General features: G+C 39.5%; 5 protein-coding genes and 1 pseudogene across 6 annotated transcripts; 2 read left to right on the forward strand and 4 right to left on the reverse strand.

The window, feature by feature from the left end:
* Positions 1–1,441: 1,441 nt before the first annotated feature.
* LOC140939697 (uncharacterized) lies at positions 1,442–7,607 on the reverse strand. The gene is made up of 3 exons (XM_073388860.1): positions 7,359–7,607; positions 2,551–2,886; positions 1,442–1,960 (listed from the first exon to the last, which is right to left on the reverse strand). Exons 1-3 carry the CDS (start codon positions 7,590–7,592, stop codon positions 1,487–1,489), a joined length of 1,044 nt encoding a protein of 347 aa, XP_073244961.1. The 5' UTR covers positions 7,593–7,607; the 3' UTR covers positions 1,442–1,486.
* A 5,149-nt stretch (positions 7,608–12,756) lies between these two features.
* Positions 12,757–37,535, reverse strand: LOC140954031 (uncharacterized). 2 transcript variants are annotated; one of them, XM_073403428.1, is made up of 18 exons: positions 37,234–37,535; positions 33,114–33,215; positions 31,135–31,704; positions 29,988–30,110; positions 28,593–28,803; positions 27,551–27,699; positions 25,207–25,270; positions 24,396–24,547; positions 23,384–23,463; positions 22,306–22,395; positions 20,767–21,532; positions 20,072–20,112; positions 19,213–19,455; positions 18,434–18,476; positions 17,943–18,007; positions 16,926–17,026; positions 15,271–15,376; positions 12,757–13,295 (listed from the first exon to the last, which is right to left on the reverse strand). In XM_073403428.1, exons 2-18 carry the CDS (start codon positions 33,211–33,213, stop codon positions 13,233–13,235), a joined length of 2,967 nt encoding a protein of 988 aa, XP_073259529.1. In that variant the 5' UTR covers positions 33,214–33,215; positions 37,234–37,535; the 3' UTR covers positions 12,757–13,232. The 2 variants fall into 2 exon arrangements, with proteins under 2 accessions (XP_073259529.1, XP_073259536.1); XM_073403435.1 differs by lacking the exon at positions 22,306–22,395.
* Positions 37,536–40,135: 2,600 nt separating this feature from the next.
* Positions 40,136–46,762, reverse strand: LOC140954047 (vacuolar protein sorting-associated protein VTA1 homolog). Its single transcript, XM_073403447.1, has 6 exons — positions 46,622–46,762; positions 45,513–45,607; positions 44,610–44,743; positions 43,712–43,787; positions 41,655–41,951; positions 40,136–40,489 (listed from the first exon to the last, which is right to left on the reverse strand). Exons 1-6 carry the CDS (start codon positions 46,710–46,712, stop codon positions 40,292–40,294), a joined length of 891 nt encoding a protein of 296 aa, XP_073259548.1. The 5' UTR covers positions 46,713–46,762; the 3' UTR covers positions 40,136–40,291.
* A 141-nt stretch (positions 46,763–46,903) lies between these two features.
* On the forward strand, positions 46,904–48,363 carry LOC140954054 (parkin coregulated gene protein homolog). The gene is made up of 3 exons (XM_073403460.1): positions 46,904–47,072; positions 47,156–47,242; positions 47,374–48,363. Exons 1-3 carry the CDS (start codon positions 47,001–47,003, stop codon positions 47,992–47,994), a joined length of 780 nt encoding a protein of 259 aa, XP_073259561.1. The 5' UTR covers positions 46,904–47,000; the 3' UTR covers positions 47,995–48,363.
* A 6,435-nt stretch (positions 48,364–54,798) lies between these two features.
* On the forward strand, positions 54,799–58,626 carry LOC140931750 (uncharacterized). The gene is made up of 3 exons (XM_073381502.1): positions 54,799–55,093; positions 57,699–57,866; positions 58,580–58,626. The coding sequence occupies exons 1-3, from the start codon at positions 54,799–54,801 to the stop codon at positions 58,624–58,626; spliced, it is 510 nt and encodes a 169-aa protein (XP_073237603.1).
* Positions 58,627–60,474: 1,848 nt separating this feature from the next.
* Positions 60,475–68,835, reverse strand: LOC140931760 (galactosylceramide sulfotransferase-like; annotated as a pseudogene).
* Positions 68,836–70,670: the final 1,835 nt, after the last annotated feature.

Here is a 70,670-nt window from a genome sequence, read left to right on the forward strand (position 1 = left end):
ACCCGCTTAGGTGGGGTAACCCGCCTGTCCATAGAATCTTTCAGTTTAATTTGATCACGTTTACGTGATAGGTGGGGTGACCCCGCCGCATGTTACCTTGTCCCCCACCTCTATGTAAACAGGCCCTAAGACCTAAACTCGAGTATGCAACGTCAGCCGGCGACCACATTATAAATGTGATATTTGTAGACTGGAAGGTGTGCAAAAAGCGGGAGCACGCTTCTGTAAAACTGATAACCACTATACCCCCAGCGTTAGCATTATGTTAGATAGTCTTGGCCTCGAACCCCTTGAAACGCGAAGAAAACTAAGTGGTCAATGTATGATGTACAAAACTATTCACGGACTCGTTGGTTTGAGTATACATAATTATTTGCAATTCTCCGAGGAAACACGAACACGGAACAGTCATGCGTATACATTCCAGACGCCCTTTAGCTCTAAGAATGCCCTTAATTCTCCTTTTTCCCGAGGATCTCAAGAGAGTGGGACCAGCTCCCAGCCAAGGTAGTGTTGTCTCCATCGCTAGCGGTGTTCAAGGAGAAAGCGACTACTTCAGTTATGAACTACAATGCAAAATAGACAAGTCAATAATATGTATTTTTTTTAATTATGTATTTTTAATAGTTAGTGTGATGCCTCACCGGCTTTACTATAACTTAATGAAGGTAAAGGTAAAGATAAAATTATCTGGGCCTTGCGATTTATCTTGGTTATTTTAGAGTGGCCGGGAAGAAGTGACGGTAAACAATTTTTTAAAAATATTTAAGACGGAATCCATCAGGAAATTGAATAATGTTAAGTTTCAGTGGACAAAATTCTTGTACCAGATACTGATTTTAAGGATATCGCATTCTTTTTTTTACATTTTTAAAGGGCTATAGATGTTATTAGTTAACTGTAATGACACCAAAGAATATTTTTCCATGGCAGCCCGAGAAAATAAATGTCTTTTAGTCAAATCTAAAATGTTTACTTTTAGGACAGTTTTTTGTGGAAGAATTCAACAGAGATGGAGGTATACTTAGATTCTGTTATGAGGGCTCAGAAATGGCTTATTTACTTCAGAGTATGAACAAGACCAAGATTGAAGAAAGCAAACACGAAGAAGTAAAAATAGGTTTGTCCAACTGGAAACAGGTGTCAATGAGAAGAAACCTTGTACTGGGGCCAGTTATACATAAATCTTAATTACAGTTGTACTAGAACGATTATAATGCCCGACGTTCAGCCGAGTCAAACGTTTTATTTAAACTCCAGAAGTAAGCAGCTAGTCTATGAGAAGTTATTGACAACGTTTGTCAGGAGTCATTTATCAGAGATGCTTATTAAGTACGTAGATAAAAAAGAATGCTGCGAATGGTTGTAGTTATCACATATTATAATAAAGTGACGTATCTTCATTTCGGTGCAGTCAGCTGCTGTTAATGATCCTAATCATGTCTCTTCTTCAACTGCGGCTGAAAATAAAAGAGAAGGCATCGTTTCACTGGCCACCCAGCCAGACCTGAGTAGTGGCGTTAGGTCCCGACGAACAACGATGTAATGGATTAACAGCACCATAATATCCAAAGTTGTCTTCGTTATAAACTGCACCAGTCTTTCCGTTGAATTCACAGATATTTTTGTCACTATCTGTGTGCAAAGAACTTTCATCTTTTTCGTACCAGAGTGGTGCCGTGCAGTTAAGACATTCGTTCCCCCGGATGTTCATAAATTCGAACTGGTGGCATGTACCTGATTGGGTCTGTGGGCTAAGTATGTTGAAATTTGCCAGGGATGTTTTCATGTAATCTGTGTACACAACTCCGTCGGTATCATAGCGACAGGTAGCCCGCCAGTGAGTGGAGTGGGCCCCAAGCCATGCAAGGTTTGCTGGGCTGATCAGGTACGCCTGCCAATTTGGATGGTCACCGCTGATTGCGTTGTCATCATCGTAATCAAAGAAAACAATTTCATCCTACAGATTACAAACTTGTCATTAGCATTAGTAGATGAGAACAATAAATGATGGATTTTATTCCTTTAGTTGACAAGCCTGTGACATGCGGAAGAGAAGATTACGAATAGGGTAACACGCGGTTTAAATGTCTCTAAACTATTACTGAAGCGTGATATTGAGAGAAGATGGCTGAAAGAAGCACTAAGAGCACAGAACTTGTAATTATTTTAATTATTCATTTCTGGGTATGTTTTGGCTACTCCACCCACATATGTGTTTCGTATTCATTTAGTATTCACCGAACCGAGCATCGTCGTGGGCTTCAAATTACCTGAATTAATAGAGAGGGGGTAAAATGAGCGGACCTTTGTCCTCGGGTTTGTCAGTCAAGAAATGATTATTTCGAGCGACGAGTAAAAACAAGGATCCTTTACCCTACGTTTTTTATCAAGCTCACAACAAGTGTTGTTTTTCTTCGGCAGCTCTTTAGTTAGACCAGGGAAACAAACAATTCAGAAGACTGAAATTAGAGTTTAGTCTCAGTACTAATCTCGAGAAGGGAAGTGTCAGTAATGTACAAAATGTAAGGTACCATCTGCAATACTTGCCCCAAAAATGTCTTTCTTTGATAAGCTGAACGACTGGATCAAGTTCCATGCAAACCCATGTTCAGAGTCAAAGTCGCAGAACACTTGGAAGGATAGATCACTGTCATCAGTGATTGTGTACAATCCAGAACTCGTTTCTCCAGCAGCTCTGTAGGCCTGGCAGCTTTTTCTCTTTTCACAGTGTCTACCAATAAACTTTGCTGGACAAGAACAGTTGTACCGGACGTTCGTGGGCTCACATATTTCCGTACATGTTCCTCCATTCTGACAAGGATTATTCTTGCAACAGCCGTTTACGCATGTGACGTCACCATCACAGGACGTCGTATGGTGTTTCTAAAAATTGATCAGACATTTTTTTTAATTTTTCGTTTATACAGAATAATTGGAGTGATCAGCGTAAAAAAAATGTCTTTGAAACAGCCCCGCTGGCCTTAGCCTTTTCCAGGCTCTCAGATAGTGGGGAAGACGCGAAAGTGTAGGGCGGGCGAAAATGGGGGCGGGGCGGGAAGAAAGAGAAAAGGAAGGAAGGCCGCCTCCCCCTCTCCCCAGTTTCCTCCCGTTTTTTTTTTGGTTCGCGCTTTCTCAATTCTGCGAGCCCGACTATCTCGGAGCCTGTAACAGGCTACGCTGGCCCTATATACTGCGTTCTTTAAAATTCAGACAATGAAGAGCAAGGAACTAATTCCCTAGCAAGAAAAGTGTGGCGAAGACGAATGTATTGTACCTTATCTTATCCGCTCCTGTCTTATCTTAATGGCTGACAAACCTGACAAGGAGTAAAAATAAATACTTGGCTACCACTTGACGAAGGCTGGAATGCAGTGTGAGCTTGACCTGCTGGTAAGTCTAACGGATATAAAAACACGACCGAACAACGTATTGCAAAGGCCCAAACTGGTTAAAAGGGGAAAATTGGAAAGAATTGAAGTTATAAATAAACAAAGCTACCCTAGGGAGACATTGCAAATTTGCTCTTTGATGCGCGTATACCTCCCACTCCATACTCCCCAGCTGCAACGGCTTCATACGTGTAACATCACCTTCTTTAAGTGTGGGCAAGTCACGCGAGCATGTTGGTTGTGGTACTTAGACTGCTGGAACTGCCGCTTAGTCAGTTGTTGGATGTACTCGTTCTCTCTGTGGGGCTCTAGGCTGAAGGAGAGTCTTCCTTGTGGGTAGGAGTGTTATTTTTCTCCGGTACATTAAACGTTCAACAGCACTTGATTCCATTCCTTGTGTCGGTGTATTGCGGTAATCGAAAATTGCGATATATGGGTCTGTCCCGGCACTCAAAGCTTTGGGTAGGAGGTTATTTGCTGTTTTCACTGTTGATTGCTCTTTGTCGTTCGCTTTCCTGTTCCCAGGAGAGCTTGTTCTGTCCCAATCGTTAGCGAATTCACGAAACTCTGATAACACAAATGCGAGGCATTGTCGCTGACCAAGCGATCAGGGCAACCATAGCAAGCAAAATGGTTCTTCAGCTTCAAAACTGGCGCTTTTTAGGTGGTACTTGTAAGGCAGTCAATTTCCCAGGAATTGCTTTTTTATATACCGTGATCATGTACTCTTTTTTTTAGTTCAAACAGGTCAACTCCTACTGGTTCCCATGGGCGACTGGTACTTTGTCTGGTATTAGAGTTTATTTTTAGTGACTGCTCTCATACTCGCGACAGGTCATAGAGGTTGCGATAAGCTCTTTTAGTTCGGCGTTCATGTTCGGCCAAAATATGGTTTCCAGCGTGCTCTTCGTAAACATGATTCTTTGCCAAGGTGTGTGAAGCATACAAATTTCGTTTCACGTCCTTTCGTAAACTGAAAGAAACTAGGATTTGTTACCCGCGAAATATCATTCCATTGCTTACCGACAACTCGTCCCTCAAGCTGAAGTAGGGGGTTATCCGCTGCGGTATTTGACTGCTACCGTCTGGCCAGCCAGATGACAGCTTTCAGGGTTTACAAGATCTCGTCATTCTCAGTTGCTTTCTGGATCTCTCGGAGTCTAGAGGTGGATACAGGGAGAAAAGCGGCCGCGTTGATGCACTCAAATTCAGCTGCAGTCGGATGTACAGTGTTCGACAGGTAGGCTCTGGAGAGTCTATCGGCCAGGTAAAGCTTTCCGTCACGCTTATACTGCACCTCATAATCATATTTCCGAAGTCTCATCATCATAACGTGACGGCGTTTTGGCGCAAACGCGAGAGACTTCTTCAGGATGAATTCTAGCGTCTTTTGGTAGCTTTTTGATTTTCACGTGGCGTCCGTAGGTGTATTTTCTTAAAAATCTATCTAGTGAGAATACGATCGCGAGCAGTTCCTTCTTAATTCGCGCATATCGTTTTTCGCTGTCTCAGTGAGCGATCGGTTTACCTCTTTGTAGAAGGGCATCACATTTCAAGCTCGGCCTTTGGGTCGTGATAGCTAAGTAGTAGGGCGGTAGTCACAAAAGAATCTTGACTTCTCTAGATGCTTTCTTGTGCTCTTTCGTCCAGTTAAACTCGGTTTCTTGTTGTGTGAGACGGCGTATTGGTTCCTTGTGGTCTGCTGGGCGGGCAGAAACTTTGGCAAGTAGTTGACAAATCTGTTTAGCTTCCAAAAGATCTCGCTTAATGCTGAAAGACCAAATGGGAGTCTTTAATTTTCCACCTGTATATTCCGAATGGGGTTGCGAAGGTGGTCAACAGACTGGGCTCACGTCAAGCACAGTGCCAGTAACCGGCGGTATAAAGGTCGACGTTAGAAAATAGAGTGGAGCCGTTTGCATGCTGCTGCTCGTTTTATCACTGGTGAGAAGAAAGTTGAGCACATCACTCCTGCGGTAGTGCAACTCCATTGGTTACGAGTCTCGTATCGATTTATTTTAAAGCTTCTTCTTTTTATGTATAAAGCTTTTAATGGTCTCTGGCCTCAATATCTGGCGGATCTTTTGCACCATAGGAAATCGTCAAGTACCCTATGTTCAAACTCGTGTGACTTACTCATGCAGCCAAAGTCAAGAACTAAGACCTGTGAAGACAGGGCGTTTGCCGTGTGCGCCCCAAGGGTTTGGAACTCCCTTCCTTTAAATATACGTCATTCCCGCACTGTCTCATTGTTTAAGACGAATCTCAAAACGCTTTCTTAATCTTTGTGAAGAGTAATTCTTCAGTTTTTTTATTTACTTTTGAGTTTATTAGTTTTGATTTAGCGTTTATTAGTTTAAGTTTTTAGCATGTTAGTTTTATTTTATTTTTGGTTGTTGTGAAGCGCCGCGAGCAATTAATGAATGTGTGCGCTGTGTAAATGCACTATTGTAATTATCATTATTATTGTTATTATTATTATCATTGTCATTATTATTATTATTATTATTATTATTATTATTATTATTATTATTATCATTATTAATATCACGATGTTCGGCTGAGGACGGCGAATTGTTTGGAGCTTGCAAGGTCACAGACGCCTCTGGAGTTTCTTCCAATTCAGACATAGAGCTTAGACTCTTTCGGGGTCTTAAAATCAGTTACGTCGCCGCTGCCATCATGTTTCAATATTATATGTGTCGAGTGCGAGAGATCACCATAGTTAGCTTAGTACAGAGTTCTCTTTTATCAAATCTAAAATTATTGATCATCGGACAAAAACATGATACATACAATGAGCTAGTGCTATTGAAGTTCACTTGACGGACATTGTAACAGAAAGCAGGGTGAGAGATCCGAATCGCAATAAAACGGGGCACCCAACGTCAATTTTCGGAAAATATCTGTTCGGAAGACGATTTGAGATCTAGAATTTTCGGAACATTTGTTGTAAAATTTCTTGCTTGCCTGCCTCTCCTTGGATTTTCGAACATCTAAAAAATGGTATTATTGCCCATTTTTAACGGATTTTTCACCTCTAAAGGTCACCTAGAATTTTCGTGAGCCTTTTTCTGGCTGAAATTTTTGAAAAGGTAAGTTTTGATCCCTATAATTTTCGGATCACTAGACTTTCAGCTAGGAAAACCGAACAGATAAAAAATTTTTAGGGGATGAAAATATGCCTATAGCAACCTACTAAAATACGTTTAACGCTACATCTAAGTGGTTTTGAACTATATTCTCGTTGGGTGCCCCTGATAAAAGAAATATCCAGTTATCGAAAATGTTGTTAATATACTAAAATTTTTTTTAACGAGGCTCACCTTGCAAGAACTCTATGCATTTTCATGATCACATTGCGAGGATAAACGGGTTCTTGTAAGTTGTTCTAGTTAGTTTGAGAGTTAGTTTGTTAATTTAGTCTTAACTAATTAGCTTATATCGGACCAAAATTTTCTCCTAGGCCTAATTTAAACGACGAACTTCGAACGAACCGAATTGAACCTACTGTTACCGAGCGAAAAAGAGAGATTTCGCCCATAAGCATTAGCTTCGACCAGGAGTACATAACTCGGAGTGCCGGAGCATCTTCTTGTACTCGCGTAACGCCGTTTCAACCAACCAGTCTATTCTAAAAAACAGTCAGCAAAAACTGGTTTATAGACCTGATAATTGTATTTTTACGTTTGGTTTTAATTTTTCTCAAATTCTCTCGCAGACATGGAAAAAGTGCTTTAAACTTGTTTCAAAACAAAAACCGGTCCGTGAAAACGCCGTCCTATAGGCCCAGCATGCAGGTGCTAGCTCCAGGTTATGGTTTGACTCATGTGCAAGTTCGGAACTTGGACGGTTGACCCGGCGTCCCTTAGATAGCCATGATATGCTAAAAAACGGTGCGGCTGAAAAATATCTAACCGTGTGAGGATGAGTGTTTGCAAAGATGTATTGTAATAAGTTTTATACCTTTCGGCTGAATTCTCTTCGAAGGTTGTAATAACGTGAGCCCGGAGAATGTTTGAGAGAGCTCTGGTTTATAAAGTGGCTGCCTTCATTTAACTCGCAAGCTCTTCTTTCGTTATTTTCCTTGTAGTTGAACGACAAACACCGACAGTCATCTACACACCACATGTGACACTGAATTGGATTCATCGTCGCAGACTGATGAAACACACGGCCTTCTAATTCTGTGTTCTCCATTGCATCTCCGTTGATATCTAGCCCATATGTTTGGCATTTTCCTAGACTACAAGGCGATTCGGCTTCAGTGAGTTTCCAAAAAATTGGCAAAAGCGTCAAAATCATAGTTTATGTTGAGTTATTTCACATGGCAACTTCAGTTAATCATTACTTTGTCCTTAAAGCGGCTCAGGTCAAAATAAATTATTCATATACTTTATTGTGCCGAAATTTGAAATGACGACCATTCCCTGGAGTGCCAAGTCCATTCGAAACTTTTATGTAGCTAATAATAGCTAGAATCGGAAATGTATGCAAAGGTTTTTTTATTTAACCAATCTAGCCGAAAAGCTAATGCTGTTGTTTTACCTGTTTGCATGAAGCGGGGGTTCTGTAGACAAATTAAAAACTCGCAACACTTCAAAGCTAAAGTTTATGATACACTAAAACTAATTATTTGCTTTAATGATTTGAGATCAGTTCTATGAAAATCGGCTTGAGGTCTGTAAACAGAAAATATTGTCAGTGACTCAATTTTTCTATTATTCTACCAGAAAAGGCCTTATTTCAGTTTCACTTGGTACAAAAATTAGCCGATGTGAACACCAAAATTAGACCTTCTATTCAGTAACCCCCAGCAGCTTTTCCAACATGGTGTGCCCACTCTGCTTTTCCTGCAATATTTGAATGCTTGAGGTCAATTAAATAAAATCAGACGAAAATGGTGTAATTTACAATTGTCATTAGTGCGTTGATTACAGCGGAACAAAGGCTTCACCTGTACAGATTACATGTTTAAAAACTTCTAGTCGGTTCTAAGTAAAGTCACATGATGCCCAAATACGGTTATTTGACAGGGGCACCCAACGAGAACATATTTCAAAACCACTTAAACATAGCCGTTGTTAAACTTATTTTAGTATTTAAACAGTACATAGAGGCATATTTTTATCCCCTAAAAATTTTTCATCTGTTCGGATTACCTAGCTGAAAGTCTAGTGATCGAAAATTATAGGGATCAAAACTTACCTTTTGGAACATTTCAGCAAGAGAAAAGGCTCCCGAAAATTCTAGGTGACCTTTTAAGGGTAAAAATCCGTTAAAAATGGGCAATTACACCACTTTTTAGATGTTCGAAAATCCTAGGAGAGGCAGACAAGCAAGAAATTTTACAACAAATGTCCCCTGATTTGACTAAGTCAGTAACACAAGCAGACATTACTTTCTGATTTCAGAATTAGTGCGTGGAATCTAATTTCCTTACTACGGTTACCATCTTTTCCTTGTTTTTGTTTTCGTTTTTTCGTTTTTTCAAATCTAAAACGTTTACTTTTAGTACAACTTTTTGAGCAAGAATTCAATAGAGATTGTGGTATACTTAGCCTCGCTTTAAAACAGAAGCTTGAGGCAGCTCAAAAATGGCTTATTTACATCCATCAGAGTATGGACCAGACCAAGGCTGAAGAAATCAAACACGAAGAATCAAAAATAAGTTTGTGCAGCTGGAAACAGGTGCCAATGAGAAGGAACCTTGTAGCCACAAATGCTTAAATGGTGACCGAAGAGGACCAGGGGCCAGTCAGCAGCTACGTCTGCGAATATTCATTGCCTTAGTTTGTCAGGAGTCGCTTATCTAAGCTGCTTACTGTATACTTAGACAAGATAGAAGGCTGCGGATGGCTGTAGTTATATCATGTGCCGCACCTTACATTTTGGTTCAGATTCCTTATAAGGGTCTCTGCCCAGCGGCTGTGAATGATCCTAATTATGCCCTGTCGTCAAGTGGGGCTGAAAATAAAAGAGAAGACATCGTTTCACCGGTCATCCACCCAAAACTGAGTAGTGGCGTCAGGTCCAGCCTAACATTGGTGTAATGGATTAACAGTGACACAACTACGAAAGTTGTCTTCGCTGTAAACTGCAATAGTCTTTACGTTGAGTTCACAGATATTTGTGTCACTGTCTGTGTGTAAGAAATTTTTAGCTTTTCCATACCAGAGTGGTGCGGTACAGTTAAAACAGGCATTCGTGTCCCCGGATGTTCATAAACTCGAACTGGTGGCATGTACCTGATTGGCTTTGTGGGATAAGTATGTTGAAATTTGCCAGGGATGTTTGCATGTAGTCCATCGGTGTCATAACGACAAGTGGCCCACCAGTGAGTGGACTGAGATCCAAGCCACGTAAGGTATACCGGGCGTATTAGATAAGCCTGCCAATTTGGTTGGTCACCACTAACTGCACTCGCATCATTATAGTCATAGAAAGCAATAATACTCTAAGGATTACACAAGCATAAGTAGATAGGTACAACAAAATGGTGTTTGGTTGGCCCGTGGCACTTGTCGCCCGATTGAGAGGGCAAAAGTGACTGACAGGAAAACGCGCAGTCTAAACCTCTTATTTTGTCTCGAAAGTGTGTGGTTAAGATAAGATGGCTGAAACCAACTTCCGCCTTAAGACAAATTTTCTTGTGACGCTAAAGCAAGGAATCCCGAGTTAGCAACGGTTTAAAAAACGACAGATGCAATATGCAATATTTCAGGCCTCGGTTGTCCAAAAGATAAATTACTATCCAGTGGATAAGTATTAAGAAAGTGTCCACAAAATATACAAAAACTTTTGTGTAACGCAATCTTCGTGTAATAGTCCAAGTTTTCTTTATACAGTCAATGATTAGGTTCTGGGGAAAAAGTTGTTTCGAGAGTGCACCCTGCCTCTTCTTCAGTTTTGAAAGGCGTTGACAAAAGCGCCCAGTGATGTATTCAGTGTTTCTCTTGTCATGTCGTATTTTATTTTTCTTTGAGTTTTATAGCTGGATAAAGCTATTTTCGTGTTATTTGAACTGGGTTTGGTTTTTCCCTCCTGTGGTACCAGTTTAGGTTGAATGTAGCTTGAAACACAGGTAAAACTCTCCTCCCGGTTTATTTGGGTCAAGCTGTCATTCCTCGGTCTTTTCTGGTAGCCATAGCGGAGTAATTTCCATCCGCAACTGAAGCGGGGGCATTTTGAACAGGAACGTCTATTCGAAGATCGTTAAAATGTCTTGAGGATGAACATTCGGTGGGCGTGCTTTGAACAGGCGGTGGAGGTTCGACCATAACGCGTGCACGACGGAGCTAAGGAAAGTTGACCGCCCTGTGAGATGCTATTAGACAAATGCACACAATAGAAAGAGTGGTGGTAATATATACAACGCTAGGAATTGTGGGACATCTATTGTTATAAAAATATTCTTGTTTATTTCCGGTACTGATAATACAGTATTGTAGGAGCTGCTCGTAAAGTGTTTCCTCATTGGTCGCAGAAAACAATGACAAATCATTGTTTATCATTATTTCCCATTGTTTCACGGTTAGGGTATCGAACCAATTGGCTTTTAGGGTTAGGAGAGCTGCACTCATGAGAGCTGCTACATCCAACACATAGTTGAAGGTAACCGCCACTGTCTTGCGTTCAGCTCAGTCAAACTTTCTATTTCAACGCTAGATGTTTGTTTGACGTTGTGTTTCTTGCAGCTGGGGCGAGAGAAACGTGTCCTCATTAACTTTACCTGCAGATCAGGAAGAACGAAGGGCTACCTGGGGCGGAAATTCGACATTTATCAGGTGCCCAACGAAATGCAATTTGACTCTAGCCGGAGGAATGTCAAATTTGTGATCTGGTTGCGAGCAGCATGATGCACAAAGCGTAAACGCTGGCTTAAAGTCATGCAATTAAAATCAAGCATAGCTACCAGCAGAATAGGAGATTGGCTATCAAAGCCGGCAAAAATAAATATAACGTCATTCGTTGAGCTTTGCGGTAATCGGTACCAGAACTAGCCAGAAACGAGGCTTGTGTTCTGTATAAAGCTGTCCAACCGATCTTTGATCTCTTCTCAGTGTTTAGATCGTTTTCAAGTAAGTGACCAGCAGCTATGCAAGTTTTTTGCGACAAAAGAAAGCGTTTACAGAATAGAGTTCAACTCCCACAGGACTGGTTAGGGACACAAACATGAAGGAAGTGACGTCATGTGAATCCCTGGAGGGGGAAGCGGCAGACGTTATGGGGGTAGGCTTTACTGTAAATGCTTTACTTGATTGGATTAATAGAATCACCGTCAACAAAGTGCAATGGTTATGAAGCCCGTCAAACATTTTTGGACTGGACTGTACTTAACGTTTAATAGCATCACTAGAGAGCTCTAGATTCATTCTAAAACGAGAACGAATACGAGTACGCGATTTTCTTAATAGTAAGTTGTGCTGGCGCGTGAGGCAGCGTCCTTTTGGTGGAAAAACGTGATAGCCGTTGTCACTCTACTACGAGTTTTAGCGAGAGTGTCGTAGTAGCGAAAACAAGTTATAAAATCTTAGAAGTTTTAGCATTTTTCAGTCGGGAGAGGTCTCAACCTCCTTCAAGAATGATAGCAGTGCTAACTTCTCTGGCACAAAAAAGTGCAATGAAGCTTTCCGGGATTTCTTTTGTTTGACAAAACGTAAAAAACTTTAATTCAAATCTCGTAATCGCAGTCGTTTTCGTCCTCGAATAAGGTCTCTACTATCATTTAGAACTCAATGACCAATTCACACGCAACTTTTCAATGTTTTCGCTCTGTTCACACGGAACTTTGAACGGCTAGGCGTCTAAATTTCAAACTGTTAAGGTGGTTCCGTGTGAACGCAACACCTACACTCACAAATACTCAACCGGTCGAAATTCGTCCGGTGCCGTGTGGAAATCATGTGAGTCAAGTCATTTTGATATGTATGTCTCCAAGGAACCCACATATCATATAGCGATTTTCGTATGACCTTGAAAAATGGTTTAGGTAAGTGTTCGTTATTTGTTTTATCAGCCAATGGAACAAAACATGGCCTCTTCGTTTTCCCGCCAAAGAAAACCCTAATATGGAGAAGACATTGTTCGATTGACCAAGCTGTTGCAGTATGACGTCAAAGCGAAGTATCGATTGATTCTAGCAGTTCTCGGGCATGAAGTTTTTTCACCCGAGAGCGTTCGCTTAATCAACCAAAAGCCACGCGCGTTTGTATCCGCTCGATAAACCAATCAAATGGCTCTATTTCCGGTCGTTTGTTGTTTCTGTTTTGTTCGCGCTTTTTCACTTTTCAAGGTCATACTTAAATCGCTCTAACACCTGAATTCGAAACTGGAAAAGACAGCTAACTCCAGAAACGCCGGCAAAAATCAAAATTCGATGTTTAATCATATCTCTACCCATCTTATATCTTAATGCTATGTTTTTACTTTGATTATAAATATTTTAGAAGGAAAACCAGCGGTATTCAGTCTAAAAGTTGACAACACGCCTGACGGCTATCATAATACTCATCGCAAAGAAATTTTCCGGAGTATCGCTGATTTTTACCCTAAAATCTATTACAAAAACCATTTTGCCTATTCATTCTTTAAGAATATGGCTAAAGAAAACGATAACTTATAGTCTGATAAAAAAAAAAAAAAAAACGCGCATAAAACATTATTTGAAGTTGACTATTTCTTAAAACCGTAGAAACAGAGCAGTGTGTTATTCACGGTACGAAAAACCGCGCCAAAATATTCGTATCATAAACGCAGCTTTATATTCAGGGAAGACAACGACAGTTCATTTTCAGTATGAAAAAAGATATAGTTTCAATAGCGTATTATTTGTATTCTCTACGATAAAGGTGATCTTAGCTGCTTCAATTTCACTTCCAGTGTTGCACGTCTTTCCATTACCTGCAAAAAAGACCAAAACAATGAGAAATTAAATCGCCTAAGGGCCCATTCCCAGTGATAATTTTTTATTAGGAAGTTTAAGATACCAAGCTTCAAAAGTGAATTCGCATTCTTTCAATCTCTACCGCGATTATTCCAACTGACTTACTTTGTCAAATGCAAGCGAACTCTTTTGGAATTGAAGAACCATATCCAAGTTCAGAAAGAGAAGAAAAAAAAATTCGCCATCTCTCGCTTACGTCCTCACTTCTATAGCTCCATCCACACGTATCCGGATATTTTGACTCCGCAACTTTTTCTCTGTGGATTCGGCTTCCGTCCACACGTAGCCGGTGAATCCGCGATACGAATCCGAACCTTCTTGAATCCGCTTTCCAGAGTGGAAATGTTTGAATACGCTACGAATCCGCAAGATCGACCCCTGGCCCCAGTTGTTTAAATGTTGGATAACGCTATCCACCGGATAATAGATCACTATCCACTGGATAACTCTATTGGTTTCCCTAACACTTATCCGTTGGATAGTGATTTATCCGGTCGATGGCGCTATCCAACTTTTAAACAACTGAGGCCAGTTCTTCACAGTGAATATTCAAGATAGTGCCGAGGCCTATTTCCCTTTCGTAAACGATCCTTGCCATTTTTAACGGTCGATGCCACCATTGGTAACCAAGCCTTTAGTCAAAATGAATGTAATATATTCCCTGGATTAAGTTACAATAAGGCAAATAATACGTTTCTGAATAGTCCTAGAAAGAACGAAGTTGAACGGCCCAAGTTGAATTTACGTTAAAAATTATGGAAAGGGCTAGGGACACCTGTTATTGATGTATCAGTTAAGAGAAACAGTTTGTTAGTCTACGTGCTTAAATTTTTCGGAATTCTGGCGGGTCGGTGTGGTAGTGTAGTGGTAAGGGAGACAGATTAGGATACGAAGGTCCAGGTTCGAGGTCCAGGTTCTACCCTGGGTTGCGATTTTCTTTCTTTTTAATAGAAACGCTTTCAATAACAGGGCAAAAATTTTCTAAGTGTCTTAGAGATAGCAGCGACCTTTTACGAAAGGGACAACTGCGGTGCCAAGCGCAATGTTACTTGGTTTCAGTTTCAAGTCTTATAACCTGTGTACAGTTAAACCTAACTAAGATTACTGTGCACTTCAATTATGCAGTCAAACGGTGGTTCGACATTCTAAGGCTTCTTTCCATGTCGGACGGACGAATTGTACGACGTAAGCAAGTTGAACGAGCGAACTGGTGCTTAATGGGACAATGTTGTCAGCGAAACAGTTATTGAAGAAGAACAGCGAGAACATTTTCGCATGAGCCGAGGATCCCTTTAAAAATTACCTGACGAACTGAGAGTGAATTCGGATAAGTGTGGACGGGCAAATTCGATTTGAATACGCTACGTGTGGACGTGGAAATTTTGGAATCCGCAAAGAAAAATTTGCGGATTCAAAACGGCTATCCGGATACGCGTGGATGGGACCTAAGACTATTTCTTTTTTGATGTTCTCATGCCGAAGCCGTCGCCGTTTTGGCAGCAAAAACTTCCTATTTGGTAGTGGAACCCGGTTTGTATACATTGTCCATGCAGGTGTCCGTTGAAACCTCAGGGTTCACGGCAAGAACACGCTTATTATCTATACAAGAATACAGAGTGACGTCTAAAGTCTTAACTTTCAACTAAGCTCAAAATGATGAAACCTCTCCCTATTCAACTGAATAGTTTTGTACTGAAATTAAACGTGACCTTACGAAACTCCGATGGCTCCCGGTGCGGTAACGACAACTGAAACAAACACGGCGATGCAATACGTCCGTGCTCCCGGTTAAACCTTAGGAAAGCTAGTGGAGGAGAAAACTTTCCAAATAACGTTTTCGTTGCCTTTGTCGTCGAAGTTGCGTAAACTCCCTTATTCACGTTTGCCGCGGGAATGTTGTGACAAGGTTCTTACAGTTGAAGTAAAGCGTACCGATTTTAATTCCTCCTGAAGTTCACTGTTAACTTTTGAAAGTGCAGCGTTTTTCTCTCTTAGATCACCGATCTTCGCATTCAATTTGTCCTCCTTGGTTAAGGGTCTAGAAAGGAAAACAAAGAAAACGCATTACATTCAATACATTTCCGCGACGATGGTTGGGAAAATTTCAGCAGTCAGAATTATATTATCGAAACCAGCCTTTACCTGTGAGGCCTGTTATCCACATACAAATTGGCCGAATTTATACTCCCAGAGACGAATTATCCGTCTGAGACGGATAAATCATCTCGGCTTATAAACGGGAAGGGGGAAGGGGAGCTTATAACCAGACTAAAAAAAGTGTTTCAAAACAAGCTACGTAACAGTGCTGATAGCTTTTTTAAGCTTCAAAACGTCGTAAACAGTCGAATTCGGTGACACTATATACGATTCACCTACAGTTCTAAAAGGTATTGAAACTACGTGGTAAGTAAATTGGGATCAATTTTTACGTTTCTGGGAAACTGCCCCCCTCCCCTAAATCAACATTTTGCCCCAAACGAGAAGTAAGTGTTAATGTTGGCTTAGGGGACGGGTAGGTGGGCAGTTTCCCAGAAACCAAAATTGCTCCGTAAATTGTACCATGTGAAAGTAATGCTTAAGAGATTAATTTCTATGCCGGAATGGTAACACCTTAGGATTTCATTCACAGACTCAAAAATTAGATCTAAGAATTAAATAAATAGTACCATGTGAAAGTACTGCTAACAGCTGAGTTAAGCGGTTTCATTTGAATGGTAATACTATAGGAGTTCATTCACAAACTCAAAGTTTAAATAACGTAGTACATAAAAGGTATCATATAAAAGTACTGCTGAAGAGGTTTCATTTGATTGGTAAGACCATAAGATTTAATTTACAGTCGCAAAAGTTAGAACTTCACAGTAAATAAATACAGTAAAACCTCTACTAAAAGCGGACACCTTCGGGACCTTCCCAAGTGTCCGCTTAATAGAGGGTGTCCGCTTAGTAGAGGTTTGTAAAAATTGCGCAATGTTCGCTAATGATTAACATTCAACGGTTACTCTGGACTGTGATAAAGCTCCATGTTGCTGAGGAAGCTATTGAAGCTGTGCTGTACTTTGTACAAGACTTTTAGGTGAACTTTTGACAGCTAAATGTATTGATTTATCTTTATTAATCGACTACAGTACGTATTTCAAGTACGTAACCCAAGGCTAGTATTGTCAATTCAGTCCGGTGTCCGCTTAACAAAGGTTTTTAACAATAGAAATTAGCCAATACAATTTATTTTAGTGTCCGCGTCCGCTGAATAGGGGTTCCTTATAAAGGAAACTATAAGACGTCAATTTCGGGACCCGGCTTAGTGTCCGCTTAATAGAGGTTTCACTGTAGTACCATGTGAAAGTACTGCTGAAGAGATTTCATATGAATGGTCACAGAGTTAAACTTACAGACTCAAAAGTTAGAACTACATCAGCTGAAGGGGGTTTAATTGAATCGTCGCAACATACGATTATATCTACAAACTTGAAAGTTAGAACTAAATTAATATAAAAAGCGTTCACAACTGACTCGTGTCTTAAAGTGCAGAACAACATACGCCACGATAAACTTGGTAAGTAGAGTCTCAGAAGAGCTTAGCATACCTCACTACAACTTTTGGAGGCTCTGTTTTTCGTTTTCTTTCTTTTTCGCCATCTTTCTCTTGTCTTCTGCCCTGCTTTAGGGTTGGAGGACTTAAAGGTTTCTTTGGAAGAAGACAAAATTAAGAATTTCACTAAAGATACAGATGAGCTGGACAGGCAATAAACTTTCCGGCCATTATCAGTGTAGAGAGAGGGACTCACTGTATGCGCCCACTACTACGCGTACTCTGTTTACAGTAAGCCATCGCAGCTGTTGATGGGGGATCAAGAAGTTATCCCTATATTTTAAAAGATCTCTCTCTACAGATTCGACACTGACAGAGACTTCTTACGCCCCTTTGTGGCTTCTTTTCACACTTAACCGGGAATCAGATTAAGGCGCCGTCCACACGAATACGGTCACTTTTGAAACCACTTATTTTTCACCCGGAATCGTGTGGACAAGGACTTAAACTACTCTGAAGGGCAGTTTCAAAAACGATGCGGTTTAGGTGAGTGAGGTAACAGGTTTCGTGTGGACGCAAGGTCTATTTGTGTAAACTGAAAAAAATATCCGGTTTCAATAATTAATGGCATTCACGTGGACTGTACCGAAGGTGTCGTTTATATGGAGAAAAAGAGTCCCTGCCACTTAAAAAATAGTCTCTGCGGTCCCTGAGATTGACGGTTTTTGCAATGAGACTGGGTTACAAGAAAAAAGGGGGATTAGGAGGAATGCTCACCCGAGAAAATTTGAATTTTCTGATGGTCATAAGCGTTAATTTTTGCATTGCATCATTACAGATTCCGTCACTGCAAAACTTGGTGACTCCCCCTCGTTTATCTACCTCCTTTAGAGCCATTCAATTTGGTATAATCTCCCTTAAAATTCCACCAGCCCCCTAGCCCGACCTGACTAAAAATGAACGGGCCCTTATTACCATCAAAACTTGCAAACTCCATTTTCCTCTGTTTATAAACATACATAGCTGAAAAAGTGGCTTTAAGATACCACTAAGTACATGAAATTCAACCTACCAACTTAGGAACTGGTCTGGGTAAAGCCTCTTGGTTTTGGGATGGTTTGTTTGGTGTTGTGGTCACTACAGTTAAAAACATTAACGTTAATCAAGTTGTTTACTCGTCAGGAAGAAAAGCAAATACCCTAAATACTGGAATAAACGTCTTTGCTAAAATAAATAAACAAATAAATAAGTAAGTAAAAAATAACGATTTAGAGGTAGCACATCTACAAAACGGTTCTTCGTCTACAATTCCTGTTCGGACTGGAATTTAGAAGTGTTGTGTTGCTTTAGTTTTTGAGGAGACGAGAAAACAGGAGTACCCGGAGAAAAACCTCTCGGAAAAAGGGAGAGAACCATATATGGCGTGGAGGACTACCACGTTTATGGAAGGAATTTCAGAGTCAACTTGCTGTTCTACAGTTTCTGACACACTAACTTAAACTTACAACCATACGTACTTCTTTAAGTGTACTGAGCACATGTGAAAGCAACAAAGAGCCTCACCTTCAGTAGCAGCGTTCTGAGGAATCGTAGACCACGCAACATCCTGAAAGGGAAAACAAAGTTAAAATTGTTCCTTTATTTGTAGAGCTTTTTAGCATTAGGGAAACTTAGAAACGCTGAGTGAAAGAAGATACTTCAAACATTACGTTGATATTGTTCCAGTTGGTTTAATATAGAATTTTCAACTTCACAGTACGTCAGAGAAAAGATTAAGAAATAAAACCCTCGGGAACAGGCTATACTTTTCTCTATCAATCCCATCGTTTCTGCGTCGTTCTTGTGGCTGTACCTAGTCTCCTTTGCATTAGTTCTTCGCCAAATGTGGAGAGATTGTTTTCTCGAGAGGGTAAACGATAAAACACTTTTTCGCGTGGCTTTTGTATTTGCTTCTAGGCCCTTTTCTAGCATATGGAAAGCAAGAAGTGGAACAGTTTGGCACAAAAAGGGAAACACTTGCGTACAGAACAGTGGAAAACATTTCCCAACAGCAATAAAATTTTCCAGATTTGCCAAGTCAATAAATTTCGAGTGGTCCGTCTACTTTGCTCAGGGGTAGTAGAGCGAATCAAAAAAGCGAACGCGAGTGAAAATTATCCGCCCGCGAAGGGAGGCGTCGCGAATCTCTCCTCCGTCACACGATGCCTCTCCTTGCAGTGGCGATCTTTACGAGCCCTTGCGCATTTGACTGGCTCTCATATCCCCAAGGAAATTAAGAGACCACTCGTAGTCTACCAGGTCATTGCCAATGTATCATTTTAATGAGACGAAATTAATCTTACATGAGAGTCATCCAGGGAAAACGACCTTTTATGTAGCTTGGGTTGAGGCGACGATACTTTTCCCTCTCCTCCATTTACTGTTTCTTGTGCTTCTACAAAACTCTCGAATCTGCTGAAGTCTGCAAAATCTTCCTGTCGCTGTACTTTTTCGCTTTCATCGGCTGCCTCGCTGCTGCTAGAATTCTCCTGTCTATTTCTCGGCGTTGAGGGTTCGCTTTTGACAGGGTAACCACTGTCACCAGTCTGTCAGATGATTTGGCACATTTAATAGTGTCAGAATAACCAGAACACCACAGGGTGTACATGCTATTGTTTTATTTACCAGAGATAAGATAACCGTAACATGACTAAGGCTGTGTCTATACTATATTGTACAATAACTGAGCGAATCCTCGCGAGCTGATTGGTCGAGAGCTATGGTCTATGAGAGTATAGACCATGGAAATGACGTAGCATGTCACGCAGTGCAGGTTGTTTTGTTTTTGGTTTTTCGAAAAAAAATTAATGTTATTGTAAAAAACAAATCGACCACAATTTTCCATGGTGTACACTCTTATTCACCTTTTTTTTTCAATCATGTTACCGTAATTGTATTTGTCCAAAGCTTGATACAGCTTGATACAGCTTAATATAGGTAAGCACTCGACTTCCTGTTGAAACTTAATCAATTTTAAAACGGGAGATGGGTGTGGCACGCTGTCGGGTCAAAGGGTATCGGACAAAATAAAATAGCAGTAGTAACCAAAAACGAGAATGAATATACAGAGAGTTCAGAGTTTTGGACAAAATTCAACATAAGTTGTGAGCTGATGCTTGTTTTCAGCAGCTTGTGAACATTATTAGAGAGACAAATACAAACCTGACTTGAATGGCTTGATGACTGGGATGATGGTGGCGTTCCTTCAACAACAAACATAAACAAGAGATATCAGAGACTCATCCCTAAAACAGGGATGGCAGGCATATAACAAAGCAGGCGACTGGTTATGGGTAACTACTACGACTAAAACTCCCGTGGAAAAGAAGTTATTTTTTCACTTTGCGCTTGGGAAAGTAAATGCGACCCGGCGTGTAGTCTTTGGGGTGAATTATTGACTGTACGTAACAAAATGAATATACAGTCCACTCTCTCTTACCGAACACCTCTATTAGACGAACGACTCTCTAAGAAGGACAACAGCCACTTTCGAAACCGTCAACGGACACTTGAGAAGTGCTTTATGCAATGAAAAGTACCACAAAACAGACTACATGAAAGTAAATTGCAAAATTTTAGTCTTGCTCCAGTTCGCAGTGTGCTGATATCCTTTAAGACCAAGAAGCCGTGAAAGTTTTCTTGTAATGAAGGACTGATTGCACAATGAGAAAATGATTCCACTTTTTACTGTTTTGCACAAGTAAAGCGGATGTATATTCACTTCGAATAGGTTCAGTTTTAATTTATTAAAATCACTGGTGTCACGTTACTTCGACTCTCCTCTCTAATACGGACAGTCAGGGCCGGTCCCGGACGTGTCCGCCTTTGAGAATTTGACTGCACTGTGTTTTGTTTACCTCTATTCTCCTTGGCCTTTGCTGCAAACAGTTTGTTTAGATCCAAAGAAGACGACCTGGAATGACCTTTCTTTCTAGGGGGTGGGGGAGGAGGTTCTCTCCTCCCTTCAGATGAAACACTGCCCTGATTTTCATTACCTCCAGGAGAGGTCGGTGACGCGCAATCATCCTGATTACTAGTTTGTACATCCCCGGTTGATCTTGGTCTCTCCCCGCTTCTCCTGTTCGCTCGAAACACAACTTCTTTGCTAGTATCCTCCTTAGTACGTTCTTCCTCTTCTGCCTCCCGTGGGGGAGTGGGAGGGGGTGACGGAGTCTTCCTTTCCCCGGGGGAGAGAGGCGAAGTGGGTGTCTCGTCCTCAGGTGAGGATGGAGGTGAGGATTGGTATATAAATTTATTAGTGGGTGTCCACCCATCACGGGTTTGTTTTCCTGATGGCGGCGGTAACAGCTGACCAGGAAGGGCGTCAAGCAAGCTGGGTTTGACAGCTGCCCTTGGTCTGGCTATCTCTATTTCTGCAGTTACTGCTTGACTCGGACTTGTTGGCCCCGTTTGAGGTACTTCAGCTTGCTGAGTATGAGGGGACGGCATCACAATATGCAAAGGTCTTATGGGACTGGTAGGGCTGCTATCACCTCTAACAGCTTGTCCATCAGCAGCATCGTCCAATGAAGATGATTCAGAATGGGATCTTGGTCTAGCTTCCCCATGGTCTTCGTCTCCTTGGATATCACTCAAATGCGGTATTGGTTGAACCAATGAGCGCTACAAAAACATACCGACACGATTAGACTGCAAAACAGTCCGCATTTTGCCGTATTCAAGTACGCGCGAGCAGTCAAACAAAAGGTCTGGAACGAGGCTGAAAACAGAGAGCGAGACTGGGGAGAGACGTGTGAGACTCGCGCGATTTGCGCGCGTAAGACTCTTACGCCACACTTTACCGATTTCTTTACTGATTTTGAGAAAAAAACCGGCTGTTTTGCAGTCTACGACACGATTGATAAGCCGACCGCTCATGGATCTGGGAAATCATTACGACTGTTGGTATTTCTTCACGTCAACGATAGGCAAAAACACTTTGGGGGTCAAACTGATGTGAAATTAAAACTAAATCCCCTCAGTCACATTTCGCTGGTTACCGACTAAAACCGGTGCTCTTCCCGTTGTTTGCTTGATGGAATCCTTTTCCAACTGAGTGCGATTTCTAAGGTTGGGTGACAGTGGAAAAATGTAAATCAATACACATCTCTCAGTCTTGACCTAAAAAGCCTGCAAAACATCAGAGCCCGATACGGAACATATAGCCTCTCCCAACATCCTCATTACCAAACTTTAGTGTCATCTCAAAACTGAGTTTAGCCTGTTTCTACACATTCACCACCCACGAAAAAAACTATATTCTATTTGAAGAAAACCAAGCCGGTATTTGAGATAATTTCACTGCAGAATAACATTATCTCACCTCGATCACAAACAGGTGAGGATATGAAGAAATTTATTACATCTATAGTTAATATTGAGGTGAATAAACTTACTGCCTTCCTTCTAACAGCAGAGTCATGATTTATCTTTGCAGGCGATGGTGCAGCATTGCGACCAAGAGAATCACTAAAACGTTGCCAGTGCTGTGCAGACAGACAGATAGAAGTGCAACACAGTGTACAAAGTGCTTAACAGTGCTTACAGTGCAACTTGCATTAAACAATTGATTCATAGGTCAGCGTGCGTATATTGAGCTAAGAAGGACGATTAAAGTTTGAAGAGCAAGAAAGAGGTGTGAGAGTTAATCGAGGTGCTATAGAATTTGATTTGGCATATGGTAAGTTTCTTTACCGTTTATCGGTTTACAGTCAAGTCGCCCGAAAGTCATCTCGCCCGAAAACAGAGTTATGTCGCCCAAATTTTTAGTCAAGTCGCCCGAAATTTTATCATGCTCAACAGCATCCAAACATCATAATCTCGCCTGTTCCGTTTCATCAAATCTTTAGAACAAGATATATTACTCATTTATCTCGCTTGTTTCGTCTCATCATCGAATAAAAAATGAGATCTGTTGCACATTCATCCCGCTTTTTTCGTCTCATCATCGCATCGTTGCTTAAAGAACGAGACTTTATTACACAATTATCCTGCTTATTTCTTTTCGCTATCGCTAGAGCGAGATATATTTCATACATTCTTTATTAAAATTTCGGGCGACATATCTCTGGTTTTGGGCGACATGACTTCGGGCGAGATGACTTTCGGGCGACTTGACCGTTACCGTTTACACACTCTGATCAAAAAGCTAGCCCATGAAAACTTGGATGAGAAAGCTTTTTTATGACGAATGATAAAGCCAGAGATAATTAAAAGGAAAGGAAAGGAGAGGAAAAGAATTGAACTCTGATTCATAAAATAAATGGCGCAGACAGTAATTCTTCCAAAGTGTTGCTGACCCAACAAAATTAGGCAAAAAAATCTACCCTTACTATAAACAAACAATCTTAGACTAGTCAAACTACATGTGTACAAAAGGAAACTACAAGAAATTAAGAAATTAAATTCAAGCCAATGTAGAACAAATACAGTACACTACACAACAGCAAAGGCAACAAACAAAAAGAAGCTTACATCAGGAGAGGAAACATTCTGTAGCTCTTTTTGTTGTTCTTGTTCAGTTCCTTGGACGTTTTCAAGTGGATGGACTGGGGCTAAAGAAACAAGAACCAAACAGGCTGAAAATGGTGCATGATTTCTAAATTTGATGACAAATATCCAGAATATTGTACCTATTCTTCGAACAATTAGCACAATAAAAATTTTCCACTCAGAAAATACATTGCGCATATCGGATCATGCACAATGCTCAGTTTGGAACTTCACTTATCTTGGATAAATAAATAGATAAATAAATAAGGACATAGAATCAGACCCTAAGCAATCTCTGATCTAATACCAAATTCGCCTTTTGATTCTCAAGCACATACAAGGTAAATGGAAGGAGAATCTAACATTCTATCAGAAATTAATTAAATCTTTATTCCAGGCACCACTGTATAATCACGCACAGCTTTACAATAATTTGTACTCTTGAATAGGGATTTCTTTTATCAGGATAACCACGTTAACCTGTGGTTCAAAAACGCCAGCCCGTATAATGGGTTTTGAGACAGTTTTTCAGAAACCATACCGATATTTTTCAATTGCTTTTAAAGTGATTTTATCCTTGTCTGATCGCTATGAAATTTTCACCACAAACTGACTTTGGATTGAAGTTTGTCAAAATATATAGTTTTAAATAAATCACCATGACAACAATAAACAAACAACTTTGATGTCGATAAAAGCTGAATTTTGTGCGATCTGGACCTGATACTGAAAAGTCAACACCAGGAATTTAAAGTGTGCTGTTTGGCAAATAACCTAAGTGAGAGGTGAAAAAACTTCGGTATGTTTGAATTCAAACACTGCAGTGGTCAATTGAAAACTTTTACTAGTGTAATTTACAAGTGCAGCTACTGTTTTGGAGTACGAAAATAATAACCACACTTGTAAATTACACTTGTAAAAGTTTAATTAAATACCCCTGCTTCTATCAATGCAGCAATTGACTGAGTTGTAGATGAGCCATAAATTCAGATACCTGAAACAGCTGTCTCCTTATTTACAGGTAAAAGAACATTAGGTAGAGTTGATGGCAGTTCTAAACCATGTCGCAGTGCTACCACAAGGTGCATTGCAATGCAGAACTCATCCAAATTGAGAGCATTGTCCTTATTTATATCTGAGAGGTGCCTGAAAAACACAAAAAAAATGTTGGAGTGTCATAGTGTGACCAAAAAAGAGTTCATCTCATCACAATCACCACTTCTCCACAGGAGGTCTAACCATCAAATGGGAGCTTAAGCAACCACAGTGGCATTAGCAATGGAAGATGAACTGCAAATTAAGCAATACGTGTAGATTAGCTGAACAACGTTGCAATGCTATTTTGTTAATTTTCTTTGCTGTTATTGCACGACTACAGTATGAAACTTCCTAATTTCACTTCTTTCTTTTTTTTTTAATACGTGAACACATGACAATGATTTTTTTTCTTTATCTTTAAATATATTCCTTTAGAATTCAAATCCACAAAAATTTGCCAACATTTGGCAAATTGAGATGCAAGTCAATGCCTTCATTCTTATGTTCTTCTCCTTCGAGGGATCAAAGATTAGTTTAGAGACCTGATTAACTTTTCGCACTATATAAATAAATAAAAGTAAGAAATCCCACTGGAAGGTACTGATGCAGTACATTCTAGAAGAAAGTTTTTATTCAAAATTGGGAAAACTTGTTGGGTGAATATGCAAATGCAAAATTTGGTCCAAAATCTCAAATAATACACACTTCTTAAACATGGAAAAATTAAAGATAAATTATTCTCCACGCAATAGAACCAAATGCCTTACCATATCTTTGAGAGCACCTCTACAGGTAAACTAGACTTCATGAAGAAGTCCCTTGCCCTTGGACCTAAAAAACAATATTTGAGAGTAACACACACAGTGTTCTTAATCCCATTAATAAAACAAAGTCCATACACAGAGTACAATTCCAATAAAACTGATCAGCTCCGTAAGATTCACCATTAGAGACTTTAAGATCAAGGTTTTTCAGCATTTCCCGCAAGGCATAAATGTCAAGAAGTCATGTGACCAATGCCTTGTCATTAGGTTTGCAGCTTGAGGTTGACATTTGTAGGAATAGACCACACTCTAGAGGTAAGTGATGCACTGCAAGGTTTTTTTGCACTCTAAAACATCGCAATCCCACATTTGTGAGAAAAGACTACTTTTAGCACCTCTTTCACTATTAATAAAATGAACAATATTTCATAAAAACATAATCTTGAGGACAAGTTCTCAGCTAAAATAAGAGTGAAAGAACGAAAAAACCAACATGGTAGCCGCGAGCTACCAACTCCAAGTCCTCAGTCCCAAATAAATATTATGGGCAGACAGATAAGGCGGTTTGCCGTTTGCGGTAAGATGGCCAAAACTTGATCTTACAACAACAAAAACAGTTTATTAATTTTCTACTACTGTAGACAACTAAAAGAATTTACAAGAATATAATTTTAAATAAATAAATAAGCAGTACATACAGTAGTGGGACACCCAAAATAGCTAAAAAGCTAAACTAGTTGGGTGACTGTACTTATGATAATTAAAACCGTGAAAGTCAGAAAAGAGGCACAACAAGGACATTGGTACACATAAATATCATAACTTGGCACAAAAGTAAATGTACAGAACAAAACAAAAAAATAAGTAAATAAATATAAACCATCAAAATATCACTAAAGATTGATAGAGACTAATAAAATGCGAAGTTAGTTCTTTTTTAAATTGATTGGAAGTACGACACTTGAATCTTTCATCGAGTTCAATCCATAATTTAAGTCCATTAAATCGAATATTAAATTTGCCATAATTTGTTCAAATTTTTGGAAGGTAGAAAGAAGATCTAGATACAAAGCGAGTATCTCTATTATTAGGTCTCTATTATAGTTTGGATAACCTTACTGGCCAGTCTTAATTATGTATGTGCTCAATAGCAGGTGATCATCGCCAGTGCACAAAAAATATTTTTTTAAAAATGATTATGCTTCTTGTGAACAATATGATGTTAACTATAGTTAACAAATTCATCAATAAAGGACAGGGTTCAAGCCCTTTGTAGATTAGAGCTTGAAAAAAGTCCCCTTCATTAGTCCAGGGCAGGTAGATTTTCTTATGTATGACATAATTATTATTTAGGCTCCAGTTGTTTTCTTTATCATGTGAATCACCAAATTGCAATATCTGGGCAGACATTTTCATTATTTCAAACCATTTATCAAATATTGAACATATTGTACAGTGTGTTTTGTTTGTTAGTTTGCTTGTTTTCTCTGGGAACCATTATTTTGTGTCCAGCAAGCTTTGTAAAGTGTTAGGTCAACAAAAGGCAATTTTGAGAAATGTTCGGATTGGAGCACTGTCAAATAAATACAGTCCAACCTGTATTAAGCGGCCACCTTTAGCGAATGGCCGACAGACCACTTAATACAGGTTTGGCGAAGTGCAGTATCCAAAACCTGACAAACTGACCTCAAATTGTTTCTACCTCTTCTTGTGCCAAAAGGAATAGAGCAGGGTTGTCATTAAGAGCCGCGGGCCAGGGATTTTCCCCGGCTACTAAGAGAGTGGCCCCAGGCTACTTTTATTGGAAAATAAAAGAAAAATAGAACCAAAAGAAATCCCTAGCCACTTGATTCCCCGCCTACTTGTTTCATTTACCCGTCAACTTGAAATCTTAGTGACAACCCTGATAGAGTAAAAGACCACTTAATGCCATACACAGTGAATCTATTGCACTTATATGTTGACAAAGTGACCATTTAATAGACTGAGGTAAAAACAATAAAAAACAACTTGTTGGGACATGGAAAACGTGACCACAACCGCTTATAAAGAGAGGTGGCCACTTAATACAGGTCAGTTTTAGAGAAATTATGTTAAATTACTTTTGGTGCTTAAGAAAGACTGTGACTGCTAAATACAGGGTGACCACTTTTTACAGGTCCACTTAATACAGGTTTGACTGTAGAATGAAGGGATTATTATACATTTCTGGGAAACCGCCCACCTACCCTTCCCCTAAGCCATCATTTTGCCCTAAGTAAGCAGTAGGTGTTAATGTTGGCTTAGGGGAGGGGTAGGTGGGCAGTTTTCCAGAAACGTATAATGATCTGAATGAATTACAATGTACCTTTGACTACTCCACCCTCCATAGGTTGCAGTCTCCTGAACTGCTTTGTATAATATTCTCTCTGCTCTGGCAAGATACGCCACAAGTTATCTTCAGATTCCTCTTCAATACTACTTATACTTTCTGCAAAGCTTGCAAGTGAAGGGGCCCTGAATTGGAAATTTGATGAAAATAAGTTCAGGTGTGCTATAAAAACATTTTACTAGTTGGGGTACATTTGCACATATGAAATTAGAGATTTAGGCTTTCTCTTTCAAAAGTCCTAGGGGTCAAAATATTGGCCAGTCAATCAACAATGTCTGGCCAGAATGGTGTCTTGGCCAGCCAAAAGCTCCATATGAGTTGCTGGTGATGTTGACTGGTCACGCAGACTATTTTTGAAAAAACAGCTAAATCCCCAACTGTAAATCTTAGATTTTGTCTCTTGGTAAAAATACAATCACGTTTGATTATTAATAAAGTGACACAATGATTAATTCACTTCTTTCCAAATTTTTGACTGGCCAGAAAACCATACTTGACCAAGCAAAAATTTCTTTGGCAGGTCATCTTATCCGGCCAACATCCAAAAATTACTTTAATGGTTAAATTTTAAAGTGTCTAAAACTTATGCATTTCTGATTTTTCAAATGAGTAACATTGTAGTTTTTTTGTGTGTGATGTGACAAATAAGAGACATGACTTTATATTAAGGGCATGGCTGAACAGTGGGATTTTTTAAGGCTGTATGTATCACATTGTATCATTATTTTGCTAGGGCATCTACTTTTGTTCTGTTCTTGAATAAATAGGAGCACAGTGCAGACGATATAAACATATCAGGCGTAACAAAGAGTAAATTTGTATCTTCCATACATAGTTGAAAGACAGGGATCATTTTGGGATAAATCACTATCTGGCAGATAAGTATTGGGAAAACCAGTTACACAACTACTAGGTAGAGATTTATCCAGTGGATAGCGTTATCTACCTTTTGGAACAGCACAGCCCTGGTCATGAGTGAACCCTATGGGTTAAACTACTGTGGCACCTAGTTTCAAACCTTAGCAGAACTTCCCCCTCTTCGCCTGCAAGCTCTGGTGAACTACTGCGATCCACATCTTCATCACTGGAGCTATGCTCTTCATCTACCTCATTTACCAATGGTATTGGAGGTTCAGACTGTCCCGGTGAGTCCCTAGGTGAGAAGGCTGTCCACTGAGTATTAGAGATACCATTGTTGATTGATGGGTTTTCACCTTCCCTCCAAGATCCTACAGTAAGATCACATTTTTAGCAAGTACTGTTATATGCCCTGAACAACAGACGACTAGTTGGTGTAAGTTTGGCACGTGGGTTATTTCAGAACAAAAAAAAAACTATCCTGACAGATCACCAGTAAAAAATCTCATCTGACAGAGGGTTGATTGCTCTGGGAATATTATGGTCATGGGTTAAAGCAAAAAAAGCTATAATATGTCAACAGAGAAAAGAAAAATAAACACGTTTTATCGACTGTAGGTGATTTTACAGAACTAATTTTGTCTTATAACCTCTTCAGTTGTACGCCACATGATTGAAGAGGTCATAAAACAAAATCCGTTTTGTAAAATTGCCTAGACAAAAATAATAGTGTGTTGAAAGTGAACCTCCATTAGACTTTTCTTTTCTCTGCTGACATAAAGTTAAGTAACACTTTCTTGGCTTCAATGAACAAAATTTTGCAGAAAAAAGCCATAATATTCTTTAAATTCCCATTTGGGTGGTGCTTTATAAAAAGCCAACTTTTGAAGTATATGTATCTTTTATTCTTTGCACAATTTGCACATGCAATGCATCAGCTTCTCATGAATTTGCATCCACTGCATGTGCAGTTCATGCAACAAACAAAACATAATGCAAAGTCAGGTTGACATGAAGCACCAACCAAACAGCAGTTTAAAGAGTATTATGGTGTTTTCCGCTTTGGCCCAATTGAAAGAAAACATGAAAAAGTTCAGGCAAAAAGGCAGCATTTATGGGGTCTTTTAAGAAGCAGAGCTAAAAAAAATCTTGCCATCAGATGGAAGGAGGTGGATTTCTTTCTGGAATCATCCAAAGTCAACTTGCATAGATACACAATCAGCGACAAAGTTGTTGAGACATTGTACTCAAATAGGGTAATTTCAGAGAACAAAACAACCCACATCCCCCCCCTCCCCTCAAATCAAAGTTGGGGTGTTTGTTGTTTTCTACAGGTAGCTTGAACAGTGGCACAACATTGCATGGAGAGGATGATGGATGGATAGGGGCGGGGGGGGGGAGTGGGAAAGCTATATTTCCCCCTTTTGAAGTCGGTAAAACGTCAGAAAGGCCCTTTTGTCACCGATTGCAGGTCACCAAACAGTTTTACAACAGCACAAGCCAAAACAAAAGTGAATAAAAAGTCAAGTGCCCAGCACATGCTCAAGAACCTTACTTTCTTCTCTAGGTTCAGCTGTAGGATTGTTTGCCCATGATGTTTCTCTGGTGTTGACGGTTGGTTGGCTAGCTGGTGGATGTGCACCCCAGGTTGGTTGGCCTGTACTACGAACTTGCTCCACTGATAAGAGATCAAAACAATTTTTTTTCAACTGATTCAAATAACAAATTATAGAATTCACCAGGTTGCCATTGGTGACTTAAATGTAGCGGGGCAATGAAAAATTGTTGTTGAAACGCCCGACGGGTAACTACAATAAAAATAAATAAATTCAAATTCAGCCCAATGTAAGCTTATATTAGGATTGCAAGTATGAATTTAAAATAAAAATAAAATGACACGTTGTTTAGTTGGACTACCTTTCTTTCACTGCCCTGAATCTAATTTCTCTGAGTCCTATGAACATTTTACTGTTTCAAGTGGAAAAGGATTAAACCCTAAACAATTCTGAACCAATCCGTAAGACGCCATTTTGATTTTTCTAACGTGACTCACGTCTTACTCATAGTACTTTGTTGCCTGCTTTCATCACTGCCACTTCCTTAGCTCCCACGTGTGAACAGCTTTGGAATACTAAATAAACTTGAAAAGACTGGCAAAATGTGGAGATTTCTCTCTGACTGTGAGCTGCCTCCAATGAAATCCAGGGCCACTTAATGTTGACCTGGGCCACTAAGAACTCAAGGAAACTGACATCTGGCTGGCCACCAAGCACTGGAGTTAAGTTTTAGCCCTGATATTACTCTTCAAATAATTATGTAAATAATTTATAGTACCAAGGTATAGACAAACCTAGCCTGAGAAAACAGCCCACATTTTGCAATGCCACCACAGCCTTTCGCAACAAAATTACATCTAAAGAATGAGCACAGAAATTACATAGTGATGACATGTCACTTCCCATGATTCATTCTGGGTAGTGCTTTTAATTGGGTGAAGCAAATTTCCCTCACTGCAAGACCCATCACAAGAACTACCCAGATCTGGGTTGTGACATGTCATCAGTATGAAATTTCTCCACTCATTCCTTAAACATCATTTCGAAGGGAAACAAGAGGCAGTGTTGTGAAATGAGAGCTGTTTTATCAGGCTAAGAAAAACCTCTTATTAAATGATTTATGTCACTGCTATTTGAAAGAATTACCTGCATGTGAGGCTGATGGAGGCAAGGACTGGGTTCTAGTCAGGACACTTGTGTGATGAGATCCTGCAACAACCTGATTACCATACACAGGTACCCCACTAGGCTGGGGATACTGGTAAGACTGTGGAATATACTGCCCTTGAATCTGCTGAGGAACTTGGCCTGGGGATTGAAACGGAGATTGCATAAACTGACCAGGAGGTACTTGCCCATGCAGCTGAACTTGTGGCTGTTGATTAGGCATTGCATAGCCTGCCACTTGATACTGTTGTTGATGCCAGTTTCCTCTTTGCTGCAGGTTTTGAGGTTGGATTTGCTGTGGTGTGGCTGCTCTTGGTGGTGGAGGGATAATAATGTTTCCTTGGTAGCTCTTTGAACCAGGAGGAGACACAGGGCCAATAACTGCGGGGGATTCTACGGGCGAAGTTACACCTTCAGCATCAGGGTTAACAGCAGCCATATCTGCTAAGTCATCTGCAGGCTGCACTTTTGAAGAACTTGTCAATGAATTGGAATGATGAAATTCTCTTTTTCCATCAGCCTTTTTAAATCCCATTTTCTTCTTTTTCTCTAAAGAATAATTTAACAGCAAATAAAATGAAAAGTCATTTCAATACACAGCTCTGCTCACAACCTTTAAGTACATGTACACAGAAAATAACAGTGCTCAAGTCTGGGAGATTTCCAGTTGAAGCAAACATAATTTATGTTAACCCATTCACCCCTGAACCACTCCTAACCCTGCATGCAGATTAAAGTCCCTTGACTACTTGTGACGTCACCAGTTTTAACCCTCAAGGACAACTTTGTCAGCTAATTTGTGCAGGGTGAACAGATCTTTCAATCCATTCCAGAATGAGCACCATTCAGTTAAGGACACCAGAGAAAAAGGCAACAAAAAAAAAAAGTAACATTGGCCCAAAAATTCCAGCTTTTCGAAGTCAGATCAGCACAGCCACTCTTCTCATGAACCTGGCTTTGCCAGGAATAACAGTCTGTCTTTGATTCAAATTTAGGAATTTCTTGAACCCCATAACTTTAATTTCTAGTATGAAAATTCAAGTAAAACAGTTTTGGCCATCAACCAATGTGAATTTTATTTACTGGGTTCACCCTAGCGAGCATGAAGCTTGGAGTTGTTCTTATTGAATTCAGCTCATGTGGAGTAAAGCATCTGAATCAACGAGGCCAGTGTGAATTAGGGCCTTTGTCATGTGAATTCTTTTGCCGGGTCTATTCACTGAAGTTGTTCATAATACAATTCAGCTCATGTGGAGAACAGTATCTGAATCAACTCAGTCAATGTGAAATACATACAGTGTAGGCATTTGGACTGGGCCTCAGAGTCTATTTATGTCACGTTAGTTCTTTGTTGGCGAATTAATCAAGGTGCTGGTTGTAGAATGACAAAGAAAAGCTGAGTGCAGTATCAAAAATTCCAAGTTCATTCTACAGCAAGAAAGACTGGAGCATTTACTTGCAGGTATATCAAGAGCAAAAAGTTCTAACTTTTCTTATTTTCAAATGGAGTGCTCAATTCAGTTAAATTCAATTTACTTTACAACAAAATTCAAAGAATAAAAATACAAGATTACACAGAAACAAATGAATGTGGTGAGGAAGCCCAAAAAGAAACCATAAGGCTCATAAATCATTGGGCTCCCACAGAGCATGAAAGTATAAGTGTACAGTAAGGCCAGGTAAGTGTATACATACAAATAAAAGACATTCATGATACAGATTTAGGTAAATATAATCAAAATACTGTAATCTTTCAAAGGAAAGATAACACAAAGAAATGAGTGAACATAATGTTAAAATGAATATGTATAAACTCATAAGATGGTCACTAAGGGAAGTCAAGAATGCTAATTAACAGTGCAAATAACCTTCCAGAATTTCATAAAGAGCTTTTTCTTTGCATTTTAAGAATCTATCATGATTAAAGACTTTAATATTTGAAAGACACTTTTACCCACCAGCTATTTCTTGCAGTTTTTCTTTATCTTTCTTTTTCTTATCCAGTCTGTTGTCAGTGCCCTCATCGTCTCCCTCTTCAACAAGTAAAGTTCGGTTCATTTCTGAAATAAGGACAAATAAAAATTAAACGTAAGACGTGTACCACTTGCCCAAATACATTAATATTTATGGCAAAAGGAAATTGCCAAAGTACAAAGAAACATACAAAACAGTTTTTAAAGAAAATTTGAAAAGATGATATTTTGTTGAAGACTTACAACCCTACAGCTGACTGCGATAATGACCAACAGATAATAATGCCTTAATGCAAGATCAACAACAATCATTGCACATGATTACAAAGTTCAAGCAATTATTAACTGCTATATACGTTGCCAACTATAACTTATGACTGGCTCCTTCTTCAGTTTCACTTCAGACATTGCCTTTCTGTTTTACCTTAAGTCATGTTACTGACCTGGTAGCTAGTTTGTAATTCAGTGATATCATGTTCTTTACCAAAATGTACTTCTTAAAAGCTCTAAAAACTACTCAGTAGAAATTTATTGCAGGGCAAAAGGAGCACAGTTTAAATCAACCTTTGAGATTTAGACCGCGAGTAAAGTAACATGCATAACACACATATATTATGTACCTTTCATTTAACATATTGGTTTATAAAAGTCCTCACTGGGATAACAATAAACAAGTATTACAATTCTTACTTTTAAAAACATCAGTGACCTAAAAATAAAATTGGGTTTTGTAGAAGTTTTTGTGGTTCCAAAAAGGTTTCCATGATCGCATGGGGTGGAACTGAAAAAGGGGTTTCCACGCAGGTTGAAGTTTTTCAGCTTGAATATCGGCTTCAATCTCTACTGTGAAATAAATTAAAATGAACTGAGGATTGACTCTACTTAGGCTTTTTGGATTGCTTGAATAAGCGAGTCAGATCACGTCTCACCTTGAGAATCTAAACAATTCTGTAGATGTTATATACATAAGGTAATCTTTGAACCCATCCCACCCTTTCCTCGATGCAACTACAATGGACTGTTATAATATTATATTAAAAAATATATGTAACACAATAAAGAAACACAGAACTCTAAAGAGAGTTTGACGTAAAATAACCTAAAATAGTATGACCAAAATGCTTAAAAAATATTACAGTTTATGCCATTATGTTGCCGGTGCTTCAAATTTCCAATGCAACAATCTAAAAATGTACCACAAAAGCATATTATAAACATAACATATTTTACTGAGAAACAACATGACAAAACAACAGAAGACCTTCTACAAGCCCAGAAGCTGCTTATACAAGCAATAGCGTGTTATCACAACAGAAAATGCTTACTGTCAATAACACAAAAATGAACTGGGCAAATGATTACTAAACATTTGAGAAATTCCTATCACATGATTGCCATTTAGTTGACCAGGTGATAAGCAACTGGAATTCATATGACTCCCATTTGTATCCATTCAAACAAATGAAAGATCAACTGGCAGTGCCCAATACAATGTAATCACATGGCACTACAGTGTTCAAGTGCAGTCATAACTATGGTCAAAAATAAAAAAATGTCTACAGGGATCATACACTATGTCTTTTTCACGCCAAAAATCAAGGACATTTTGAGGACTTTCTGGTGCATGCGCACATGCAAGAGTAACAAGACAGCACCAGAAACAAATAAATGAGATTTTTTCAAAATTAATTTTGTGGGCAATTCCTCTATCTGTATTTGAACCGACAAGGTTAAAAAGTTAGAACATTAAAGAGCATTAGATCTTCTTTAAGTACTAAAAGTCAAGGACTTTCAAGGATCAAAAACCAATTTCAAGTTCTTTCAAGGTCTTGCAATTGGCAGCTTGCAATTCACAGCTTTTCAAGGGTTCTAAAGCTGCATACAAATTCTAGTGTCTAACAGAATTATATACAATACAGATATACATATATTGCAAGAAAAAAAATATCTGTACATGTTCACTGTGGGCATATTGATGATGATTTATTAGCATGCTCTGTGGGCTACCAAATGATATGTAGATGATATCTCAAAGATTTGTATTGTGCACCAAAACTGAATATGAAGTCATTTAACATCCACTGCAACTTCATCATAACTTTGTCTTACTCCACGCGAGAATAACTCTCTACATCCTGGGAGAGTTGCAAATAATAGTTGGTCATTGGCAGGAGCCCATAACCCAGAGTGTGCAGCCCCATACTTAGCCTATTCAACCGTGTTTTCATATTTTGATATTCAAAATTAAGGGGAAAATCTGACTAAAAATAGACTGGTCTGTGAAAGTGCTGTTGCATGGGCAAGAGGGAGCTGCTCACTCCAGGTTATGGGCTCCTGTCATTGGACAATGTCTGACTCCTTTGAAATCCTACCTGCAGTTGGAGGTGACTGGACAAATCAAGACTATTGATTTGTAGCCTTGTAAAGCAGTTAGAGGAATTAAAACTCAAAATGATTTTCGTTCAAACACTTTTCTGCTTTGTCTGACTAACAAAGGGATCTGGTCAGACATAATTATGTCCTTTCTAAAGGGGAAAGATTTTTGCAGGCCTGTATACTCCTACTGACCACTATTTTAAGTGCCTACTGTACATGTACCTCCATTACATTATCTGACAGTTGATAACTGTACATGTAGCTTGCTAGCCCTCAGTCTGCCCATACACTGATAAGTCTAGCAAGTACCATAATGATAAACAGAGCAGTAAAACTGCGACTATCATGATTAACAGAGCATCAAAAACCTCCACCCGGTTACCCTGCTAGTAGAGTCGCTTCGATCTTTCCTAGATAAGTAGGGAAAGATCTCGAAGCGACTCTGCTAGCAGGATACCACCAGGTTAGCTGGATTGGATAAACACTGGTGTGTCAAACGGGAGGCTGCTGGCTCTAACCCCGGCCTCACCAACACTCAGGGTCTCTAAGTGAGCAGAAAGTGCTGCCTTTTTGAAAACAACTGCAAAAGGTCAAACTTTACCCTCTTCTCAGATAAGGACGATAAACTGTAGGCCCTGTCTCACAACCCTTATACATATAAATATTATTCTGTGGGACATCAAAGAACCCACACAGTGTTTGTAAAGAGTAGGACACAGTCCCTAGTGTGATGGTCTATCTCTCATAGGAGGAGAGACTGTTACGGGCCCGGCAGAAATTGGCATCATGTGCTGTTGCGGTGACCCGGCCAAAATTAGCGAACTTAAGTAAACAAATAAATAAACAACTACAATGTTTGTCAGATGAGCCCATTTCACCAAAAGTCTTGTTTGAGAAAGAAAATTATTTGCATTTGCCTTTTTTGTGCTTGGGTATTCTTTTCAACCTTACTGCCTTAGGAATTCATTAATGTAAAACTTCCGAAATTTACAAATTCAAAATGACATTTGGTGGTGAAAGGTGCTTGTCGGACCCAAACATACGTAACTTACAGCTTTCAGCTTTCCTCGGCTGTATATCAGAAACACTATCAAAGGTGTTCCAAAAGCATTTCACTCCACATATTACTACAATAAATACTCTCACATACTTTTAGTTTAATAACATTATTATTAATATGATTTTATTGAGTGTACATGTACAATACTTACTTAAACCCTCATCATGCATAGAACATAGACATGGACATGATTGAAGTCCCTTCCACCTTGCAAGAATTTTTTTTTAAAAGAAAGGTCTTCAATATGAAAAAGCCATTTATCTTTCAATCACTTGAGTAATATTTTCGAACACAACTTTAAAAGCAGCAATCTAGCTTAATTAGAAAACAGTACTTATACACGTATAAAAGCAACTGACTTTTATGCTTCACCGACATAACCATATTTACCTCTGCGGTTTCTTTACACAGAAGCAATAAAAAATCATATATTGAAACACCGATTAAGCTTTCATTAAGGAAAACGTAAAAGTATTCCATAATGTGTATAAAGGAATTCAATAACATCCACTAATAATATGATATAAGCTTAATGCCCGTATTCAAGTCGAGAAAAACTGTTCAGCAAGTCGCAATCTGACCTAGGATATGAAACGCGGTGGTCGGACACAAAATAATGAGATAGTCAAATCCAAAGCCTTAAACAATATGCAACGAAAAAATTCTTACCTTAAACAATATAGATTTTTCGCAAAGTAGATGAGCTTTTTTCCACTCTGCGATCAAATAAGATCTTCCTCTTCGATTCGTTGAGGAAATCTCAAAGTTTTCGCTTTCACTACAACGTGAACTTGACTGACAAGAAGATAACGGGAGGTCATGGCGAACAACATGACATTTTTCTACCATATAACTGCTGACTTATTAAATACTAAGTTTCAGTCAGCCAAATTTTGCATAATTTTTGCAATTTCCTCCGCAAAATAGCAGAAGTCTGCGGCCATATTGGAACGTGAAATGTCACGTGCTAATATATGCACTCCCGGATGACAGTAGGGGCGGAGAAGTCACCGCGAGACCGGAAGAGAAATTTCAACATGTTCATGGTGACATGCAGGCGCTAGGAGTGGGGTGAGTAGGAGAAAAAGGATAAACAGGGGAGGAGTCCCTTTCAGCTCTTCGTGGCTCTCTACTTTTCCATTTCGCCTTCATTTTTCACGCCTGCTGAGTGTTATTTGTGTGTATTTCATGCGAAGAAACAACAACAAACTAATCCTCACGGCGAAGAGAAAAAGAGAAAAGGGAAATCCAAAATAAAGCTAAAGATAATATATTTTGTGTCCGATGTTTCGGTTTGAAACACAAAGCTTCTACGACTTCCTAAACCATGTGATCACGGTTTTTTTGTTGTTGTTGTTCTTTTGCGTGGGGTGGGGGGGGGGGGGGGGGGGCATAATCGAAAGCTGGATAGTACACTGCAGTGTGCCCTTCTGGAAGATTACTGATGCACATATTTATTGTATTTATTCATTTAACAGCATTTCATACGGCATTCACCGCGAGGGCAAAGAAATCCAAAAAAATGAGTGATTTCATTAAAAAACCGGCAGAAACCCGTGATTAAAAACAAGAAAGAAAATTTAAGCAGTAGAAATCTAAACTCGGTCTGTTTAATTTGCCAGATTATTATACGCAATTCTCACTCACAGTCTCGCCATAGTTTTACGCGTTTCCAAATTTTCTTGCGAAATTAGTCAAAATTGCGAAATAAGTTCAAGAGTCAGACGTCTGCACGCAAGCACAGAAATATCATGAATGATGAAGGCGGAATCAGTCTGGGGGTTATTTAAGATCTATTTATAGATTCTGCTTAGTTTCAAGAGTTTTGAGGAACAGTTCAAATGGGCACCCACTAGTATGGCTTTCTGTCTCTCTAATTTCAGGCTTTGGTTGTCGCGTTATTGTGCGCTTCTCTTTAACTTGTTCCTTACATTAATTTATATTTTTCAAGTGGTTGGCGGAGAAGGGGTGTGGGTTGAGACCCCTTTAAATCTTGGTTCCACTCATACAGCCTACTGATAGCCCAAAAAAGAAAGAAATATGAAGAACACCTTGAAAATTTTCCGCCTACAACCATCACATAGCCTACGAAATGTTATCCAACAATACGTGTCCCATATATTACTGAGGAAGGATTTCTCGAACTTCGTCTTCGCGTGTGTTCAAAATCGCGTGGTGATTAACATATGCTTCCTGGGCAACAATGTCGCATTAATGTTGTCGATCACCTGTCACATGTTTAGTGGCAGAGGTTTGGCCTACATTACAGGTTAAAACGGATGAGAAAAAGACGACACAGTCGAGGGTGAAGCGCAAAAGGCGTCTTGCGCACCTCCCTTGTGTTCCGCACTGCGCGTTCGATTGCCCTCTCCTTCTCATTCGGCCAAATAACGCTTGTTGTGTGGGCTACACATACTGGAGGTGCATGCATCATTGTTTAATGCTGGGGGTCGTTGCAAGACTTCATTTATTTTTGGTGAAAAATTGTAAAGTGTTTGAACCAAATTCACGATTTTACCATCCTCGGAGACCCAGGGGCAGTTAGTCCGGACGATAGAATGTTCGTGCATGGTAAACTTTCACCACGAACATTCTATCGTCCCGACTAACTGCCCCTGGGTCTCCGAAGATGCTATTTTACTTAAAACCCGAAGCACAAATAAGAGGATAACAATGCTTGACTTAATAATATTTTCAATGAGTTGCTTCAATTTATAAAGAGGAAAAAAAGCTCATTCAGTTTTCTGTTCTCTTTCTCCGTTCCTCCTTATTTTACATAATAGCCATCCTACAAAAAATTATTCGGAGCTTTTAGACTTTTGATCAAAAAGTGTCATTTAGCTTTGCTTCCGAGCCTGTAATTATGACAAATTGCAAAAGACGGCTCTCGTCACAAAAACTTGAGATCTCACCAGTTATTTTCCGCGGTCGAATTTTCTACGTTATAAAATTTATGTCCACATAATATCACAACTTGAAGTAGAGGGAACATCAAGGGTACTAAGTGTCCACGAACTGCTCTGCACAATAACTACCGCAGCCGGCGAGTAGCAAAGTAATTTCAGCCAGCGAATTTTTCCAGTCATTAACCTGTGGCCAAGCTGTCTTGTATAGGCTGACTATTCAATCTTCACATATAGCTTCATCTCCACTCCATTTTTAAACTGAGAACGGAGTTTACTGACAGAGGGATTGTTAGTCGTTCTAAGATTAGCCTGCGTAACAGGCGTTTGAGGGGACGGGAAAAGTATAGACTGCGTGGCAGTAGCCTCCCCGCGTGACAAACGAACCCCAAAGGACGTCTGCGGGGAGGCTAGCGTGGCAGGCGTTCGAAAGGTAAGGGGAAGGGAATTTAGACGCGAGACTGAGTGCGAGGGAGGAGGGAGGAGGAACGCGTTTCCTCGCCTCCCCATCGCCCGCCTTTCGCGCTTCTCGCGCGCCCGGAATCCCCTTTCCTTTTAAACGCTTGCCACGCAGGCTAGGTCGAGCTCAAACTTTTTCACGAGCGCGAAGCGCGAGTGGTGGATTTTTTATGTTTTCTGCGCCAAAAGTGAACGAGAGAGCGAGATCTAATTACCGGAACCGGAAATGGACTTTAAGAAAGTCAAGGAAAAGTAGAAAGGAGCGCAAGGGAGGTTTTCTATCCCTTCTTCGTCGCACATCCATCGCGTTTTCGCGTGACTATATTCACCTTTTCCCTTCCCCTTCAAACGCCAGCCTCGCAGGCTCACTTTTCCAATAAGGCAAGCGCTTTGTGCAAGTTGTCAATAGCAGTCTTTACATCTTCATATTGTAAAGCACTAGCAGCAAAACGGCAGTATTTCTGAGCTTGTTCACTGTCTTGAGGAGACAAGGTGGACGTAGGTTGTGTGGGGGGAATGACTGAAGCTGCTGGAACAGGGGAAGGAACTACTGGCTGAGTGGGCTGCAACACAATAAAAGTAAAAAGGACGCAATGTCCATGTCAAGCAATATTCGCTGGTCTTGCTATCTTAAAGCGTGTAAGTCATTTTAGTAAAATCCAACTAGTGGTCTATTATCAATGCTGCGTTCTGATAGTCTGCTACACAGCCGTTTTTAGTGTCGTCAGGGGAGGAGCATTGCGTGACGACACTAAAAACGGCTGTGTAGCAGACTAGCGTTCTGATTGATTGAGCTACTACTAGGCTATATGTTATAGCCTGCTAGTAGCGAAAAGCACGTGCTTTTTTGCTGTAAAGCTGTTTTGTCTCAATATTTTTGACCAACTCGTTGGATTTTACTAAAACAATTATTCCTCTCGCCCTCAAGGCGGAATAGGCTATTGACTCAGAGGCCATGATGGCGAGAGGAATAATTGTTTTAGTAAAATCCAACTACTTGGTCAAAAATATCGAGAATAAAAAATTTTAGCTAGTTAAAGCTAGACTTTAATCCTTTTTTGCCGCCAAAAAGCACACGCTTTTCGCTACTAGTAGGCTATAACATATAGCCTAGTAGTAGCTCAACCAATCAGAACGCAGCATTGATAATAGACCACTAGCTGGATTTTACTAATTGTTAATATACTATTTGATAATAGAGAGAATATGTACAATGCACTAGTAATGCCATATTTTAATAAATTATTACTGTAGTGCTGTATGGCATAATATCAATAGGGGACCAGCAGACAAGCTTCAAAGGATGCAGAATAGGGCTTCTAGAATTCTCACCTTTTCTAACTATGAGGTTCACTCCAGTGTTTTGTTGGATGAGCTTGGCTGGGAAAGGCTAGAATATGTGGCTGTGACAATATATAAAATCCATAATAATCTTTCCCTGTTGTATCTGAGGTGGATCTTTACCAACACCTCAAATGTACACTCACACAATCTTAGAAAATCTGAGTTAAATTATTATGTCCCCAGACCCAGAACTGAGTCTGCAAAAGGGAGCCTACACTACAGAGGATCTGTTCTGTGGAACAAGATTCCCTCAGACATTAGAAACCTGCCTAGTTTAAACATTACCAGTTACTTCTCACTTAGGGCAAAGTGTTGGCTTAGGGGAGGGGTAGGTGGGCAGTTTCCCAAACTAGCATCATTCACTGAATTCTATCTTGGTATTACCTGGCTTACACTAGGTTGAGCAGAAGGTGTTGGATACGGTGCGGTTGAGGGAAACTGACCAGGAAGGCCTGCTGTATTGCCAGTGGGGTAAGGTGGCTGTTGAGCATCTGTTGGGTAGCTAGGGTACCCTTGGGGTTGCTGCGTACCGGAAGGAGGATATGGGGAGGCCCCTTCCTCTTCTCTATCAAAGCTTTCAGCCTCCCCACCTACAGGCCCTGGAATGGGTGTCTCTCCAGTCTTCAGACATTTGTGTATGTAAGCTGCTTTCCATTTGGCATATTTTTGATGGTGAGCTCCCTAAAGTAGGACAAGACAATCTCAATTCACTTCTTACAGTGTGACTACTGTAACCGGGGCTACTTAGACAAATTTGACCAATCCGATTACGGAAAATAACGATACATTCCAAGAAAGTTGGTTGTCGGCCAATCAGCAGCTCGTACAAAAAAAAAAACAATAAGTCACTCGAAGCACCAAATTTAATATTGATAACAAACGCTTTTCAGGAAAGCAAAATGTTTCACCAGACAATGTTTTTCTATTCGAAACTTTGCATACAACACCCAGGAGACATATTTCCTAGACACAAGCTGTTATTTTAATCATCTACCAGCAATCTCTTGTTTATATTTCCACACTTTGCAATAACATGCGACTGCAAGTCACAAGTATAACTACCAATTCTTACGTTTTTCGCCTCCGTCACTCACTCTTACGAACCTCTCAGGAAACAAGTTCTTTCTTCAGCAGGTTCAAAAGGTCACGTCTGTAGGTTGTAATTGGTTGATTTCAATCCATGTTGTTTATTTCATTTCATGGTAATTATGATTGACAACTAACTTTCTTGGAATGTATTGTTATTTTTACTGTAATCAAATTGATCAACTTTGTCTAGGTGGCCCCAGTTACGGTAGTTGCACTGTAAAATACAAGTATAACAAAGAAACACATAATGGTCAATTTAATTAGTAAAACTTTGTCAAAAGTTGCAGTGCATTGATTAAAAAATATATTTACTTCAGAACAGTGATAGGTACAACACAGGGATGTCGCTAGAAGATGGCTGCTGCATTATTTCACTGGTTGAAAAGGAGTTTATCACCAGCTCACAAAGAGAGCACAAAGACATGGAGTAATTTTGAAGGTGCAGAGAAGTAAAAAAGCCAGCTTGACTACTAAAAAGCCTGCTTAGCTTTTTCTCAGCTAAATCCCTGACAACATGGACGAAACCTGCATGAACTAAAAATACACCAATCATAACCTGTTTAATAAAATGAAGTAAAATGAAATAAAGTGAAATAAAATATTTGTGCCAGAATTACAGGAGGTGAAACGTAAAACAAAGTTGCAATGACCTTTTACTGAATCAACATCAAGGGCCTTAGCCAATCAATCTCCCGCTATCAGTCAAATCATCACTTTTGGAGACCTAAATTCTATTGCAGTCAGTTCACTTGATGCTAGAAACACAAAGCATTATACAGTTCCTCCTCCACAATGTGGATATGCGGTTCTGACCCTATGGTGTCTTTATTGAGGACGTTTGACTGCATCTGAATACCCCTGGACACATAATAATTATGTTAGCTACAAATAGCTAACAACCACTAGGCATTCTCATGTGGCTGTGATTAACAGCTTGTCTCAGAAAAGATTAATGTTTCATAGCTTGCAACACAGACATAATTTGACCTTGGGTAGTAACGTCTGCAAAGCAGTGCCGAGGTACATGTTCTGGGCCCCCAACAGACACAACAAATTACAGGAAGAGCTATCATTATTCCTTTCATCCTGATTGGCAAATTGACAATGGCTTTTTAAAAACGACCAATCATGGCACATACTCAAATCTTGGTACTCAGGTGGGGGCCTAAAACAAGGATTTCAGAGCTGTTTCGCAGATGGGTTTAACAAGAGTTTAATAGTTTTGTCTGTGGTGCAGGCTGATGTTTCACTGTACACTGCAGAAAAACGCTCCAGGCCCTTATCTCTTCACCCAGAATTTAAAAAATACATAAAATAGAATGTTCTTTCAAAGAGCCTAATATTATTAATACCTCCTGTGACAATTCACCAAACTGTGTCAAAACATCATAAAGCAGACTGGCTGTGTAAAATGACTTGACAACATTTCTGAAAGGATTAAGAAAAACATGATATTAAACAGTATTGAGAGACCTTTTAATAGATTCTAAGAAGAGGACGACTATGAGTAAGAGCTTTTCTTAATACTAAGTTTTGGGTGCAAAAGAACCAGCATTATTTTGGCAGAAAATGCAATATAATAATAAATAATAATAATAGTAATAAAAAATATTTATATAGTGCCTACACTTTTCAGTGCTAAGTACAATAGTCATCGTCATTCTAATATGAGTGTCAGCAAGAATGTTATAGTAGCTGAAACAAGAAATCAAATGTTAGACATTTTATCGTTTTGTGATCGAGAGAGGGCTTAACCTCATTCAATATAATGTGATGCAATGAAATGTCATGGATTAGCGGACAACAAGACTCGCCCTCTTTACATTACACATTATTAAACTTGCTAACAGTAAGCTCAGATGTCAGCATACAAGGGGTGTCAGCATACAAGATAACAACTCTATCTTTTCTGGTGAAAAAAAGTACAATGAAGCTTTCTGGGGTGTATTATATATTCACAGCTCCCGTTTTACCATTGAGCACTTTTATAGTCGATCAAGTCTTCAGTTTATCTGCTGCTAGTCATATTTTGAGAAATATATATACGCAAAAAAACTGCAAGTCAAATCTCATCCTCACAGTCATTCTTATCCTCGAATCTAAAGGTCTCTATTATAACATAGACTGGCACAATGATAAAAAGAAAAATAAGAGACTTGTTGTAGTCTGGTATACTGTTATTATTGAGTAGCATGCTTTAACATCCAAATGCTAGGTTCTTAATTGACAGAAAGCATGAATCCAAAGTACTTATTAAAGTTTGAAGCACGGTCCTCAGTATCAGCCCACAAGAAAAGCTGGAGTGCTTTTTCATCAATGTGAAGCTGGGCAACGTCTTCTTCACTGACAGCCTCATAACCCGCTGAGCCCAACTCCTTCTTTTTCTGCAAAAAATTATAGCAGATCAATTACAGTGTAAATATGAAGAAGATCATTTCAGTTATAGACACAACTTTTATTTCGAACCCATGAAAGAATGACAATGAAATAATGAATATATATACTGTACAGGGGTTTCAATAAGCACCGACGGCCAACGAAACGCTTCGGCTACTTTGCTTAGAGAAGTCAGCTACTTCTCTTTACAAAGTAAAGAAGAAGCAACTAGTTTGAATAACATTGTAGACAAGAAATAGATCATAAAATCTGAATGAAAACGTAATTATGAAGTGTTTTCGTATAGGCCCACTAGTTTTTCGTTATGCTTAAGTCATGTGAACGCTATATTTCAGTCATTTTTTCACAGTTTCTTTTATAGGTTTACACAGAATTTGTTCAGGTGCAAAAGTATGTTCATTATTTTGTTCATTCTCTTGTAGGAATTGACTGTGGGACATATAAATTGAAAGCTACATTTTTGAATGAAAAACATGCTCTTTTGTCCTCACATTTAGTCCCCAGAACGCTGAAAATCGCATTTTAGGGCTTGGAAATTTCAAACTTTTCCCCTAGAAAAAGAGGACTAGTTCAAACAGTCCCTTGTTGATACACAGTTGGTTACTCTATTCAAACCTGCTGGCTACTTCAGTTTTTATTGAAACCCCTGACTGTATAAAATAAAATGAAAAAAAATTAGTGTACTGGAGGACAAAGAAGTAAATGCAGAGCAGATTATTGCACTTAAAGACACAACTCTTGAAGTATGTTTCTAACCTGTTCTAACTGATCCATTAGCTGCAGTAAGAATGGTTTACTTTCTTTTCCTTTGCTATCAATTTTGATCCCTTTCTGCATTGCATAGAGACGACCTGCAGCAGGACATAAAATCTCTTGTCAACAGTTTTGTATTTTTTTTTATGTGCAGTGAAATCTTCCCTCAGTTACTCTGTGTCTCGCAGTATGAAGCAAAAACTGCCAACTTTCTTGATTTCACTGTCCAACAATTCTCACTTATCCATGGCAAAGAATAAAATAATCTGTCATGTTTTGCTGTAGCTACATTATTAATAAGTTTTGCTCAAAAAAATGCAGGAGTGCTTTTCAATGTGGCAGTATTTTGGGACGGCACTAATGTCAGATATACTACGGTTTATATCTTTTTATTACGTTATCTACGTTTTGAGGAGAATCTGCAGCAAAAAAACAAATCCTGATACTGTGCCGAGAAATAGGGCAAAGTTTTGAAGAAAGTCTATGAAATATTTTGAATGAATAATAAATAGGTATTGAATTCAGCTTTTGCATGCTGGGAAGATTATCGGATTTCAGACGATACGATGCGAAGAATTATGCTGACCTCCAAGGCCTACATTCTTCTTGAACTGCATAATTCTTCACATCAGGCTCATTCAATAATTGTTAAATATCCTTCCTTTGCTTTACATGTATCTCTTTTTCTTCGCTCATGCTTATTTTAAGTCTCATTCTTAAATCAAGTTAATTAAAAGTAATCTGTATTTTATTTGTGACTGAATTTTTCAAGGTGATGAGGTCGCAAAATAGGTGTAATACTATTTACTACCATTATGACCATTCTATAATAAAATTTGTAAACTGGCATTCTTCGACCTATGTAAAGTAACAAAATCTCACGACAAACTTTCCTCTCCTGGGATTTGGCAGGTCTGGAAGTGTCCAGAACTATGCAATAAAACACAACTCTTGGCAATGACTTTCATTCACAGGGAAATGTCATCGCTATAAAAAGCATGTATTGCTGAAATAAGCTTAATAAAATGTTACCTGTTTCTCCTTTAGCTTCCATCTTTGCTTTTACGCTTAATACCTCACAGCACCAAAAAAATATTTCAAGCTATACTTACAGTAATAAGCAACAACAGGATCGCGTTTGTCGTATTCTTGAGCGGTTTTCAGGTATGGAGAAATAGCTTTCAAACTCACTGGGACCGCCATGTTTTCCGTCTTGTGTTGATGTAAATCCGCTGCTCACAATCTGCAATCCGTGGACTCAGTTTCACGCACTGGCACTACGAGGGACATATTCAAGAAGACAGCTAACAGCACCGAAAAGGTAGAGCACGTGCCTTATTTGGTATTGCGGTCCAAAGTAACTATGGTAACATGCAAAAAAGCAAACAGATCTCGTCGCTTAGTATTTCTTGTATATGCTGCGAAGTTGTTCCATCAGATTGTTCCAAGTGTAATTCTGTTCAGGAGATCTTGAAGTTTTCTGCATCAACAATGTACATGAACGTGATGCAGCAAACGAAGGAATACCCAGTTTACAATACTCGTGGAAAGACAAAGGAAAAAGTAAGCTTGAGACCGATAAAAGATCATTCGAAGTGATTTCTGTGAGCTTTGCCAAGAGCTTATTCCTCTTCTTATTTTCCCAGGAAGAAAAGGATAAAAACGTCTGGGCCATTCAAGCTTCAATCACTGCTGAACCTTTTACAACAAAGTCAAGATTAACAAATGCAGTGGTAAGGTTACTTTGTCCAAGTTATTGAATTATAAAATTCAAGGGAAAAGAATGGTGTAGGGTCAAATGTTACAGGCATTCAAGTTTCAGTAGGTTGCTAAGTTAAGATTTTTCTTTGCATTTTAAACGCAGGTTGTTCCTGCTCCTAGTGCCGGAGCTTTCAAATCAAGGCCATCAGAAAGAACAAGTTTCAGAAGATGCTATCTTCGAGGCGATTTTCCCATCGCGTTGGAGCACGACACGAAGGGAAACAAGATAGCATGGAAGGTAGAAATTGAGAGGCTCGATTACCATCATTACCTTCCGCTTTTCTTTGAAGGATTATCCGAAACAGCGCACCCTTGCGATTTCTTTGCTCGACAAGGAGTGCACGACATGTTGGAGCACGGAGGTGGAAACAAAGTTCTTCCTGTTATTCCACAGCTCATTATTCCGGTCAAGAAAGCCCTGAATACGCGAAACCGCGTTGTGATTTGCACCACACTGAAAGCGTTGCAGCATCTTGTAGTCTCGGGCGATATGGTCGGCGAAGCACTTGTTCCTTACTACAGGCAAATCCTTCCGATCTTAAACATCTTCAAGAATTTTAATATCAATTCTGGAGACGGAATCGATTACAGCCAACAGAAAAGAGAGAATGTCGGTGACTTGATTCAAGAAACTCTCGAGGCGCTCGAACGACGTGGAGGTCCCGATGCATTCATCAACATCAAGTATATGGTCCCAACTTACGAATCCTGTATGCTAAATTAACTTTAGAGAAAATCGTCAACTTACATGCTGTGCATTTGTATTTTATCTGGTATGGTCCATAAGAGTTAAAGTTCGGTTTCAGAAAAATGTCACTGACTGTGTATAAATTATTTTTGTCTTACAGTATTATCTTTGTTTAAGCAAGGCTTTCTCCTTGTGTTCACAGTACGTTAAGCGAGACTCACGTGGCATTGAAAATTTATCTATAAACATTGATTCTTCAGATAAACCCAACCATAATTTTCAAACGTTCATTGTACATACGAGTAGTTTAAATATCAATATTTGATCCATGTGTAGTTCAGAAAGAGCTCAGCATGTATTATTGCTTGTTTATGGAGAAAGTAAAGTTTATCTGAGTTCTCTTTATTTCTTTGTGGTGTAATTTTCCCCCCTATTTTATGTCAAAACCATGCAGCAGTTTGGTCGTCAACATTAAGGAGCTACCAGAGCATTTTTTCTGGGTGATTTGAATGGGAAAGAACACATGCAGAAGAAGAGTAAAATCCACTAAAGTGATGCATTCACAACCTCATTCCCAGGGTTCTCTCCTACCCGCCCTACAGAGTGAGAGAGAGCAGAGGGTGTACTGAAAGTCTCCCAGCTTGTCACGCAATGCTCCTTCCCACAAAGTTAGGGAGGAATGTCGCACGGCAAGACAAAAACAGCTGTAAGGGAGACTAGTGTACTAATAGGACAAAATCATTTTGGTGGGAACATAATTTGGAGTTAATGTCAGGGACACCCAATGAATGTTTTCTGTAAAATATCTGTTCTGAGAAGCAAATATTACCTAGCATTTTCTGTTACTTGAGGACAGCTAAAAATTTTCTACATGACCATTCCATTCATGTACAATTTTCAAAGCTTATCTAATAAATTCCCTACGATTTTCTGAAGTTTAATTTTTCATATTTCACTTCCCAGGTTAGTCTTTTTTTCGTAGAAAAAGGAAACCTAAAATTTTCGAATAAAAAAATGTGATGGAGAGAGAAATAAAAAAATTCTCACCTTCGTATTATATGTTACATTATTACATCTAAAATTTTTGGGCAAATTATAATACTGAAGCCCTTGTAATTTTTCGAAAAGACTCAAGTTCCCCTAAAATGGCCTAACAGATGCAAATTTTATAGTGATTCTAAGAACGTATTTTCTTGAGATCTAAGAGCAACTCTGGATAGCCAAAAAAGTGTTAACAGTGTATTTAGGAGGAAACCGTCGTTGGGTGCCTCTGTTAACGTTTCCTTGCAGTAAAGACCAGTGGCTTGCCAGGTACTGTGGCTAACTCTCGCTAATGGCAAACAGTGTTAAGATTGCCTATTAAAAGTATGAAACCAAGTGACTACAGTCTATTAGTCTGCTACATAGCTGTTCTTTCTTGGAAGGAGAGTTGCATGTGGACACAAACGATGGCCTGGCACCAGGTTCCTTGAAGCAATTGGGCAAAGATGAAAAAATTGTCATGCAAAGCCCTACACTCATCAATCACCCCAAACAAGGCAACTGAATGTTTCATGGTAAATGAAGGGGAAAAAGTGAAGTTTTGTATAGATTTCCTTTGAATTTGAGTCCATTCAGTGAGATATAGCAGTTTACACTCTAACAAAAAATTTGTAAAATCGGGACAGGGATTATAGACTTCGGGCAAGCTGCAAGGAACTCGTTATTTAGCCTTGTACCCTGAAGAAGGCACCCCAGTATCCCGGGGAGGGGGGGAGGGACTCCGTATATGAAAGGGGTGGGGATGCTCGTTGTCTCGCTTAGGGGTGTAAATTTCGGATTTTGGTCTCGCTTGGGGAGTTCTGGGCAAAACACTATTATATTTAGGCGTAAAGGTCTCTTTTAGGGTTGCACTCGAAGAAATATTAAAAAATTGTATTTTTTCAATTCGTCTTATTTACTCGATTCATGTAATCAAAGTTTAAAATGATCGCTTTTAGGGGTCAAAAAAGGTTGGGCCACGCCCAGATTGGTCTCCTTTAGGGGTTTAATTCAAAATTTCCGACGAGCATCCCCACCCTTTTCATATGCGGAGTCCCCCCGGGACCCAGTATTTGCCCCCCAAAATTTTGCATAACCTTTGTTTTTCATTTCCGATTCTTTTCTCTTATGTGTTCTAGCCGTCTCAAGAGAAATTGAAAACAATGCTTATGCAAAATTTTTTTTTTGGGGGGGGGGCGCAAATAAGGCGCATCATCATGGGAGATGTCCAAGGGGCGTATTGCCGAAACGTCGGTTAAGACACTTTTGAACAGCGTCGATTTTACCCGGGGCAATTTTCAAATTAACATTAAGTAACTATGCTGCGCAGGAATTTCAATCTTTATTGCTCAAACAGCCGCATGAAGATATATCCACCCTTCTGAACCAGAAAACGGGGCCGGGACTGGTTTGTTAAAAGCTGGATTAAGATAACCCAGGGTTAGTGAGAAAATTAAAATCAGATATGAAAGCTTAAAAAGTAAATTCACTCATCAAATCTTTTTATGTACAAATTGTTCACTGGATGCTCCGACAAAGAATTCGAGAAATTTCTCCCACAAAATGCGTCTAAGCAAGAGGAGGAGAAGTCCGGATTAGAATTTAACCCAGACTTAGAGCTAATCTGTCTTTGAATATTATAAACTGGGCCCAAAAATCAGTTAATACAAGCCATCGGGGAGAAAGGAGTCAGGCTTGGGCTCCTCGTATTTGTCAAGTACGTATTGACAAGGCTGGTATGTCTCTTATACGTTTTCCATGAATTACAAGCTTCTTCCGCCCAAATCAAATCGATGATTTTTCCTATCAGCGGAAGGTAACGTTTGTGCACAATCGGGGCAAATTAAAGTAAAACTGGAATTAAAAATTCAGTTAGCTGCCTTGTGGCGTGCGTTCACTCATGACTCAGTTAAACTGGAATCATTCAAATCGTATCTGAGTTCCGTCTCTCAGTTTAATCCACAGCAAGTCTCAGAGTTTGGCCGAAAATTTTTAGATGAGTTCAATTCTTTGTCAAATATCCATTTTACGACTCTGATTCACCTTGAAATTCAATTTTATTCCCCAGATTTGGATTCTGTCATAGTAAATCCTATCCCTAAGTTTTTTATTCCTTTTAGTAACTTTTTTCAAACGGAAAACACTTTGTGATAACATTGTGATAATCACGCGCTACGATAATGTTTGGTTTCCTCATGAAGATTTTTTAATATTTCAATGCAGCACAAAGATTTCAGATGTTACTGAAATGTTACAAGTCAATATAGATTAGTGCATCTTTAAAGTCATACCAGTGTTAATTCAATTGACTGCTTACTGCAAAAGACCTTCTGAGTGCTGTTTGAAATGGTTACACACCTTTTAGTTCTCACAGAATTCACATCACCCCTATACCAAGTTCAGCATACGAGATTACAGAGAGAAGTAATATTATTACATTGTATAATTCCAGTCCCCGTAGCCCAGCCACTGAAAAACTAAAATGGAAATTTTGCTCTGAATATTAATGTGGGTGGCCTGTAAAGATTACGGTCAAATAAGCTTGAAAATAATAAATGTACATATTTGGTGAGTTTTAGTAATGGATATAGGAAAATGTCAAAAAGGGAAAGGAATTTTCTTTCGAAAGTAGACCGAGTATCTTCGGTATGAAAACAGTGATCGCGGATCCCGTCGACAACAAAATATTCGTCTGGGGTGATCTGTTTTTTGTAGTCTGTATAAGCTTCATTCTGACCATTTTGGGAGTTATGGTTTAGTTATAACGTAGGATCAGGGACAAAATTCTTGCAACGGTTATTCTGAAAAGTAAATAATTCACAAATTTTGGAATATCGTTATTTGTGAACGATTGATTGAGTTTAACGTTACCTACAAGGACGATTCCAATTAACTTACTGCAATGTAGAATGTGTGAAAAAATACATTGTGAGAAACTATCAGGTGTTTTTACATTCGTTCAGAAAAATGATTCACCTTCATTACCGGCTAATCACCGAAACATATAAAGGTGTTAATTCCGGCACTTTGATAACTCATGACAGCTTTCTAACTTCGCCCATTAGCTGATCCTCTGAAACATTTAATCTGGCCATTGTGTCGATTCAGTCATGCTTAATTTAATCAAAAAATCACACTTCATAGATCAATAGTTATCTACACATTTTCTACTTATAAAAGCAAGCCACTGAGATGCGACGCAGAACTTAATTTTATTATCTACTGGGCTGCTGGTGCTGTTAATTTAACTGCAAACGCGATTGCTGGAGATTGCTAAAAAACAAGTCAAGGTAGTTTCATGTCTTTCACTTGAAAGTACGTGTATCAACAGCTTCCTCTTCGTTGTAACATTAGCTGCTTAAAGTTGCTGACTCTACCGCCAGGTAGATGCAGAAATACCGATAACTGTCCCTTTAAAATGTCTATAGACATGAGATTTTATTTGAGACCAGAAGCTGAGTCGGCCCCGGTATTCTCAGGCTGTTGGTTAATAACATTCAGCATCGCTTTCTTATTTTCCCGTTTCCAACTCAGTTAATCGCATTTTCCCCACCACACATCAAAGCCTAAGAACTAAAAAAAATTGCAGTATAAAATTTAGAGTAAAATAAAAGACAGCATGTCGAACTGAAACGATTGGAGCGCACTTTTTTCTCATACCCGCTGTATAATCAATTGAACTTGTCTTTCTCTTTTGTTTAACTTGCTTGAGTTCCTTAAATATTTAACTTTTACAAAGCTAAAGGGTTTCTTTTTTCTCCAAAGCGATATCAATGGAAGAATACTACTTACCACTTTACGTCTAAATAAAGTCTCTTAGGAAAACAAGCCTCCTTTTTATATTTTTTACAGGTTCAGGATGATGACTATCCTACAACCGCTAATACCTTGTATATTATATGCCACAGTGAACTCCCAAATATTGAGTAAGTAGCACCAATATTTCTCTTTTGTTTTAACCGCAATGAAAATGTTTCCATCCCTTTCACAAGAAAATGCCTTAAAATTCTACTTCATCAGAGCATATCACACCATTATTTTGTTTCTCATAAATTTCGGTCGACATTTGATCAAGGGATCTTTTTACTGAAACCATGCTTTTTCAGTTTCGTCCCTTAGTGTCAAGAAGCAAAATACATCCCTTAAGAGAGCTTAGGCAACCACGACCCTGGCAGCAACATCAGCGCAAAAGTTGCCCCCACTTTTCCCCGCCCGCACCATACTCAAACTAAGCCGAAAAGGCATTATTTCAGAGATCCCCCTCCTTATTTTATGCATAAATGGTTTTCTTATTGTATGACATACTGAAGTTTACCTCGGTTCGTAGTTGAATTAGCCTGCGTGTACTTAATAAAACTTCTAAATTCTATTACCACACTTAAAATGAACATGTCAAGAACGTTCAGTCTTTTCAGGCTCAAATCAGAAAACAAAGTAATTGAAGCTCAGCCTCAGCGCCAAAATAAATTAGAATGACGTTCTTAAACGGAGTAAAAAGGAGTAATTCGGGCCTAAGGTACTTTGTATTACACAATCTGTTACTTGTAATTTCCACACGACTCCATATCGTCTCCTATCTAAATATTATGCTTTGTTCCATCTTGGTTCATATACAGCTTGCAAATCAGGGTTGCAATTTCGGAAAGTCGGTTGTTATGGTGATTTCAAAGCCCCGTCGTCAAAGCGAGCAATGCCAGAGCTCTTGCTTACAGATCGAGACAAAACGTCAAAGAATATACACTGGTCAATCGATTGACTGGAAAAACTGGAATACATACTTGCCTGAGTAAGTATTTTTGTTCGGTATCAAGTCTAGTTAGCGAACTTCTTTTCCGGGAGCTAAGGGTGTTTTATGTAAGCGTAAAGTAAGGTTTTCCTCATTAGGGACCTTAAAATACACCGTTTCTGTCTTCAGGTACGGTAGGTAGGCAAACATGTTTGCCAAGTAGTCAACCATGATTTGCCAGATGTGATGGCGGCATCACCTTTCTAGCCAACAGCCCAGCCGTTTCGTAAGGGTTAGATGTAATTTAGCCGTATTTACCACTATGGGAACGGGTAAATTACCCGTACAAGGAAACGGTGTATCTAATAGTCTCGGCCGGCTATTTTACGGGAAAACGAGTACGGGTAAGTTCTCGGTACTCGTCTCCCGTTTCCCATCCACGTTCACCCGCTGAGTAGATAAATTCAATTTACCACCATCTTTTAGTCTGGAACTAAAGAGGTCGGCCGGCGAACGCGCGCGGTACTCGACAACCATACTTCAAAGATATTCCCTACTTAAATAAGGCCCCCATATAAAATTTTTCCAACTCAAAAAATCCCGGAACAGAAAATTTCAAGCACACGAAAAATTCCTCGTTCATTTTTTAGACTCCTATATTGATGTAGATACGATTACTGTGAAAATGAAAAAGTAATTCTCTTGTCCTTTATTTTCATCTTATTTTATTTTTATAATTCACTCCAATACTTTGTATTTAAGTAGAATATATTATTTATTCATTGTAAAATATATTGATATAACGTCTGATTTCTCTGTATTTATCCAGACTGGCCTGCCTCGAATAGCCTCACTAACTGCATGCTAGTACCAATGTATTTTTTGTAATATATTTCCGAATTTAAATAAAAGTTGAAGTTGAAGTTTAACTGCGCAGTAATCCCGCCTCCTCTGGGGATCGAATTGTAGAATGAAGGAATAACTGGAAATTTTCTTTACGACAGAAAAACGCATATATTTTTTTAATACATTTTCGGGGGGTTCGTATGATAGGGTTCTCATGTAATCACTGCAAAGTAGCCAACAAATGTTAAATGAAACTCTGCGTTGCGTTCAAGTCCCTTCAAATATTTTTGTGCTTCAGTTTTTCTTGTCGCTGTGCAATAACAGCTAAAGACAAAGGTTACGATTACATCGGCGTCCAGTACTACGGAGAATGCTGGAGCAGCAGTGACGCGATCAAGAGATACAATTTGTATGGGCCAAGAGACAACTGCGTAACCACCCTTTTTACTCCTGGAAACACAGCTTTTGAGATATGCTCAGATAACGACAGTTTGGCATGTACTGAAGCGCTATTTTCCAACTATGTTTATGAAATTGTTAAAGGTAAGAAAAGAACTAAGCCTATCAGGCTTAACTTCGCTAACTGATTGAATTAACGTAAGGACAGTGTAAATTAATTAATTATTTTTCATCCCCATGTACATATTTCGGTATATTGGGAAAAGGGACTGACTTGTTCCCTCCACGGAAAGGTGTCCATGGTACACGCTGGAAACTTGATATGTAGCGGTGCATGCGCACTTTCCCTATTCCCCTTAATTTTTCAAACGCCGTTAATAAATTTTAAGGTTAACGGAATTAATAGATGATAAAGAAAGCGTCAGATTGATGTACTTGACCTGTTGATTAAGGTCAGGCTTTTCCCTGATGAGAAAATCCTGAAAAGCTTGACCTTAATCAACAGGTCAAGTACATCAATCTGACGCTTTCTCTATAGATGCGTGCACGCGCATCTTTTAAACTTATGTAGCGTATTGTTTTCCAACGCAGTAATAAATTAAATTGAGCGTAGCAGGGAGCATTTCAAATCAATGGATCACTAGAGATGCCTCAGTCAGTACTAACGGTAAACTCGTGCACAGAGAGAACAGAAGCCCATGCAACTGATAGCAGCTATTGGGTACCGTTTACATCTCTAGTGCCAAGTGTTTATTTTACTCGGGCGCTATGCTTGGGAAGTCAAGTGTGAACATAGCCAGACTCTATTTCTTAGACTATGAACGAAAAGTCACTAGGACATTTTCCCAACAATCTAGTTAAAGAATACCTTCTAATAAGGTGGACAGCACGCGTTTTCTCGCGGCTCTCTTCGTTCTCCACTCAAGATGGAGAGAATGCGCAAATTGCTTCCAAGATACGACGAGCGCAACATATATACGAGCACGAGCAAATGAAACATCAGAAGTAAGGATTGGAAACTGGTTAGTGGGAATCCCGGAGGGTATTCCCTATAAAGGGCTTCCACGAGTAGGCTTCGCCCGAAAAAGGTACCGTTTTCAGCAGGCGTCAGGTTTATGAAAGGGTTGAGAATTCTGTCATTTTAGTCGGCAAAAAGTCCCGAAATGACTAACTGATGCATTTTATGGCTGTGAAAATGTCGGAAAACGTTCTGGTTTGAGGTTTATTTGTATCTTAATTAAGGAGAGTGAATTTAAGGCAGTTAAAAGGGACGCAAAGTTCTAAACTAGGTATATCATTTGCCAGGAGAAGGTACACGAGGACATTTTCCCAACATGATTCTTGTTGAAAAAAATACCTCCTACTAAGGTGGAAGGTTGAAACCAGTACTGATACTCAACATGCAGCATTTGGTAAGATAAAATTTTGTTTTTTTTGGACCTTGGTATATAAAACTTTGTTGAGTACCCCACCGGGGGAGGGCAGCGTTTGTGCAAAAGGTCCGAGTTCGATTCCCAGACCCGTGAGAACTCAAATCCTTAAGCAGCACTGATGGATAAATGGGGGGGGGGGGGGGGGTGGGTGGGGAGATGAGTGCAACTTCTGTGTTAATTTCATCAGTCAGACGATACGACTTTTTAACTGGCATAAAGGTTAACTCTCTACTTTCGGGATTGTGGAGATTTACAGAGAAGAGTGAAAATATCTAGAATAATATTGTTCTGTTGATGAGATTTATGCATCTTTTCTTTCAGAGCTGCCCAATCAGTAATTAGAGCTGACGATTTAATCTGGAATAACATGCACAGTATCTTGGAAAGCCCGTGATTAGGAACAATTGTTCTATTTTGATGCGGTGTGCGAAAGGGATGTAAGAGTCTTAGTGCAAATGGGTTCTTTAAAAAGTTATTAAGAGGAAATGCAGAATTTCTTGGCCAACAGTGGTGTATTGTTCCTATAGATGGTTTTCTGATCAGTACTACCACACGGCAAATATGTAAAACAGTTTTTGAGAATTTTTAATTAATTTTCTATTTTAGACTGATGTTTTTAACCGTGTAGAAATAAACGGTTATTATTCATTCATCATTCGTTGTTATAATAACAATAGGGCGCTGGGGAGCGTATGTTTGGGCTTTGATGTACTAGCGTGTGTGAAGTTTAAGATTTTTATGTGTATTAGAAGTCTATTAGGGATGTGTGAGTAGAGCAGTAGCGCTGTATAATTTAGGGTTTGGTTGAGATGTGTGAAGTGGAAAGCGTGGAGTCTGATATTGGACGTGAATTGGCAAGATAATGGATGTAGTTTGTTAATCACTGAAACTTGTTTCTCGTAGAATTTAATATGAAGTAACAAAAAATAATAATTTTAGGAGGTAAAAGTGATTTTATGTGTTGCAGTGAGGTATTGTGCTGGAAGTGCTAATTTGGTTATGAAGGGATAGTGTAGTTACAGTGTGATGAAATGAAGTGATGGTTGTGATATCAATAGTCGAAAACATACTTGTACAAATTTTGAACGCTTAAAGGCTTTCTGTTTAGGATCGGTTTTCGCTTATTTTTGATTTATTTGTATGGAGGTATGGAGAGAACACGGATAAGGCCAAAAGTTGTGAAGATGTTAGAGGGGGGGGGGGGGGGGCTGAAAATTTTGTCTGTGTACTCGGGGGCTTTAGAGCGAGATCAGGCTCTCAAGGACAAGCTCTACTCCTAAGATTTTGTACATTCTAAAATTTTTTCTTGCACTTAGCTATTGATGGCAATTTCACACCCTGGGTGGAGGAGTGCTGCAGTCAGACGTGTGGTGGAGGAGTCAAAAAATGGAAAAGGACTTGTACCAATCCCTCGCCACAGTACGGAGGCAAACCATGCGAGGGCTCCACGGAGAAAACCGAAATTTGCAATGCAGGCCCGTGCGGTAAGTTAAGAAAAAGTTTATAAATTTTTCTCTCCTTCTTTTATTGAATTATTGAATTATTTATTTATTTCAAACAGAGCGATGAATTTCAAAATCCTGTCTTGTGAGAACATTAACCGCAGCGACAAAGCCAGCGTCGTTATATTTGTTTTCTTTTCTTCTTTTGTGAATAGTTAAGTGTTGTAAACAAGGATTAGCTTAAGGATCGCGTTTGTAACTTAGAGCGAACAGTTTTCCCCCTAATCTGATTAGCTGATAGACATCAGCTTATGAAGTCAATGAATCATCACAATAATATACTTCAATCAGCTGCTAGTAGGTGCAGATTCATAACTAGCCTGCGAGCAAGCTCTCCGAGGCGCTCTGGGGGCGGGAGGAAAAGGAAGGAGGGGCTTCCGACTACAAATCTGGAATTTTAATTCCACATCCAATTCTCCTGTGACTCTCCCTGTCGTCTGAGCTGTCAGTTTTCCGCCAATCAGCGCGAAGCGGAAACGAGCTGGAATGTACACGTACCAAGGGGTAATAACGTTATTACTAATGTCATCTCCGCCAATCAGCATTTCGCATCTACGCTTTCGATGCAGATATTCAAATTTGAGAGACGTATTGCAAGCTCTCCTTCCTTATCCTCTCCGCCGCCAGAACAGCCCGGACAGCTTGCTCGCGGCATGTACCTAACATATACTCCTCTGTATGTCTTATTTTCACAGATTCCTATTCCTCGACTGAAGGTAGTGCTACAGGCGTTGCAGTATAAGGACGCTATGGACTTATTGATCACTTGTTTCCCTAACTAACTGAATATACAGGTGCAAAACTGATACAAATGCCGTGAGCTCAGTCAACCGAGCTATATGTCAACGGTGTGGGGATTGGAAATAATAATAATCACTGTCACTTAAAGGGTATTATGAAATAAACAGTGGGAGAGCCTAGAATTGTATTATGATTGAGGTTCCTCTTTTAGGCACCGGCATAAGGTCCTTTCAACCAAAAGCGGGACAATGAAGCTGAAAGGTTTATTTACGCTCTCGCCAAACAAAATCGCCAGCTACTCAGGCTACTTTATGAACGACCCAAATCCTAGGGGAGGGGTCTATAATGATAATATAATTCCTTTTACTCACACTTACCCTCGGCAGTATTTATAGCACTTATGCTATTGGGGCCGAGCAAATGACAAAAACGAGTAATTCAAATCAAACATAATAGGGTTAAGAACCCCAAATGACCGAAGGCAAACCAGCTGGCTATTTACAAGCGTGGTCGAGGATTTGAACTTGGCACTTCCGCGAACAAATCCAGCTAGCGGTCAGGGCAGGACGTGAATATTCGGGGCCTCAAAAATGCAAGTTCAGCGCCGTAACCGCTCGGTCACGCTGCCGCTCCTACAATACTAGACCATACTACTACCAAATGAGTTGCCATTTTAACCTTCAGCGCTCTTCATTAGTATTTGGAGCAATTCACAAAGGTTACTTTGAATTAGTCAACCCAAGAGACTATAAAGGGGATAGAGAGGCCATCCCCCATATACACTCTATTCCATAGGTAATTCGTCTCGAGTTATTTTTAACACCACAGATCTCAAGGGGGATTAGACAACAGCCAATCACATAGCGCGAATGTGTTCTGCGTGGATGACCCACGCTGAGAGCCACGCGTCCTTCACGAAATGACGCAAAACAAAGTGGGGGAAGACGCGGAGAGCGATTTTGCTATTCCTTTTGTCGACGAAAACGACTACAGCAAGATTTCTGCGAAAGCTGTGTCAGCGAAACCGAAATTAAAAAAGAATCGCCCTTCCTCTCTTGTATAGAGCTAACAGTAGAGCAGGGAAATCCTTAACACACTGAATATTCTCTCAGGATCATTTATAATTTACAGTTTGAAGAGAGCAATTTCTGGTTTGATGTTTATTTTTTTCAGTCTTTATAGCGATTATTCCTACCCACCTACTTTGTCAACTGTAGGCGAACCCTCCTAAAGCTGAATTTCAAGGGACCATATTCAAGCTCAGAAAGAGAAATAAAATTTCGTCGTTGCTTATTTACGTCCTCCATAAAACGCGAAATTAGGCATTTTCACGTCGTAGTCGTGCAAAAACGGGAAAGAAATGAACAAAAAAGTGTGTTGCACGTGCGAAGTTGTTTTTTTGCTAATTAAGCCTATTGTTTTTTTGATGTTCTAGTTGTCGTCCGCGTCGTTGGATCTTAAACTCCCTAAATTGTACAAACGACCGGTTTCAATAGACCGGCGAAATTTCTCATTTTATTAAAGCACTGAGGTTACGACAACTTCGAGTTAAACTGATTTCACGGGTTGTCAAAGAGTCCAGCGATTCCTTTTTCCCAAGTGAGCGCCGACTCATTTCGCTTCAATATTCAGGAATGCTCTTGATCTTTTTACGCTTTAATTGCCTCTCGCCCGACATGTTTTGCACGACGTTTGGTCATGCGAAACCTCCACGAAACATCCACGCCTCGCGCGAGGTAACTTTATCCCGATTCTAAAAATAACTCGAGACGAATTACCTATGGAATAGGGTGTATATGGGGGATGGCCTCTCTGTCCCCTTTATAGTCTCTTGGTCAACCTTATTCCTAAGAAAGACACCGGGAACGAGGCTCTGAGAAATCCATTTTTCTGCCACACAGTGTACTTAGACAAGAACAGTTTTAAGGTGGCCTAAATCTTTTACGCATTATTCGACGAGCTCGAAGAGGAACATATCGCAAATCCTTTGCCACGTGCCATTCACCTTCGTTTTTAATTTTGTCATGCTTGTCAATCCCAGTTTCTCTTAGTTTCGCCATACGTTTTCTCCTGAGATGTGCGAGGAAATCATTCTCCGTTCTGACTAAGTTTTCACAGAGGCGCTTTGAATTTTCATCAAGATCATTTCTAATTGAATAGCCCTTTACAAATTTGTTATGATAAGCTCTTTGGATTCGAGTACCATTGATCAAGCATAATTGCTGTATTTCCTGTTTTCTCTGACGAAAAGTACTCAGTTCCTCATAAAAGCTTGGTCCTTCTTTCTTTACTCTTCTCCAAAACGTTGCGTTAAAATAATTGAATAACAAAACGTCTGCTTTATTCCATCGCCTTATATTTTCTTTAACTCTTGCACTTAAACGAGTAGCTTTTTCCTTGTCTTGTCGCTCATTGAGCTCTACGTACAAAATGTCCTCTATCTTCCAACATAGCAATCTCTTCATTAACAGCAGCGACTCATCAAAGTAGTCCATAATCATGACAAGATCAAATTCATTGTCAAGGAACTGAATGTACTCTTTAACAGCTGTGAGGTTTTGGAAATACTCAAACCTCAAACCCAAATCAAACATACAATACTCGCCTTACGAGAATGGTCATAAGATTGTATTGGTTTATTTAGAAATTTTTGCAAGGAGTCGAGCGTAACTCCCAAACCAAACGATTTTCCTAGTTGAGCAAAGTTGAAAGCAGACTCGTAGTTGTCTACAGGGTTTCTGAGAATTGTAACGTACTTGCTAGTTTTTCGTGGAAAAAGCCAGTTCATTGGTTCCTTGTTAAATCTTGCATGACTGCAGAGTATATCAGGAGCTTTGCCAAACGTACGGAGAGGGTGGAGAATGTGAAATTTCTCAGGCCAGCCGAGAATGGTGTCATCCCCTAGAGCAAATGTAAGATTCCTGGCGTCTCCATAACGAAAGAAGATGTTAGCCATGGTGCTCGATCCAGTTTTGTGCGTTTTGAGAAAAAGAATCTGCTTTTGTGGGAAACATTTAGTTTCATTCTCAGCCGCCGACCAAAGACTGCTTGTGTTGACTTGTTTGCTCCTGTTACAAAAAAAGGAAGAAGATATAAAATAACTGGACCTTGGGCTGGTCCGAGTGCGTAGGCAGTTTCGTCTAATGTAAGGGAATACGGATTCCGGAATCCGGGGAATTTTTGCTTGTGGAATTTCCAGAAAACTTTACTTGTGGAACCGGAATCCTGGGCTTTAGAATCCGGAATACAGCTAAAGGAATCCAGAATCCCACTAACAATTGGAATTCAGTATCCAAGTTCCACTAACAAAGACTGGAATCCAGTACCTGAAATCATATGAAGAATTATGGAGATCTCGAAGGGTGTTATCCGCCTCGGCCTACGGCCTCGAGATCGACGGATAACACCCTCCTCGATCTCCATAATTCTTCGTAAGATACTCAACCTCATACATTCATTGTTAAATATTCAACGGTTACTCCGTACTGTGATAAAGTTGCATTTTGTTAAAGAAGCTATCCAGAGTTCAAGTTTATTACCTTTCATTACCAACTTTAATGTGTTTGTAAATGCAAAAACATTAACTGACTTCAGTCCGTATTTCAAGGACGTGATCCAACACTGCTATTGTCAATTCAGCCCGGTGTCCGCTTAATAGCGATTGTTAACAATAGAAATTAGCTAAATACACCTTATTTTATAGCCTTTGGGGTTCGTCTTCGGGGAGGCTACTTATTTTAGTGTCTGTGTCCGCTTAATAGAGTTGTCTGCTGAATAGGGGTTCGTTATAAAGGTAAATATAAGACGTTAATTTCGGGACCTGGCTTATAGTGTCTGCTTAATAGAGGGTGTCCGCTTAATTGGGGGTCCGCTTAATAGAGGTTTCACTGTATTGCAATGATTGTTAAGAAATGGTCTCCTGAAAGTTTCGGCCTAGTTCCGGATGAGACAAAAAGGGGAACCTGAAACAGTTTCGAGACGATCAAATATTCCCTAAGACATCAGAGCAGATTGATAATAACTTTGAGGGTAGCTTCAAATTAACCAAATAGGCCTCTAAGAATGAGATAAAACCATTTGAGACACTCCGGGGCACTTCCTTCTGACGTATCGAGTCCACTACAGTGCCTATGGGCCGAGTATCCACTGATGATTAATATACGAATGGCACTGCCAGTAATCTCTGCAGAACACAAATCACTAGAAATGCCTATATCACGTACATTTTTGCAGAAATCGGCACAAAAATGGTTGTCAGTTTTTTTCTACCGTTACTCACAGATTGCATGAGTAAAGGCAAACAAAAACAAATATTCCAGTCATCACACAGAGTTCTCTTCACTGCAGTCGCACACAAAAACAGCCTTTAGGTCGTTTTATTTAGGGAATTCCGCTAAAGTTGGTTTGATTTAGTTCGGCTTGATTTTGCGTTGTGAGTGACCCTAAAACACATCCGCAAAATGTTCTCAAACGGACTTATCGACCCTAGCATTTCACTACGGGTCACGAAAACTTGATCTACCTTTATTTTAACTGATGAGAACCAGTCCGTAAGTCAGGGGCACCCGATGACTGCATGTGTTCTCGACTGTAAAATATCTGTTCGGAAAAGCAAATATTGCCGCTGACACGGATAAGCCTACACTCGTGAATCCTTTAAGGTTTTTCCATTGTCACTAGGCATTTAAGGTGATTCCCTGGTTTTGCATTGCGCATCTCTTACTGCGCATAACAAGATGGCCTCCGTAAAAAAGAGCATGTGAAGTAACATTATTGAAATGAAGTTGACCGAAGAGAAATGCTATTGCAATTTTTGCTTGTGGTTGTCTCTTGCCGAGGTTAGACTCAATGTGGTGGGAATGTGCATAACGTAAGCAGTACGCGTGTTGCTGAGTTCGACTTCCTCACGGAGAACCTCGATAGTGGATGTTTAATTTGTGCTTATTCACTTTGATTTTCATTTAAACGCTTTCTTTATCACATTGTGTACTAAATGTGATATCTCGATGTAATTTCTGTAAAAACAGATTTTTTAATACTTTCTTCCCCCTTTCACATACATTCTTTTTTTGAAACTCGCCCTAGTCCTCTCTCAAAAATCAAGGAAAATGCATTTGGTGCGCACTTCCTGCAGCTCTACCGCAAAAACGAACACGGTGACCCCCATTTTTTATTTCATGATTTTAATAAGGACAGTGCTTCCTTTCGGTGAGAAAAAAATTGACACAAATCTATGTTCAGTTTTGTGGCAATTTTACTAAATTGTACGGATTGAGCTATCACGTGTCGAATAGCGCGTGTCCAATTTAATTCTACTTTGGAGCGTAAAGTAAAAACAAGGGCATTAACCCATTCGCTCCTGGAGATTTTGCCGAAAAACGCGTTTTAAAGCTAGTCGAGTGGTTTTCTGGTCACTGTCGTGCTATAAAGAGCTAAAACTTACCTCAAACCGGTTTACAGGTCGTAGACTTCATGGCCTTCTGATCCAGATGCAAAATATCAGCTTGCGAAGTTCGGGCATGCGCAGAAAGCAAAATTTCGAGTGACACAGCAGTCTTGACTTTGACTTTTCGCTTTCTCTCCTCCCCTCTTTTTTCGCTTTTCTTGCCTCATTTTTTTTTTCTCTTGCTGGACGTTTAGTAGGCTTCATTTTGGTGGGAATAGTTTTTAGGAAAGCTTTTAGGATCTTAGGATTAGGTTAAAGGAAAGGTAGGAAGCAATGGAACAAGATTTTCATGGAGATTTTCAGGGCAATGCTACATGGTTTTTTGCCTCTTTCTCCGGTGTCCTTGACTGAATTGTGCTCATTCTGGTATGGTTTGAAAGATCTCTTCACTCTTCCCAAGTTAGCGGAAAAAGTTGTCCTTGACCGTTAAAACTGATGACGTCACAAAGGGTAGAAAGGACGTGGATCCGCACGGGCGGTTACGGGCGGTTCAGGGGCGAATGGGTTAAAAGACATTTTTATGGTACGTAAGGGGATAAACAATACATTAAAGTCCAATTGTGTGCGATACCACATGCATCATTGAAAAAAACCTTTCCTTTTTGTCTAGTTTTGGGCTGCGCGCGGTTTTTGTCAAAGGGTCCAAAATAGCCGTATTTGTCAGCATTGTGACGTCAAAACGAGCAAGGTGACCCCCACTTTTTATTACCTTTTTATCATCTTCTTGACTTGTTACATCAGTGTACCAAGTTTCATCTACAATCTATGTTGGGTTCTTTTACTAGGGAATCACCTTAAGGTAGGAGTTCCTCGTCAACCCTTAAATCGAATCAAAGCACTTACAAAACTTTCTGCACTTAGGTTCGGCACCATTTCCATATGAACAGATCGTGATGTAGCTTTGAATAATGCTATGTAAGCCTTAATCATCTCCTTTTTCTTCAGCTGAGAATACATCCATGACATACAAGGGTTTGGCGAAAACTACTCCAACACGTGTGAAGGCGAAATCATCATTTAACCGAAATCCAGGCAGAGGAGGGGAAGGAGGAACTGCATAGCCTTGGCCTTCAATTTTCTTTATAATAATAACTATTTATTCACAAATTAAAACCATGGAAAATTGAAAAGGAGATAAAGGAGGTTATCTCTTTCTAGTCTATCTCCTTATAATAAAATAAATTACGAGCATTAATTATATTTACAACTGTTTAAGTAAATATAAAATAATTACAAAATATATTACACGCTTGAAGAACTAAGTGTTCCCCTGACTAGAAAAAATTACAAAATAACGTCTCATCACGAAATTTTCTAAGACTCTTTAACTTCTTCTTCTCCGACCCGACCACGTTTCATTGCTTAATTTTAGTAAACAGGCAGCGTAAGACAGTCTTAAAACCGATGAAATCCAGTTTTCCAAGAGTTCCCGGGTCTCGGCATAAATGTATAAAACGGACACAATCGTAGACTTTCTTCAGATGATCTTCAAGAATATAATTCAAAACCTTCAGACTAGCACTACATCAGAAAACATTCAGAATCTTCGAGAAAGAGAGATAAATCGTTGGAGGCGGAGAGGGAGGATTTTCCAAAACGAAAACACGTTATACTGACGTCCACTGAGCCCCAGTTTCCAGCATACATTTCTAGATATCAAAAAGTACTCTGGATGGCCTAAAAAGCGTTTTCAATGTAGTTAGGACGAAACCCTCTTTGGGTCTCCCAGGTACAATACCAATTTAAGCACTAAAGCACGCGTACTAACTCCGCGGTAAACTGACAATTCGCTGTTTGAGAAGCGTGAAACTCCAACAGACTGCACGCGATCCTCGCGCTAAAACCCGGTAAGCGAGGGTTAGGCTCGGCTGGATATTGAGATATACAAGTTCTTCCCGATCGTGATCATAACAAAAATGTTAAATCCAGTACTTACTTCAAATAATAGGTCGCCCGCCGACAGGATCCAAACAGGTCATGATTAATGACAAAGTATACATAAATAACACATGCTGAACAAAGAAATATCAACAGGCAAGAAATGCGACCGATAAAACTGCGATGAAGGATTTCCATGCTTGATACAGTGGAACCTCGATATAACGAACCTCTATGAACGAAGTCCTCGATATAACGAACAATATTTTTATACTCCCAGTAATAATAAGCTTTATTTTAAAAAATATATACAATGGATTCACATGAGGGTCTAGATGGGGGCGTACAAATGTCAGTTGTCAGTTAAAATTTTGGCCATTTGTCAGTTGTCAGTTAAATTTTAGGCCTTTTGTTAGTTGTCAGTTAAATGATTATTAATGATTAACTATGAAACTTATTTGTATATTTTTGAACCGAAATTAAGGTACATTTCATTTAAATTAGATGTTAAATTCGAAAATTAATGTAATAGTGTCTTAATTTTTATCAGTTTTGCTATTTTAAGCATTTCAAGTGGCCCTCCACTTCTCAAGTCTTGGGTTACTCTCCTCCACTCGAGCGTTTTGCTGGCTAGAGTCCAACATTTCCAACCATTAAGCCAATAAAAATTTATACCTTCAGATTATTGTATTCCTGCCAACTCTCATGCATTATGCGTGAGAGCTGTGGACTAAAGACATCGATCTCACCCTGGAAGAACAATTTCTCGCGCCTAACTCACACATCCCGACAAATTGTTCTTTCACACATGATAAATAATGAAAATTCAATCCTAAAAGGCGTTAAATGATGACTTTGTGTCTTTTTTGTGTTCTTACGAAATCAAAGCACCCTAAAACTGCTGTCTTTTAAGTAGCTTCGGAAGTGCTCAAACGCCTTCGGAACATCTGCGGACATTTTCGGCAAAGTTCGGAAGTCTTCGGAAAGTCGTCGGAAATCTTCGGAAATCGCAAGGACGTTTCCGGAAAACCCGGTCATGACAGGGTGAATATCTCACGCATTTGACTCAGAAAAAGTTGGCAGGTATAATAGTAAGAAAGATCAAGAAAGGCCGTATCTGAATCACCTTGGTAAAAACTTGCAGTTGCTTTTGTGTAACACCCTCATTAGCAGACATCGTATGCAAGCGCGTTCTCAGAGTGGCAAAAATTTGAGATCATAGGTCATTGACGAAATATGATTCTTGAGCGTCTTGCTGCTAAGATTACCCATAAAAACGCACATTTGATCGCATTGTCTGACACCTGAGAAAAAAAAAAAAGAGTGGAACAATATAATTCTATTATATTTAAGGCCTTAAAAAAGGGTTTTGTAGAAGATAAGGGACAATCAGGTACTTTGTCAGTTGTCAGTAAAACCCAAGGCAAATGTCAGTTGTCAGTTAACCCCATCCAGACCCTCTTGCATAATTAAAGTGGAAAAACATATACTATGAAATGCGCTTAAGTGACTATTCTAATAAAAAAAGTAAGTAAAAATATACAGATCATAAAAAGAGTCTTGCAGCTCTTGCTACGAATAAATATGTCTTTGAGTTGCTGACTTTGTTATTGCTACTGAACCTGGTTTGGATCTTAAGTTATAGCCGTGGCTGGTATTTGGCTTAGTAAGAAAAATTTGATTTGGGTGCTTAATATGTATGTGTAATCAAATGTTGACAAGTGAAATTAGGGAATAATTTCACGCGCGTTTTGTCCAAATTAAATCCCAATAATTTCCCGAGCCTTCAGGCGAGGGAAATTATTAGGATTTGGACAAAACGCAAGTGAAATTATTCCCTAATTTCACGAGTGTACCATTTGATTACCTATTAATATCATGGGTGACGAATTACGTTTGCAATCTTGACTTTTTGACATGTTCATCCTGGGTGGTATCGATCGAGAACTCCACTCTCTCAAATGTTTAGACCTTAAATCCTTCTTGATGGTCTCTTGTGTGTTTAGGGTTTCTAAAGCGTCTTTTTGTGCCCTGACATCTTCATTCAAGGCATTTTAAAGCTTCGTCGCCATCTTGACATTGAGACGTACGGAAGAATTGCCATGGCAATTTTGTAATTTCACATGTGAAATTACAAACTAACGCTGAAATTTCGCGCCAAAATTAAGGAGTAATTCGTCACCTATGATATTACATTCATAATTCTTTCTAATTCACGCTTTGTCGCTACGTTGCACCTGTCCTCTAAAGTTGGAAGGGATGTTTTTTGTTTCCCGATGATGACCGATGATATCCAGGCACCTGTTTTGTATAGACTGCAACTCTTCTGCAAGGTAACTATCAACAACGCGGACTTGCCCGGCGGGTGTACCACAAGGATCTGTCATATCCCCTTTACTGTTCGGAATCTTTATAGATGATTTCGACGATTCTATACCTGTAGAAATGCAAGGACGCGTAAAGATGTGTAAGTAGGCTGACGACTGCACAGCGTCAGAAAGTATACCAAATGGCGAATTATCAAATATGCAGAAGGTACTTGACGGCCTTCAGAACTGGGCAACTACGAATAACATGCTATTGAACTTAAAGAAAACCAAGGATATGTGGATCCCGTTCTGCGAAAATTCTATCGAGCCAGATCTTTTACGAATAAATGACTAATGGTTGGAGAGGTTATCCAAGTTTAAGCTACCTGGCCTATGGCAACAAGACAACCTATGTTGGAATTCCCATGTTGAACTGACAGTAAAGAAAGCCACCAAGAGATTGTATTTTGTAAGGGAATGTAGGAAAGCAAACCTACCTACAGAGATCGGCATCACATAAATTGTACCAAAATACGCCCACTTCTCGAATATCACCTGGAAGCTTAACTTGTTGCATTCTGCCTTGGAGAAAGTTTTGTCTCGGGAAGGACTAACGGATTCATTTTTCAAATAATCATTTCATCAATAGAATCTTGGGGGGCACGCTTGACCTGTTTTGACTGTAACAAATCGACTACAATTTCCCATGGTCTACACTCTTATAGACAATAGAAATGACGTCATAAAATGTTCAAAACTCAAGTGGAGCCACGAGCCGCAGGCGAGAGGTTCCACTGCAAAGTTTTGAACGTTCATGGTGTCATTTCTATGGTCTATAAGACTGTAGACAATGGGAAATTGTGGTCGAATTGTTTTTTACAATATCATTTATTTTTTTACGAAAAACCAAAAACAAAACAACCGGCTCTGCGTGACATGTTACGTGATTTCCATGGTCTTTACTCTCATAGACCATAGCTCTCGACCAATCAACGTGCGAGGAGTGGCTCTCAGTTATTGTAAAGCAGCTATTCAGCTTAGAGGGAAATCTGTTGAGTGTTCGCTCCGAGTTACAAACGCTATCCTCAAACTAATAAATCCTTTGTTTACAACACTTAACTATTTATTTTCACAAACAGAAAAGAAACCTAAAATAAGAAAGTTACAACCACTTGCAAAAGTAGTTGAGACGCTGTACCTTATTTTGGCTCGACTGGCCTTTTTGCTATGATCTTGTGCGTGTGGTGCCTCCACCACCCCTTATCAAAGTTGCCAGCAATACAAGACCATGCTCAAAACTTGGAGGAACAGCTTTAATTACAACTTGTGGACAGCCAAAATACGCCCACTTCTCGAATATGAGTCTCCAGTGTGGGGCGGTTTGCCGAAGTACCTTGCAGAAGAGTTGCAGTCTACACAGGGTCCAGAGGAGATGTGTTTGTCGTTAGAACATCAAAACCCGTCGAAAACGTCTGAAAAATGGGTTATTTTGATCGCGTTACAGTTTCGTCACACATTCTATAGACCGCAAACCAAGAGACTGAGGGCTCGCAAGATCGACTTACACTATAAACTACGGAATAAAGTTAGGTCTCTTAGTGCAAAATATAGGCCGCATCGTTACAGACTTGACAAAAGTGTCAAATTTGGCACTGAGCTTCCTTAGCACCTACCGATTAATACTGGAGGGGGTGCCCATTACAAATGGTCCTAATTACCGATAAAAGGGGGGAGTTAACTTTCACCTATAATAGCAGATTGGGTGCCCTGTGGTGAGTACTCTTTTTGTTTGATTTGGCTAAAAAACATTTGTTTCAAATTTTTAAGTTTTTAATTTGGCAATGTTTAGTTGTTGTTACACTTTTCAAAATAGTTTAACATGTACATAATACTGACTAGAGCCCAGTCTCCACACGGTAAGTGTGGCCATGTTCACTGTGCGGACTGTGCGGCTATCAGTGTCACTGCTAAGACTTGCCAGTGATAATATCATTACATATCAATTTAAACAGATCACAAAGCCAGCTTTCAAAGATGCCCTGCAATAACATAAAACTGAAATGTATCACATCCTAAACGATAGAATTGTTAAAGTTTGACATGCCACATGAACGACCTCATGAACGGTAACTGACAACGCGCCCACTTTGTAATTGTGCAGCTAAGGTTAGATTATAATTTGCTTCGCTGGTAACCCTGTCCTTGAGATAATGATTAAAACATGTCAACCTCGTCCTCAGGGGGAAAAGGAGGAGCAAGGGTGGCACACTTGGTTAGTGCGCAGCCTTCGATGGGCGAGGTCCCGAGTTCGATCCCCGGTGTCAACACATCCTTATTTCAACTTCTCTTTTTTCTGTGTAGCTTTGACTATCTTTAAATACCCTTACAACGGAGAATTAATGGAGAGAGGGG

This window comes from Porites lutea, chromosome 1 (genome assembly GCF_958299795.1).
Source record: "Porites lutea chromosome 1, jaPorLute2.1, whole genome shotgun sequence".
Lineage (NCBI taxonomy): Eukaryota > Metazoa > Cnidaria > Anthozoa > Scleractinia > Poritidae > Porites > Porites lutea.

Excerpts from the sequence above, each read along its gene's own strand:
- LOC140939697 (XM_073388860.1), bottom strand. The coding sequence starts at position 7,592 with ATGGAGAACACAGAATTAGAAGGCCGTGTGTTTCATCAGTCTGCGACG. Across the intron at positions 2,887-7,358 it reads GAAGAGAATTCAGCCGAAAG|AAACACCATACGACGTCCTG; the intron begins GTATAAAACTTA and ends ATCAATTTTTAG. Across the intron at positions 1,961-2,550 it reads CAAAGAAAGACATTTTTGGG|GATGAAATTGTTTTCTTTGA; the intron begins GCAAGTATTGCA and ends TGTAATCTGTAG.
- LOC140954031 (XM_073403428.1), bottom strand. The coding sequence starts at position 33,213 with ATGAACCGAACTTTACTTGTTGAAGAGGGAGACGATGAGGGCACTGAC. Across the intron at positions 23,464-24,395 it reads TAAGGAGACAGCTGTTTCAG|CCCCAGTCCATCCACTTGAA; the intron begins GTATCTGAATTT and ends TTGTTTCTTTAG. Across the intron at positions 17,027-17,942 it reads CCAGACCAGTTCCTAAGTTG|AAACCTTTAAGTCCTCCAAC; the intron begins GTAGGTTGAATT and ends CTTCTTCCAAAG.
- LOC140954047 (XM_073403447.1), bottom strand. The coding sequence starts at position 46,712 with ATGGCGGTCCCAGTGAGTTTGAAAGCTATTTCTCCATACCTGAAAACC. Across the intron at positions 44,744-45,512 it reads TAATGGATCAGTTAGAACAG|AAAAAGAAGGAGTTGGGCTC; the intron begins GTTAGAAACATA and ends AATTTTTTGCAG. Across the intron at positions 40,490-41,654 it reads CTCAACCTAGTGTAAGCCAG|CCCACTCAGCCAGTAGTTCC; the intron begins GTAATACCAAGA and ends ATTGTGTTGCAG.
- LOC140954054 (XM_073403460.1), top strand. The coding sequence starts at position 47,001 with ATGTACATGAACGTGATGCAGCAAACGAAGGAATACCCAGTTTACAAT. Across the intron at positions 47,073-47,155 it reads GTGGAAAGACAAAGGAAAAA|GAAGAAAAGGATAAAAACGT; the intron begins GTAAGCTTGAGA and ends TTATTTTCCCAG. Across the intron at positions 47,243-47,373 it reads CAAGATTAACAAATGCAGTG|GTTGTTCCTGCTCCTAGTGC; the intron begins GTAAGGTTACTT and ends TTTTAAACGCAG.
- LOC140931750 (XM_073381502.1), top strand. The coding sequence starts at position 54,799 with ATGAAACTCTGCGTTGCGTTCAAGTCCCTTCAAATATTTTTGTGCTTC. Across the intron at positions 55,094-57,698 it reads TGTTTATGAAATTGTTAAAG|CTATTGATGGCAATTTCACA; the intron begins GTAAGAAAAGAA and ends TCTTGCACTTAG. Across the intron at positions 57,867-58,579 it reads TTGCAATGCAGGCCCGTGCG|ATTCCTATTCCTCGACTGAA; the intron begins GTAAGTTAAGAA and ends TTATTTTCACAG.